This window comes from Mirounga leonina, unplaced genomic scaffold (assembly GCF_011800145.1).
Source record: "Mirounga leonina isolate KUSES-001 unplaced genomic scaffold, KU_Mleo_1.0 Mir_114, whole genome shotgun sequence".
Taxonomy (NCBI): Eukaryota; Metazoa; Chordata; class Mammalia; order Carnivora; family Phocidae; genus Mirounga; species Mirounga leonina.
The window spans coordinates 24,564,312-24,636,120 of record NW_023270265.1 but is presented as its reverse complement, the minus strand read 5'-3'; the positions used below and the strand labels follow the sequence as shown (position 1 = coordinate 24,636,120).

The following is a 71,809-nucleotide window of genomic DNA, read 5'->3' as shown; positions in this document are numbered from 1 at the left end:
CTATTTTTTCTTTTGTTCTTTGTGCTTTGGTGTCATATTTTAAAAACCACTGCCTAATCTGAGATCGGAAAGATTTTCCATATGTTTTAAGAGTTTTATAGTTCTAACTCTTACATCCGGGCCTTTGATTCATTTTGAGTGAATTTTTGCACATGTGTGAGGTAAGGCTCCAACTTCATTCATTTGCATATGGATACAATGTATTTTATGACCTAATCACAGAAGTGACTAACCATTTTTTCCTGCCATATTTTGTTGATCGTAAAGGCCAATTCTGGTTACAATGTGGAAAGAGACTATACTTCCTCCTTTGGTCATGAAGACCGGGAGAATCACTGGGCACCATCTGGGAAGCTGGTTATCACACCAGTGACTTTAATATTCATAAGTCAGAGAAATCCCTTATACTACCTTTAATGAATAACAAAACGATTATAAAATATTCCCTCAGCTATAAGTGATACCTATTTATTCCTCTATTATTGATTTACCTTCCTCTATGTCCTGACAATAATAAAATTTGTCATTTCTGGAGCAAACTACTTGGTCCCCTGCACCCAGCCAATTTTCCTAACCATTTTATCTAGTCCTCACTTATTGCTGGGTATTAGAATCAAGAGATTTTTATACCTATTTATTGATTAAAAAAAAAAAACCTAAGGAGAGGTTAAGTGACATGTCCAAGGTCATCCAGCCAGGAAGTGGTAGTCAAGTTCTAAACCCTTGGTTCATCAGACTTTAGAGTCTTTCTTTGCCCAGCCATGGTCCAAAAAGCACTTGGGTGGGCACATTGGGGCTGGGCCTCGCCTACTTCTCTGCTCTCTTCATGCACAACATGGTCATTCCACGACAACCTTGTCATTCTTAAAATCAGCCTCCCTGAAACTCTCAGAAATGGACACCACATCAGTTTGCATTCGCTCAAGCTGCAGGATTTGGGGAGTGGGTGCCAGGGAGGGTGCCAGGCCCTGTGGGGTCTGCTCTGCTTAGCTGCCATTCTTATTTCGAAAGCAGAACTCTAAGGTGTGGTGCCAAAATTCAAAATATAATCGAAGTACATTTTTATTTGCACTTTATAATTTATTCTGAATAGCTGAACTCCTTAATAGTTATCTGAAGTGTATTTCCCTTTAAAAGCACACTTTAAAATGTTTCACAGCATCCAATACGATTTTATTACATCTTGGAATCAAAATGTTTTCTAAAATTAATGCCTGGTTTTATGACTCAAGACTATCAGAAAATAAGCCTAGTTACATTCAAAAATTACATTACTGGAATCTTTTACGTGTTCCCAATCCAAAAGAAGGTGTGACATGCTTTTCTCCCTCCCTCCCTTCCCCCCACAGCTCTCCTGCATTTCAAAGAAAGTAAGAGACTAATTGATGGGCATAGAGACAACAGAATATTTGGGACCCCCATAGAAATTTAAAACCACTTTCAAACATTAAGTTCCTTGTACCTTTTTGGAAAGTTGAGATATTGCAATCTGGGGCTTTTTCACTGTGGAAGCATTTGCCATTAAAAACCAGCTGCTGTTTTTCTCCTTTAAAACACACATACCAAACCACACAGGAAGGGTTTCTCCCTGGATCCCGTCCCTTTCATCCCACCTCCTAACCCCTGGGGATTTTATGTTTCTCGGGACGGGCAGCACACTGGAAATCTAATTCACCTAGCAAACTTCAGGCAGACACAGAGAAAGCAAACATAGCCATAAAAGTACCTCATTTATTTTGCCGTATTTAGTTGCTTCATGGCCCTCAAGTGGCTCTCAAGTCCCTCCAGGTCACAAAAACAAGCCAGCAGCTCCAGCAGGGCCTTCTAAATGCAAACACAAAGGCCCCCTTGTTTGCAGGAGATCATCTGTGAGGCTGGAAGGGCAGCAACTGGTTTAGGAGGCTCCTAACTGGCCTCCCTGCCTCTAGGCTCCCTCCCTCTGCCCAGGCTGCAGAACTTTCTGAAATATCTAGCACTTCTCTTCCCAGCTTAAAATCTCACTGATGGTAGGAAGGGAGACAACCAGGCATTCTGAACCTCCTGACGTAGTTTTGGAGAAAAAAAAAAAAGGAATCAAACCTGCATCTGATACAGTCTCTAGCTCTAACCCGCAGTTTACAGGAAGCACACAGAGAGGTACGTGTTTCATGACCACAGGCTCGCAGCCCACAAAATCCAGATTGTAGAAGGCTCTACGGGACACATGGCCAGGTTTCTTCAACAACAAATTGCAAGAGGGAAAAAAAAAGAGAGAGATGAAAGGGGAGCCTATGAATTCAAGGGACCTTAGAAAGCCATCTACAGATTTTATATGAATTAAGTAAACTGTTAAAAAAAAAAAGGGGGGGGTGGGATGGGGAGAAATGACACCTGATTACGTACTTGATGATATTAAGGAAATATTGTTAAACATTTTTGATGACTTAACAGTATTGTGGTTTTTGTTTTTTTAAGAGTCTTTACCTTTTAGAGACACATACTAAATATTTGCAGTCAAAACCACGTGATGTCTGAGCTTAGCGTCGAATTAATCCAGGAGGGTGGGAAGAGGTGGAGGTCCAGCAGAAACTAGACTGGCCACAAGCTGGACAGAGTCCTTCATATTGTTCCCTCTACTTTGGGGTTGTTTGGAAAACTGCTAAAATAAAATTTTTAAATGGAAACAATGTTCTGATGGCTCCCCAAGCTCTCTATCAGCAGTGATGGATTTCATTGAGACTCTGGATGAAATATAGTCTCCACTCAAAAAAATGCATGCACATTCAGATACTTCCATACAGTTTGGGAGATCACAGACCCCTGTGATGCCCCTTACACTTCTGGCCCTCAAGTTCAAGTATATTAACCAATGCCCTTTGTGATCTGGCCCCAACGACTTCTCCAGCTTCTCTCCACCGCCTGCCACAGGCTTGGCCCACACTCTCTCCTCTAGGCCTCTACTCATGAGGTCCCCTCTGTCTGAAGACCCTTTGCTAGGAAGGCCCACATCACCTCTCCCCTCCCCTGGAGTTCTCACTGACCCACAGCCCGCCCACTGCCCTGGCCCCCACCCCCTCCAGCGGGCTGCTCTTGTACCAGTCGGGTGGCCTGCCTTATACTGGAAGTTTGGGCTTACAGGTTTGGTCCTGTTACACTGCGGCCTCCCCCGGGGCCAATTCACCATTTTCTTTTCTGTGTTGAGCCCAGAGCTTTGCACAGCCAATAAATGTTGGTTAAAATTCATTCAATGGAAAATTTAAAGCCCCGGGGTCGGGGGAGAGCTAATGGGATCTCACAGCTCCAACACTGTATGTTGGAGCAGGGGAATAAAATGCTGAGCTCATTGCTAGCGGGTCTTGGTCACATTTGTTAGGTGAGGAGTCTGTGTTCCAGGGTGGTGGGGGTGGAAGGGGGACTTGGCCCAGTCCAGTGACCGGCACAGCCTCAGCCCACAGACACTCTGCCCTTGATCTCAGCTAAAAGGTAAGGGCTACCAAAGCCCATGGGAGCCCCACAACTAGGCTTCATTTTCTCCCCGAACAGCCTGTGGGGTGAGGGGGTTCCTCCTGGACAAGGGGCCATCCTGCTGCTTCTGAAGGTGTGTGTCGGCTTGCAAATCTGGTGTCTGCACGTCCGCCCCTGCGTACCACCTGCCGCCCTCCCTCTCTCACACCTTCTCTACTCCTGGGCGGCAAGCACATTCCCGAGTTAAGCTTCATTCACCCTCCGTGTCGATTAGTGCCATCTATCAGCAGAGGTGAGGTGGGGACTTTGCACATTCAACACTCAGCAAGACCCAAAGCTTCTGGAACTGCAAAAGTGGGATGCTACAGAAGAACCAGTTCAGAAAGGGAAGGGCCCAACCAGAAGGTGTGGGCAGACAGAGTGGCCAAAACCAGGAAAGAAGCCAGAGGGCCCCAGAGGAGTGAACATGGGGCTCAGTCAGGAGCAGATGGGGCCAACGACAAAGCCGGAAGGCGGACCCTGGGGGCTAAGCCCCCACTGCCCACCACAGCATTAGCCTGGCACTTGGTATTTCTTTTAAGGGGTTTAGCCTTTCCACTTTCTAAGAGGCACCCCTGGGCTTGGAAAGATGGGAGAGGGTCGAAGGAGAAGAGCGTGCCTTCTCTGAGGCTGCGCCGATGTCTATGTGCCAGCTTTAGGTGCAGTCTGGGCGGCTGCAGACTAAGACCCTATCTGCCCTCCAGGCCCCTGGGTTTCCCTTCCTGCCCCGGGAAGGAAGGGCTGTCTCGAGTGCCGCACTGAGGTGTAAGCCTGGGCACCACACCTGCTGTCTCAGGTGATCCTCCCTGTCATCCTCTGAGGCAGGTGATGTCATTCTCGTCTGGTAGTTGGGGAATGGAGACAAGGCGAGGTGGTCAAATCCCTTTGCAAGGAAACGTGGTTAGCAGGGAGTGGCACTGAGATCAGAAGCCGGATCAGGGCCTCTTGGAGGAGGGGCGGCGGAGGCTCCCGCGTTCCTTGGGGAGCACACTTGTGCCTCAGTTCCCCCGTCAGCGCTGGCCACTGACAGCAGTGCCGCTCAAACCCCAGCCTGGTATGGATGCTCAGGGCTGTGCAGGTGAGACATGGAGCGGAGCGGGAAGTGACTTCAGGCTGTCCGGGGAGCAGGCAGGGGTTCTGGCCCCAGCAGGTGGGTGTGGGCTTGGCCAGGCTTCGCTGTCTCTCCAGCTCCCCTCCCCTCTGGACGCGGAGGCAGCAGCTGCCAGGAGAAAGTTCCAGAGAGGATCCTACCTCTCCCATGCTCCTGTATCACTGGGCAGGATTTCTGATGCTAAAATCCCCTACTTCCCTTCCCCCGAGTTGTGTTCCAGCCTCAGTCCCACCCACATTCTCTGACAGATCTGGAACTTGCTCTTATCACCCTCTCATTATCTCATTAGCGACGTAGGGCTGGGACTTGCCCTGTTTTGTCCTTCAAAGCTCCCCGCCCCGCTCACCTCCTCCCTGCGCCTGAGGAAGGAAGCGCCTACAGGGAGAGCAGAGGCCTTTCTTGTCTGCAGAACGTTAATTCTCGCTATTTGTTCTTTCGGTTCTGCTTTAATCACAGACCTCCATGGCCTGATGTGCATACTTGCTGTTTTCCTGCTTTGCGCTTTGAAGACGTTTGCGGGCCCTCCCTGAGTCTCCTGAAGCTGTTCCGTCCGAGCGCGTCCTGTGTGTTGTTTGGTTCTTCCCTTTGTTGCGATCTTAACTCCTCTGTGGCGATGCCAGGCATCTGGAGCACGGCTCCTTCCTTCTCCCCGGGAAGATGGCCCCAGACTGCAAACCTCAGCTTCTTCATCTGTCCTAATAGCAATAGGAACTAGCGTGGGAGGTGTCCCCGTTTTCCAAGCCCGTTCCCGGCCCCAGTGACCCTCCCAGCATGACCCCAAGCTATTTCAGAGCTGGGGAAACTGAGGTCCAGAGACTCTCCAAGGCTACTCCGCTGCGTGAGCCATCATGGTGCCTGCATTTTGAAAGTGTGTTTGCTCCTTTCACCTCATTAGTTGTGACCAGCAACAGCCCCAGGATGTACGATACCTTTTTGCTCTGGGAGGACCTCACTGTGGATCATGGGAGTGTGTGTTTCTGTACCTGCTCAGCAACCGGGAAAAGGGAGAATTTGGGCCACCTCTCTTGCTCCTGCAAAGGCTGGGGGGCATCCGCCCTTCTTTGTCCCACGTTTCTAGGCTCCAGGTCTCTTCTGCTGGGTGGGAGACAAGGAAAGGCCCTTCACAGGCTTGTCTGCCACCAGAGTTCCCCTCTCTGGTCCAGCCTCCGGGCCGCGTCTGGCAGTTCTCCCACCTCCCCACCCCCTTCAAAACATCTAGAGAACCTCTTCCCCGCAGAATGCATCAGCCCCTGCATTTTATAGGTCGTCACAGGTAGAGTCTATCTGTCCCTTTCTGAACATTCAAAACACTTTGTACCAGGTGGGACTTGCACGGAACATCCTCAATAACCTTGCTGCTGCCTGTCTCCCTCCCCCCTCCCCCCACTCCTCAGCTTATACAGTTCTCCCAATTGCCCGCAATTTCTGGATTTTAACACCTGTGGGACTTACCAACGTTTTAAATTCTTCATAATTGATGCTTTGCTTCTTGATTGGAAGAGGCACGGGATGTTTTCTCATCCTCACTATAACAGAACTCCGTGGCATGAGCTACCACGTCCTTCAAAGGCAGGCCTTTCATCCGGGCTTGGCCATCCCCACGATCCAAAGCCTGTGGCCACCACCAACAGCACCTGTCTTAGTTTCCTCGGACTGCTGTAACAGATTACCACAGAGTGGGTGGCTTAAACAACACACACTGATCTCCCACAATTCCGGAGGCTGGCAAGTCCAAGATCAAGATTTGGTGTCAGGTGACGGCCCACTTCCTGGTTCGTAAAAGGTCACCTTTTCACTGTATCCTCACATGATGGAACGGGAGAGGGAGCTCTCTGGGGGTCTCTTTTATAAGGGCACTAATTCCATTCATGGAGGCCCCACATGACCTAACCACCTCCCCAAGGCTCCAGGTCCAAATACCATCACACTGGGGATTAGGTTTCAATGAATTTGGGGGTCACACAAACATTCAGTCCTCAGCAATACCTATTGTCTACCCTTGCTGCTCTCTGCAGGACTGGGGAGAGCCCTGTTCACACAGTGAGATAGTCCTTCCCGGCACGGGATTCTCCCTGTACAGCCTTTCCTCGAGCCTGGGAGCCTCCCGGAGAAGTCACAACACATGGAGTGTGTGCCTTGCGGGGCGTGGGGCAGGGGTGGGGGAGTGTTGCTCTGAGGCAGCCCCTGCCCCAAAGGATGAAGGCAAAACTCTCTGAGGGACAGCGTGTGCCCTAAACCAAGGGTCGTGGTGATGACCGGCAAAGGAGAAAGGAGGGCAGGGTCAGGAAACAGAGCTATGGAATCGTGGAGTAGGGTAGTTCAGGAAATTAAATCTCAGAATCTGATTCTCACTGGGAAAAAAAAAAAAAGGAAACTATGTGAGGTGATGGATGTGTTCATTAACTTGATGGGGCGATCCTTTCATAATGCATATGTATGTCAAATCATCACATTGTACACTTCAATTATCTTACAATTGTATTTGTCAATTATACCTCAGTAAAGCTGGGGAAAAAATAAAACAAACACACAGATAAATAATAAAACTGTGTTCCTAGCTATTCCCACCCCACCTCTTTTTCACCTTTCTGGTTTGGTATTTTTTATCTTGAAATAATTTAGATTCCCAAGGAAGTTGCAGAATAGTACAAAGACAGACAAAACTTCATTTTGTGGATCTTGATTTCAAAGGAGAGCACAAAACTTTACCCAGTTTCCCCAAGTTCTTTTGTAATTATAGCCACATCTCAAAACCAGGAAGTTGACCCTGGGGCAATGTGTCTACAGTTCTATGCCATTTCTCATGTGTAGGTTTATGTAAATACCATCACAATCAAGATACAGAACTATCCTATCTGTATGAAAAATATAAGCTTCCCTTTTTATAGGGTCCTAAAAAGGTTTTCAGTGCTATTCTAAGCAGAATCTCCTTTACTTCCTGTAACACCCTGTACACCCATAGAGATTCTATAATTGCCTCCTGAATTATTAATTATAATCATTAAGACTGAAGCGCAACATGGACACGTCTCTTACCGAAGGTCTCACAGCTAGTAAGTGGCAGAGAAAAAGGACTGAAGTCAGGGTCTTCGGGTCTCCGTCACATAGCTAACCATGCTGTGCCGCCTCAGGGCCTGGGCCAGGAGCCCCTTTTAGCCTGTACCTGTTGAGGATCAGGCTGCGTTAGACAGTCTGAACCCAGAGACTGAGGAGAACATCATCCTTGCATCTGCCTTGTCTGATTTCATCCCCAGAACTTGACACTCTTCTGGTTCAAGTTAGCAAACATTTAGTGTGGAAAGTGGTTTGTGGCAGAAGATAGAAAAACAACATCATTTAAGGAGAAGCCAATCCTACCCAAAAGAATGGATTTGTAAGAGAACAAAGTTGAGCAAGAAGAATCTTTTCTCCAGGTTAGCAGTGAAGGGCGAGCCAAAGCAGAGGTGTGAGCAGGAGGCGTAAACAGAAGGGTAAGCCATGTAGCATCGGGGCTGGAAGGGCATTACCAAAGATCGCTGGGGGGGGGGGGGGGGGTGGGGAGGGGGGGGGGGGGGGGGGGGGGGTTGGGGAGTGGAGGAGCTGAAGCACCTGGAATGTGCTACAGATACACAAGGTCCTGCAAATCTCCATCTTTTTCCTCCCCACACAGCAGCGATGCTGTTCAGAGCAGACTCTGGGGTACTTGCCTCAATTCCCGCCTCATCCCTACTCCATTCTCTAAAAGAACTTCCCACTTACAGCATCATCTGCTGTGGAGATATCAAAACTGGAAGCTGTATTTCACCCTACTGCTTCTAACCTGACGGAACCAGGAAAGGACAATGAACTGTGAGCAATGCCCAGTGTGCTATGCCCAAAGGAAGACTCTCCTGAACCGTGAAAAGGGCTTTGTTTTAACTCATCACGCACAGACTAATGGACTCATCGTATATTGGCTAGTCTGGACTCATGGATTCATCACATATGGACTCATGGATTCAGGGTATGGATCCATCACATATGGACTTACATACGGATTTACTCCACCCTGCCCAGGCCATACTGTTCGCTTCAATCTTTCATTAGCATATCGACAATGAAACTCCCTTTTCTAGAACATAAGCTCCCCAGACCATCTGCCGTCCTGGAGCCCCTCAGTGAATCTCTCCTCTTGTGTGAGTTCCCTCACAGAGCAAGCATTTAGCTGGTCACTGTGTGGTCTCTGGTTCTTGAAGAATTTCTTTCCCTCTCACTCAACAAAGGGGGACGATGATGTGTATTACAAAGAAATCTCAAATAGGTTTTCTTTCTTTCTTCTTCCCAGCATGACTTCTTTACCTCTGAAAGAAACAAGCTGTAACCTATCACGCCTGATCATGACAGTGTGGGTGAGAACAAATCAACCCCCATCATTTTTCCTGCAAGATGCCTCCTATTTTTTAAAGTCTAACACGAGGATTTCTGAGACTCGAGCAAGTTGACTGTAGTGAGTCTCTGTGTAGTCAGTTAGTGTGGCTGCCAGCAGAATGTCACTAATTTTGAAATGCCTTAAGGCGGTTTTCACTTGGCAAGCGAGATCGCTGCTGTTTAGTGAGATGGTGCTTTTGGAAGTGGCTCGATGTGGCCATTCACGCAGCCGTTACTTACTTAAACATTGCCTCTTTCCCTCCTTTTTTTTTTTAATGGCTGCAACACTTTATAGTTATATGTTAATCACATTTTCTACTTCCTTCTCCAATAAGCTCAAGCCAGGCAGTGGGATGTTTAAGAGCCTCCTCTCAGCACGAAGCAAGGATGCCCGAATTCTTAGTTGACAGCAGCTTGCCGACTTGGAAGCTATCCCTCTGTTATCCTGGAGAATGTGGGCTTGTTTGAGGTCGGGATGCGGGAAGTTTCTGTGTTGGCCAGACCCGCTGGGTCCCCGGGGAGCCATACTTCAACAGCAAGAAAAACGTGTAGTTCTCGCTTAGCTGCGAGTCCAGATGTGCACACTCAGAAGAGACAGCATGCTGAGAAGCGTTCAAGGTGAACACTCAGGGCAACGGCTCTTCAGAAGCAAGGCCTGTAACTTGGCACCAAGTACCCTCTCCTGCCGTGTGTCTGGAATTGACATTGCCCGGGGTGTTTTGAGATCAGCTATAAATCTCTCCCTGCCTTTGATTGGATCTAGCGAGCTGCCCGCCCTCATGGGACAAGCTGATAGGCTGGCTCCTCGGTGGGCTACCTCCAGCCGTCCTTCGGGGGCTGGCCTCAGGGAATGAATTATGGCCCCCGGGGCCATGATCATTACTTGGAAATTCTGCACATGGAATTGTTACCTATGTCTGCAGGTCCCAGGAGGGCAGAACTTAAATGTTCCAGCAGATTGGTTGATTCACTTAGCTGTGATCCAGAAATTCTATGGAGAAGAACATGCGAAGGAGTTGTTGGATGTGAGTGTCAGAGGCCCAGGAGAGGCCGGTGTTGACAGATGATGAACACTCCTCCAGCGATCCGTAAGGCGACTGATAAACCAGTGGGAACCTCAGGTTTAACGTCCAGAGGAGGCAGCCTTGCCGGGGGCAGGTGGTTTATGTTATGGCTATCGTTTTAGTCCTTCCAAGTGATCCCAGCAAGAGATATTCTTAAGATAAGAGTGTCTTCATTTAAATCTAACATGTTCTAAGATAAAGTTTCGCTGTGTCCCAGGTACCCTGCATCAGACTTCCCAATCCTCACAGTAGCCCTCTGCCACGGGTGTTGGGATCCACCTTTTACCAATAACTGCAATGAGGCTCAGAGAGAACTAAAGATGTGTCCAAGATCCCTCAGCTAGTATGTGGTAGGACAGAGATTCAATTCATCCTTCCTTCTTGAAGTTACTTTACCTCTAAAAAGATGTATTAATCTGCTTGGTCTGCTATCACAAAATATCTTAGACCAGATGGCTTAAACAATGGTTTAAGAACTGCCTCACAGTTCTGGAAAGGAGGAAGTGAAATATCAATGTGCTAGTCCATTCGGTTTCTGGTGGGGGCTCTCGTCCTGGCTTGCAGATCACCACCTTCCTGCTGTGTCCTCATACCACAGAGACAGAGAGAGAGAAAGAGAAAAAGGGAAAGACAGAGGCAGGGAGAGAAAGGAAGAGAGAGAGACAGAGAGAGAGTGCACACTCTGCTGTCTTCTCTTATAAGGACACTAACCCTATGGGATCAGGGTACCACTCCATGACCTCTTTTAACCTCAGCCACTTCCTTAGAGGCCCCATCTCCAAATACAGCCACACTGGGGGTTAGGGCTTCACATTATGAATTGGGAGGGGGCACAATTCACAACAGAGGGCTACCTAGTCCAACTGGACATGAGTATGTGGAGGGCATACACGAAAAGCCCCTCTATCCAGCTCAGCATGAAGCAAACAGTTGTCTTGCTTACACCTGCTCTCCTTCAAGGAAAGCTGCACCTGGGAGGGTCTGATGAGAGGGGTGCCAGAGAACTGGGGTTACTGGGGTTGAGGGCTAGACCCAGGCCATGCAAGCCAGTGAGATGCATAGGTCTGGCTGGAGAAGGGGCTTGTGAGCCACAGGTTACTCTCAGAAGGGTGTGGGTGGTGTCGGAGGTTTCCCAGGGGGGACCTGGGATTGCGGATGGGAAGATTCTCAAAGAAGCAAAATAGCAGAGGTCCCCCCTTTTTTCCTCTCTTTCCCTTCCCCCTTTCCCTATTATTTTATATCATTTATTGATTTGGGTGTTTGCCTCCAGAGCCCTACAGGCAGAATTAAATGGGACCGTGGAGGCCACCTTCTATCTCGTCTAGTATCGTAGTAACTCATTCACCTACAACACTAATGCCACAAATTCGTTCAACCTCTTCTTGAACACCTCCCACCTCTGAAGCCAGCCCATCGTCAAGTATCTTTAACTGACACAAGTTCCCTCTCCCTGCAGGTGCGGCCGCTGCCTTCTGGAGCAAAACAAATGGAGGCAGCCCTTTAGAAGACATTTAGAACAAATCTTTTCTCTCTGCTTGAAATTTACGGTTCCCTCACCTGTTCTTCCTGCCCGGTGTTTCCGCCCATATCTCCATCTCTAAGACGAACTGGCCAGTTTCTAAAATATATTTTTATTTCTACACCGGCAGCAAGTTCTAGTTAAATCAGTATGCATTCACCAGAATTAAGCCCATTTTAACTACTCCCTCCAACGCTTCCTTCTGAGTCAGGAAGCTGCCATTCATACACTCAAAAAGTACTTAATGAGCATTATCTATGTGCCAAGACCACCCAAGGCATAAGGACGAGGGCTGAGTAAGACCGTCAGAATTCCCACTCTCCTAGAGCTTTGAGTCTAATGGAGGAGACAGGCAAATAAATAAGAAGGTCAGGTAGGAAATGCCACAAAATAATAACATTTTCCTTCACAGTTGAACTAGAGTTCTCAAATCTAGGGAGCACTTATTTTGAGCAAGGCACTTCGCTAATTATGGAACAAATAATCTTGTGTGCAAGTCAGGGTTTGTTTGTATAGGTTTCATAGGACTTTATGCCTTTTGACCCTCACAAGAACCTGGTAAAGTAAGCAGGATGGGCACTATTTTTTTTTTAAGATTTCATTTATTTATTTGAGAGAAAGAGAGCACACAAGGGGTGGGGAGGAACAGAGGGAGAGGGACAGGCAGATTCCCTGCTGAGCAGGAGCCCTGGTCAGGAGTCTAGGACTGGGAGCTCCACGTGAGGCTCGACATGGGGCTCAATCCCAGGACCCTGAGATCATGACCTGAGCCGAAGGCAGATGTGTAACTGCCTGAGCCCCCCTGTGCCCCCAGGATGGGCATTATTTTGATCATGAAGCCCGTTTTGCAAACGAGAAAACTGAGACTCATTTTAGCAATGACACAGCCAGTGAGGGCTTCCCAAGCCAGCTCTGATTCAGGCATCAGCAGTATTGCATGCCAGGTTTTGACAAATGTATGCATTCATATATTTATTTGGTGCTTTTGGGGTATCTTGGATCTGCCCATCATCATCAGGCCTTGTAGGGAGGACCCCGATGTGGGGAGCCAGGCTGGCGGGAAGTAGGGACATCACTGCAGGGCTGGGAGGCAGCTTTCTGAGTCCGGAGGGGCAGGGTGCGACATCTGGGGAGGTCAAGCGGCCACTCGTTCAATAGCCAGGCCTGAGGGGCAGGCCCGGATCCCCAGGCGGGTCATGGTGCACAGCTGCAGGGAAGCAGCTGAGCTGTGGGGGCTGCGGGACAGAGGAGCAGAATGAAATGTCTCCTAACAATTGAGGAGGCGGCTGCGTTTGGCAGTCTGCTAAATGAGGTGACAAAAAATGCTTCTGGTTCCCTTGCTGAGTCTCGGCCTTCGCGAGGACTCTCGGCCCTTCCCTCCTCCTCCCATCCACTAAGAAGGGACGACTCAGAACACAACGCACCCATCCTTCTCCAGATTTCTCATTGTTAGTCTTTTAGTCTTAAACAAAACAAAACAAAACAAAACAAAACAAAACAAAACAAAACAAAACAAAACACCCCACAAAACCAACCCAGGACATGTTTTATTCACTCTCTGATTGGTTCTTTAAGCATTCTGCTGGGTAACTTCACACGTCTACACACGCGTGTGGACACATCAATCCCTCGTGTTTGCAGGCGCCGTTGGGTCAGAAGCTCGCGGGGACTGGCCATTGAGATGGTGCAGGGCTCTGTCAAAGACATCCGATAAAACAGGGGTGGCGGGAAGTGGGGTCTGCACTAGACACCAGACAGAATGGAAGGAAACCCTAACTTGGGCAAGAGGGAGTATAATGATGCTGGACACGGGAGAGCAGAGGCTTTTCATCTTTTTCCCTCCTGCCTTGGCAGTGGGATCCTGACTCCGCAGAAGGTCATCCTTTCCAAAACAGCCTGCCCATCGCCACAGAGAGCCAAAGAAGACAACAGGGCCTGGGCACCACTGAGTGAGCCACTCTGCCACACTCAACGGTTAGACCTCATTTTTCTATGATGAGCAGCTGAGCAGCGTGAGTCGTCCTTAAAATGACATGCGGAATGAAAGTAGAATGTAAACTAGGGGCGTAAAGAACAAAGTAAAAATTGAAATCAGAAGAGTCCAATTCAGACAAACTTTGATGGGTTTGATGACATTGCATTTGCCATCAAGCCAATCATGCACGTGTGACTGAATCTCTCTGAGCCCATGTCCTAGTCTAGAACATGACAGGAATGGGTCAAGTGCACCCCGAGATTCCCGCCCCCCCGCACTCAGACACACTGGGTTCCCCTGACAAAGCTGCAAGAGGGATGAGAAGGCAGAGGAATGCTTGTAAGGAATTCTTCAGAGACACTTGCTGTTTTCAGATCTTGCGAATTCTCCGGCTCTCAGCATCCCATTTCCCTGTTTCCAGTGTTTTCACTTACGTGAGCTCCCTCATGAAGTCCTCCCCCGGACTGCGTGCCGCCTTGTTTCACTGCCGAGGATACAACCCCATGGGTGGAATGAACTGGGTTGTCCGAGGTGAGGTACATCCCAGGACCCGCACAGAAACCAGGCTATCTGACCCAGCTCGTCTTGTTGTTCCTTGTCTGGTCTCGAACCTGCCACATCATCCTGCTTTGTCCTCTACTCCATCTGTTCCTCATCTTGTATGCTCTCGACTTCCTACCTTGACCCCAGCCTGTGGCTCATATTCATCCCCTGTCCACATGGGACTGGACTTGTTCTCCTACCATTTCTGGGCTCCCTTCCCCACCACAATCCATATTCAGCCTTGGGTTGCATTTGTGTTTGTTGACCCAGGCAACACGCAGCTCCGACCTCAAGCCTTACCCTGGTGTGAGATGGTGTGACCAGTATCCGCGAGAAAGGAATTCAAAGATGCCACACAAAAGAATTATGCACATAAAGCAAGAGGGTCTTTCTGCCACATCTCTGAACAGGAAAATCAATTCAACAAATATTTATTGAGCACTTATTCTGTGCGAGGCATGGTCTGTATATTAAAAAGAAAAATGGTATGGCCTTGAGGTGGTAGAAAAAATAAAAACCAATTTGTAAATGTCTGAGAGACTACAGGGAACAAGGTAGGCTCCATAAAACGCTTGTCCAATCAGACTAATATCTCTATTTATTCCAAAATAAGAATAATGACGTCTCAAAGGATGTGTCATCCCTTTGGACAGCAGTATGACTTCTGTCCCAGAAACCAAACAATGAGCTACATCAAGAAGTGGCACCTTGCCTGAGGGAACGAGCCAGGCGATCAGAAGGCGACCCAGCGGGGCAGGCACACACCGGCTGGACTGCAGCTCCCCGTGAAGTGGCTTCCAGGGTTGAAGGCAAAGCTTAGCTGGGAAAACCTGCGCTGCTTGCTTCTCCTTGGCCCCATTTCCGGGAGTTCTTTCCCCTTTCCACTTTAAGTAACCCATGTGGCTCCATGTGCCTCTTATGTGTTTTTTTTCTTATGGAAGGACCATTGTCCAGAATGTCTTGGCACATGGAACCCAGAGATTAACTCAAAGCTTCTAGGGATGTACATGACTGATTGAAATTGGAGGTAGAAACGAAAGAGAGCAGACCGTGACTCGGCCCCTGGGAGAATCCCAGCAGTCAGGCTACAAAAATGTGCTTTCTGGGGCATCGCATGGAGCCACAGAACTGCAGGGACATGTGATGCTGAAGTCCCTGACACCACTTCCAGAAGAGGGCACCCAGCCTCAGCTCAAAAATCAGCAATGGTCATCCATACTCATGCTGGTCAACCAGCAGGTGTTGGGCCGCTGTGCTTCTCGGCGCGCTCTATGTTCATTTCCAAAATGACTTCCACTCTGTGATCATGGCTTCTGCCCCCTCGAGACCATCACGAACAAGCATAATTCCTCAATTTCCAGTGTCTGGGAATCTATGCAAGATTAAGAGCTCCTCGAGTCTAGGGACCAAATGAAACATTTGAGATCCTTTTACAATTATGAGAGAAATGCAGCTCCCTGTGTAAACCTCAAACCACCTAGTAAAGACAGCCAGGTCTCCCTTCACCTCTTCCCCTAGGATGCCTGCTATGAATAGGTTGCCAGGTATGCGTCCAGACCTTTATTATGCATTTCTATTCATCAAGGGCATGATTTCCATTTTAAAAAGCTCTGTCTGGCTGCAGGGTGGAGAAAGGAGTCCTGGAGGAGCCCGGAGCAAAAACAGGAGGTCCTTGAAGGCCAGGTGAAAAATAATGGCAGCCTGGGCAAATATGGCACCAAGGAGGTGGAGCCAAGTGGGCAGATGTGATGTATTTTGGGGAGGTAGAACCAGTAAATAATTGTGCAGTGACTCACTGAGCCAACGTTTGAGGTGACCTTCCTTTTGCAATGTTCCACTTCTGTCCACCTTCTCCAACCGTCAGAAAACCAGAGAGCTTTAAAAATACCTCCAAGCTTCCCCTCACCTGCTGTCATCTAAACACTGTCCCTGGACAGCGGAGCAAATGCTAGCACGGGCAACCGCCTTGGCTAGATGCAGAGGAAACCTTCCCTTTCAAATTCCTATTTTTAAATACCGAGCGCTTACTAGCAAGTGACCCTCCAACGTGCACGTATATTTAGCTCTTGATGGTTTCCAACCCAAGGGCGGAATTTGAAGAGGCCGGATATTTGGGAAAATAACCAGCTCACACCACCATTTGAATTGCCCCAGATTTATCCCTGGGGTGTGAGCCTATTTGCAGATTTCTTTTCTCTTCCCACTTGTTTTTAAGCTGCTGAGTCGTCCCTATACATAGCCGGGGAAGAGGCTGGTTTTGCCACGAAAATAGCTACTTAGAGAAACAGAGCAATTTGGAATAAGCAAAAATAGCTCTTTGCGGTAAACTTGAGTGTCTCATTTTTGATATTGATTTCAGTGCCCTCTCGAGTGTGGTTTTCTGGAATCAGAGGTAGAGACAGGTCCCGGCACCACCCTTGTTTATTTCCTGGTGCACACAACACACGGTGGCCCTCTGGTCCCTTCTGTTTAGAATGTGGAAGTAAACCCAGGGAGCAGACTTATTTTCACGTGTGGTCACAAAACCTGTAGGCGCCACGTTCGTGATGGCCCATGGATGTCTTACAACGTATTTCAGACACCACAGAACACCCCATTTTTTTTCTACAAAACGTGATTCCTTCCACTAAGTACTACTTGAATTTCTTTCCTTTCGCTTTAGTGTTCACCGCCTGGGTGACTTTTGGAAATTAGTTACTTCAGATCAGCAGTTTTCAGCCACACCACACCTCAGACCTATGAACCCCTGCAGATGGGGTCTGCGCACATGTAATGGGAAAAGTCTGCCTGGTTTGAGCCTTTTCAGTCCCAGTGCTTTGGAACCATCTGCACTTGCATGCTACTAGGACACAGGGAACATCTGAGAAATCAAAATGCAAGTGGTAGAAACCCAGGCCGCTCGCTGCAAGTCTATGCCTAGAAACCCCAGCTGAGACCTTGAAGATGCACTCCGTGGGCCCGCGTCTCTCCCTAGAAAATATTTTGTCCACTATGTGTGAGAGAAAAGGACAGCCCCCAAAACAAATCAGTAACAGACAAAATATGTGAATCTCAAAATAATTACGCTGAGTAAAAGAAGCCAGACAAAAAAAATAAGTGCATATGGAAGGATTCCATTTATAAAAATTCTAGAAAATGCAAACTAATCTATAATGATAGAAAGCAGATCTTCATTTGCTGGGGGACAAGGGAGGAGGGTAGGGATTATAAAAGGGCATACGGAAACTTCTTGGGGTGATGGACATGTTCATTATCTTGAGTGTGGTGATGATCTCATGAGCAGATACAGAGTTCATCAGATTGTACCCTTGAAGTATGTGCAGTTTGTTGTACATTGGTGATACTTCAAAAAAGACGGAAAAAATAAGACTACTCCAAAAGAATGAGATAGGCAGTGCTGTTCATTACTCTTGAGCAGTAGGAAGAACATCAGACTACAGTAATAGCTCATCTTCAGCACCATGCATAGTCCATGCCAACCATGATGTGCATTATCTCATTAAGTCCTCATGACAGCCTTAGGAGGAAAGGCAGGTGTAGAGACAATGAATAGTTTGCTCAAATTCCTTCAGTATGTAGGGGGTAGAGCTGGAATTGGGCCCATGTCAAAATGGCTCTACAGCCTAATCTCTTAAGTCCAAAAAGTATTTAGGCCTGGCTTTGCCACTAAACAGCCAAGTGACTGAGTTAGGAGGGTCTCCATGAAAATATCCTTCTGAGGGCCTGAACACCTCTCAAGCAATATCTCTTTATAATAAGACTTTCCCTTTTGGCGGCAGGATGGGGGGTTTCACCAAATTATTTCAAAGCTTGTAAGTCTTAAATAAAAAGCTGGCTAACGCAATTTAACTATAATGTGGCGATTTGAATGTAGGAGTCACTATGAAACATAAAAGTGCATTTGACTTTACACTCCATACTTTTAATGAGTTTTTTTTTTAAGATTTTTTATTTATTTGAGAGAGAGAGAGCACAAGCAGGGGGAGGGGCAGAAGCAGACTCCCTGCTGAGCAGGGAGCCTGATGCGGGGCTCAATCCCAGGACCCCGGGATCATGACCTGAGCCACCCAGGCGCCCCAGCCACTCCATGCTTTTCAAGAATGACGGGTCACTGGGGCCCCTCACTGAGAGTCCCTCATGGCCACCCCTCTGGGCATCAGAGGTCACAGCCTGTCCACATGGACAGTGCCACTGATGCTGAACTTCTGAGCCCCACAGATGGGAAGGGCTGCTCCTCTCCCTACCAGAGGAGAAAGTTACCAGAATCTTAGGGCTCTTAGCTCTTCTCCATATCCCAGTGCTCCATCCTGCCTGGAGGAGGGGTAAGAAGCTTTTCTTTCTCTCTTGCTGGGTCTTGGGCTTGTTGTACCCACACCTCATAAGCCTGCAAGTATTTAAGTCTCAGTTTTCCCCAGTTAGTAGGAAAAGAACCTGCTGCTAACTTCCCCCTAAAACTAAAATAGTATCCCTTCATCAGACTAATGCCATGACCTTGAGCAAGTCATGTCAGCCTTCCTTGCACCAGTTCCCTCAGATACAATAAAAATAACAAGTCATTAGTTAAAGGACACTGGGCAAATCATCTAACCTCTCTGTGCCTCATTTTTGTCATCTGTGAAATGGGACTAAAAATAGTTGTTTTGTGTCATATGGTTAGTCATATGACTTACATAAGCATTAAATGAAATAATTTAACTGTTAGCTGTGGCTGATCATTCCTGTGCCATTTACAAAGAGCTTAAGGTGTTCGTTTTGTACCCATGTTACAGAGGAGGGGCCCAATGTCCAAGAAAGTTAAGTAACTTGCTTAGTTAGTGAATACAAGCTGGAACTTGAGCCCGGAATTGACTACGTGATGGAAAGCTCCCTCCCACTCTAGCACGAGGTGGTTTTTCTTCTTTTTGACACTGGCAATGTTAACTCCGCAGTTTCCTTCCTTACAAGGTCTCCCAAATCCCACTCACAACTCTTGGATTGTCAGGGAGATGAAGAGAGAGAGGGCAGAGTCCCCAGTACAGGACACTGCCCCCTATCGGCAAGGAAATGAAGGTGGGAGTGGCAGGAGGGACCACTGGAGTGCACTGGCCCATGTTGGCAAGTCCAGTAACTTCCCTAAACTGAAACCTCAGTAGCTTCCCTAACTAGCAGTTCACTTCCACTCACCTGGGGTCCACTGACCCCTGCAAAACAGGTTAATTTCCCACTTCCAAAAGTATCTTTAAAAAAAAAAAAAAAGATTTTATTTATTTATTTGAGAGAGAGAGAGAATGAGAGAGAGAGCATGAGAGGGGGGAGGGTCAGAGGGAGAAGCAGACTCCCTGCCCAGCAGGGAGCCCGATGTGGGACTTGATCTGGGGACTCCAGGGTCATGACCTGAGCCGAAGGCAGTCACTTAACCGACTGAGCCACCCAGGCGCCCCCAAAAGTATCTTTTGCTGGTGAGTCTGAGAACTTTTTTCTGATTTGAACTCTGAAGCTATTTGGAACTGGATGTAAAGCATCCCCAGCAATCTTGAATCAACGGCAATCCCGAAGGACACTCAGACATTTGATTTAGAAGCATCTTTGTGCACCAGACTAAAAATCTGGGATAGCAGTGCTAAAACTATAACTTCTGAATCTTCTTTATTTACTGCGGCAAAATCCCAAACCTTATCTGTCCATTCGGTGGTCTAATTAAGAGGAACATTTCTCAGGAACAAAAATGTGGAACTGAGTTTGCCTTCAACAGTGAAAGCAGAAGGAACAGCTAGTGTCTGCTCCCTGTCGGCACCTTAATACTCCGAGTTTGGGCTTCTTGGTGCAAGAAAGAGAAAGCCGCTTGGACTAGTTTAAATAAAACAGTCATGGAAAGAGTGAGGGGTATCTAAAGGTCACAAGGTTATACACTTATATCCACATTCTTTTTCTTAAAGAATATATTCTTAAAGCTGCATAAGCTTCGAGCCCCACCCAAGCTGGACCATTCCTGTGCTCCCGGCCTTGGTTCTCTGCAGAATGGCCTCCTCCGCTGGCCTACCCACCTGTGCACGGTGTCTGAAGTATCTGCCTGAGGCTAGACTCCATGTACCATTCAGCACAGGGCCCGGGGACATCACCTGGAGTAGCTGCTACTTTCAGCTCAGGTCCTAGATAGAAAGGATCTCACCAGTTGTTGGCCAACAATACCTTGACTCTCCCCTCATCCAATCACCTGGAAGTGTGTAGGGGAGAGGAATCCATTGGCATAAAAATGCAACTGTCCTTTTAGCATAGCCTTTGAGTGAAGGGGATACCCAAAGAAGGGAGCCCCAGGGCGCCTGGGTGGCTCAGATGGTTAAGCATCTGCTTTCGGCTCAGGTCATGATCCCAGGGTCCTGGGATCGAGTCCCACATCGGGCTCCCGAGCTCCTTGGGAGCCTGCTCCTCCCTCTGCCTCTCTCTCTCTCTCTCTGTCTCTCATGAATAAATAAATAAAATCTTTAAAAAAATTTTTTAAAAAAAAAAAGAAGGGAGCCCCAGATTGTGTTAACCACAGTGGGAAGCATCCTACAGGGAAAGACCCTGAAGAAAATGATCAAGTCCTCAAATTGCTCTTCCTCCTCTTTCTTTCCCTTTCCTTCCCTCACAGGTGGCAGTATGGCTAAGGGCTAAGGGGCAGCAGGGCCAAGGAGGTGGTGCCTGGCCCATGGCCCAGGAAGCTGCTATGGGCTGAGATGGTGGAGGCAAACCTGGAAATTCAGAGGCTGCTGGCCTTGTCAAGAGATGGGAGACATAAGGGAGAGTGAGTGGAGAAGTAAATATATTGAGGCTGACTGGAGCTAAGTTTCTCACTGTTGGAGAAGGGATTTACAAGTAGGGAACAGAGAATGATAGAATCCTGAGGTGATGGGTTGTCATTGGAAGTGTTGGTGTAAACCTGTGGTCAGACGGAGACAGGGATGGAGATAGAGAGATGACAGAGATAGGTAGGCAGGCAAGTAAAAAAGAAGAGGTAGCTCTTCTTTATCATAAGATGTCAACAAATATAGAAGGAATGATGGCAATCAATTATCTCTTTTGGGCAGCCATTGTAGGGGCTGTTGATGAAGGCATGAACAAATGCTAAGGCAGGGTGGAGTTCTCCTAAGGAACAAGATATTGGCATAGCTCCAACCAAATTTTGTGGTTAAAAATACTTGTCAACCACGGAGGGGCAAATGGTGAGTTGATGGTAGAGAAGTCTGGCAGACACCACCTTGACCAGATGGATGATTGAGGATCCATCACAGTGGTGTGAAGAGTTGACTGTGAGCCCTCTGATGAAATGCACCCCAGCCTCATTTTTGTGCTTTCCCTGTTAAAATGCATGGCCTGAGTCTAGGCATGAGGAACCACTGGAAAACCCCAATGAGAGATCCGTACTCTTTATAAACGGCCAAGGTCAAGAAAGAGAGGGAAAGACTGAGGAACTCTCCCACACTGAAAGGAAATCAATGTGATAACCAGAGGCAGCATGTGATCTTGAATTGGTCTTGAACCAGGCAAGAAAAGGAAACATTGTTGGAAGAGTTGGCAAATTCTGGATGAGATCTATGAATGGGATGGTCCTGTCACAACAGTATTTCCTGATTTGGAGGACTTGTGGCAGTTACTGAGGAGAGTATCCTTGATTTAGGGAAGTACAGGCTAAAGTATTTAGGGGTATGAGGGATCACTTCTGCAACTTGTCCTCCAATAGTTCAGGAAAAGAATAATGATAATGGGTAGATACATGAAGACAGAGACAGTAGTGGAGGAAATGGGGTATCATGTTAACAAATGGGGAGTCTGCGTAAAGCTATAATAAAGGAAGTAGGTATGTCCAGGTACATCAAGTATATATAGAAGGTATCTAAAGGAAGTTCTTGGTACTCTTCTTGCAATGTTCCCATAAGTTAAAGGACTTCAAATTATAAAAATTTGTTTAAAAAGCAACCAAGTTCTAAAATTTCTATCCATGCCCCAAACTCTTGATAAAGGGGAAGGAGAGCTCCTTCCGTGTGCTGAGCAGAGCCTCTGAAAAATTCTAGCCATTATCCACCTCAGTGAAGCGAGTATATCCCCCTCTTCTGCTGACCTCTGCAAAAAACCCAAAAAAAACAAAAAACAAAAACAACAGAACAAAACAAAACAACAACTAAAAAAAAGCCAAATAAAGTAAATTTTTAAATCTCTCATGAGAATAAACAAGAAACTGGTCCTGCTCTGGTAAGACGGTGTGAAGTAAATCCTTTGTTTCTCGAAAGCAAACAACAGATTCATGCCAGAAAGAGAAGGCTTCTAAAATGTTCAAAGTAAGCACCTCTTGCAACAGTTGGAGCTGATCAGTGCCGAGGCAAAATCACTGTCCATAATTTTTTCATTTACTTCAGTCCTGTTACAAATACTGACCCCGAAGAAGAGAGCCTGGCAGAGACTGAGGAGCCCATGCTTGGGAATCAGGCACAGCTGGGTTCGAATTGGGACTCCGCTTTCCAGCTGTGCGTCTTCAGGCAAGTTACGCAACCCTTCTGGACCTTGGTCCCTTGGCCTGGAGGGTGTGGATAAGAGCAGCTGCTTCCTACGGTTTTGGTGAGGCTGAAGCAGCTATCACAGGGCAAGCATCCTGCATTTGAAAGACCTTCAATAAATACCTGTCACCTCGCTTTCTGTGAAACACGGAAAAACGTCAAGGCCCACCCGGATCCCTGGGCCATACTTTGAGAACCATCTCAACAGACCCTGAGGCACTTTGCCAGCTTCATTTGCATCTCTCCAAGCCCAGGACTCCAGTAGGCAGTGATTTCTTGCCTTCACCCGAATGACATTTCTTCTGCCTGTCTTTCTTTCAACCAGACGTCCCTTCATCTCATGGCACGGAGTCCCGGCAATGCTTCTGACATGCTCAAATTTATTCTTTTCCCTTGAAGACATTTCCCTGCACTCCTCATGGCCTATAAGCTGAGGAGACCAAGAGGAAAAACGTTCATCTGTCGCAGCCTGTCTGCAAAGAGGAGCAACACGGTAAGAAATTGGACTGAGATGAATTTTCGAAGGGCTGAACTTAATAGCAAAAAGCCAAATAAATCTCAAGGAGTGTATACACAAGACCCAGGGGCAGTGCTTTGGGTCCTTGTCTCTTAGAGGCTGGTTTATCTGGAGAAGAATGTGTCATCTTTTAAAAGCCAGCCTGATGTCAGGGCGAGCGATTGTTCTTGGTCTGCCCTCCCATCTTTTGTCACGCACCGTAGGGAGATGGCCTGGGAGCCGCCGTGTCAGGACAGGCCTCACGATCCTCTCCTAGCCAATCCTTCACCGACACGTCAGCTGGGATGCGAGAGGGAGGAGAAAAGGATGGACCCTCTGGGCTTTCAGGCTCTCACAAGAATTGCTTCCAACCGAGGGGTACAGAGAGGAAAGGTACAGACAAATGGCCCTAAAGATGCTCCGATTCTATTCAGAGCCAACTTACTCTCCTGAAGATGGCAAGCTTGCTCCGAATATGCTTCCTAAAGAGCATCCCGACACGCAGGAGATTCCTCTCGTTTTCCCCCAGAATACAGAACTATAAAATAGTACTGCGTATTAAAAGTGATTCTTCCCCCTTTTTTCTCATTGCCAAAGACATACATAGTATTTTAGTAAATACAGATAAGCTCAAAACAGGGGTGGGGGAAAGAAAGCAAAATAGCCTATAATCCTACTGATAAATATCTTTTTTCCTTTTTCCAGAAGTAGAATGGTCCTAGGCATGATCTTTTGCAACCTCCATTTTTCATTGAACAGGGAACTGCAAAGCATCATCCCTTGTCATTAAGAATTCTTCCAAGCTCTTCTTTGCGATAGTTGTACTATGTTCCTGAGGAACACAATGTATTTAACTCAATCTCTAATGGTGAGTATTTCGGTTGTTTCCACACTTTATAGATAATGCTGTAAGGAATACTTTTTAGAGCTCGGTCCTCACATACAATGAGGTCCTCACATACTATGACTATTTCCTTAGAATAAGTTCCCACAGACAAAATTAGTGTAGCCATAGTATGCGCATTTTAAAAACTTGTGTGATATACCACCAGTTTTCCTGCCCACGAAGTTGTACCAATTAAATAATGTGTTCTTACTGGCAGGAGACTGAAGCTGCCAGTATCTTCCAGCATCTTCTTTACCCTGTTTCAAAATTAATGCATGTGATTTCTTTACACAACTTGGACCTCCAGAATCAGGATTTACAAAAGCCAGCATTCTCTCTCTCTCTTTTCTACTTATAGAAGTCACACAAGCTCAATCCAGAAGATTTGGGAGGTGCAGCATATTGGGAGCAAAAGAATCCTCCGAATTTCCACCACCCAAAGGTTCGCACGGTGACCATTCCAGCAGATTTCCTTTTGGTCGTTCATCTTTGCAGGTATGTTTTGTTCATGTAAATGAAAAATTACTGGTGCCATTCTGTGTTGTGGTCATATTTTGTCCTTTACCAAGGGCTTTCCCCACCTTCCCCTACTAAGGACACTGCCTTGCTTGCTTCTCACACTTTCAGGGGGACAAGGCAAGGTGGCGTCAGTGGGGCAGCGGGGGGAGGGTTGTACTTTCTCGGCCTGGCTCCCAGGGGGAAAGCCACGCATCTCCTCCAAGCCCTTGACCTCTGGCTTTAACCCCGGCCTTCTAAACACACCTAACCCGGCCTGCCTCTACAACAATCCATAAGCCATTAGCTGGTGCCACATGAGGTCTAGAGGGTGCATCCCTAAGACCTCAGCTTTTATCCAGGATCCTTGTAATGAACGACCATCTGAAGAATGTTTCTCCATTTCCTGCAGAGGTCTTTGGATAGAGCATGTATGATGTGCCTCCATGTCCTTATATTGAGATCCTCGTGATAAATTTGTGCTCACATTGAGTGTCAGGGAAAAGTTTGCCTCTCCTGACAAATGGCTCTACTTCCTTTTGTCCAATAACTCATATCTCCCCTTTCACTTTAGCTCAATTTAATGTGCAATTGCAGTAACTATCTTCTGCTAGGTTTCTGCTTTAATCATTTCCTCTCTTCATCCATGTGACTTTGGAGATTTCATCTCTAATCTCACTGTCCTGGGGCCTATATTTTTAATTGTCGGTCATCTCAGATTTGTTTGGAAGTTGGTAGGAATACCCGTCATAAATAAATAAACCACCATCTTGACCCATAGGTCACTTCTTTAAGGTCATATCTGCCTTAGTAATTAATAATTCCCTTCATTAACTCCAAGTTCCTTCCTGGTATTTCCAGGCAACTGCACTCAGAACTATTATAAGATGCATTTGGGTACATTAGACCTGAATGAGAAGAATTGGATTTTTTTAAGAGTAAATTAGAATATATTGGTGTTGCTCAGTCATTTTCATGTATAACTGAAGTTCTGGTAAGCCTCTCAGATCAAGTATACTTCTCACGGGGCGCCTGGGTGGCTCAGTAGGTTAGTGTCTGCCTTCAGCTCAGGTCATGATCTCAGGGTCCTGGGATCGAGCCCCACGTCGGGTTCCCTGCTCAGCAGAGAGTCTGCTTCTCCCTCTCTCCACTCATGCTCTCTCTATATATAATAAATAAATAAAATCTTAAAAAAAAAATACACTTCTTACTGTTGTGACAGTAAGTTATTTGCCTGCAAGGACAGTAGCCAAGCCACTTCCATGCCAGCCCACTTGATGACTGATAAAGTAAAAGGCGGAGGGGCTTCTTGGCAGTGCCCAGGGACCCGTGGGAGGGGACACTAGTTTTTCTGACCCAGTTCCTTCACTGAACATTTCCTTCTCCCTTAAGCCCCACCATGGACCTTCTCTGGTGTGTGTCTCTCACTTTGGCGTATGTCACCTTGGTCATCTCTCTATCTCCTAAAGCCCCTTCCCCCTCTCAGAGCCCACTCTTTACATGGTAGATTAGATTAGAGAGCACAATTCTTCCCCCCCCGTCCCTGCAAATACACCCTTCCTCTAGCCTCAGCATGGACAAGTGCATGTCCCCACTCCTTGACTTCACCCTGGTCCCTGGGACTTGCTTTGGCCAATAGCAGAGGGGCCGACGTCACAGTGTATCAGTTGCAAGCCAAGGCCTGCAGAGGCCTGGCAGTCTTCCACTTGTTCTCTGTGTTTCCGCCATGGCCAGGAGAAGAGCTCTGAGGAAACTGCTGCTCCTTCAGCCTGCGGTCTATACGAAGCAGCAGGGTAACTTGTAAATCTGTGAGCAAACTAAGTGCCTTTTGTTGTATGTCACGGAGACACTACCCTTGTGTGTTATACAGCAAAAGCTGACCGATGCACCCTGTGATGGATCCTTCTGGGAAGATCTAGTTCTTTTCTTTGCCCTTATCCTTTGGCCTTGATTCTGCAGACCATTCAGTGCATTCCCAGGTCCCCTGGAAATTCGACTTCATTCCCCTGTGCAGTCCCAGCCTGTCCCAAACACGCCAGCTGAGGTCAGAGTCCTGAGTCTCCTGCTTGTCCCGTGGCTAGAATCTCTAATTAGGTAGCTGTGGAATGTATGCATCTCTGTCCCTGGAATTTGGGTCCTTGACACTAAGCATAGTGCACTGTTCCCAGTGTGAGCTAACAGTATGCTGGGCCCTGCACTTAGTGCCCTCACATGTTAGTTCAGATGCTCCGGAGAGTCACGTGCCAGGGATTATCCTCATGTTCACTGTACATGGGAGGAGACAGAGGCCCTCAAAGGAAAGTAACGCCCAAATCTCCTGGCCATGTGCTAGTCCAGAGTCACCCTCTTAGCTGCCTAAATTCTGTGAATTGGGGGCGCCTGGGTGGCTCAGTCGGTAAAGCATCTGCCTTCTGCTCAGGTCATAGTCTTGGGGTCCTGGGATCAAGCCCCGCATTGGGCTCCCTGCTCAGTGGGGTGCCTACTTCTCCCTCTCCTCCCTGCTCGTGCTTTTTCTCGCTATCTCTGTCTTTCTCTCTCAAATAAATAAATAAAATATATTTTAAAAAATTTAAATTGTGTGAATTGCCAACCAGGTTGGCAGACAAAGCAATCTCAGTCATGCTGGGCTCTCTTCATCGCCGTGCTCGGGGCCAGAAGGCTGGATGAGGGGCCATGTGCTGGGATGGGTAGCTGCCATCTCACCATTGCTCCCTCCCCACACTCCAACGTCCCCCCTTTTCCCTTGCAAGTGGCCTCCTAGATGGGAATTGTGGCAGAAGCCTGTGTAGGTCCCACGTAGGACCCCCTTGCTGTGTCCTGCAGAGCAGGAGCAAGGCCTTGGGGGGGTGGCAAGGGAATGCCCAGAAGCAAGGGAATGATGGATCATCGGGAAGCTTTCTAGAACTTCAGCGGGGAGCTCCATGTGGCTTGCACAAAGGATCACACTTGCTTTTCCAAGTCAATGCCTAAGCCCCCACGACTGCCCCAAGCCATAGAGCCACAGGAAGGCAGAGCTGGATAGGGCCCTGGAGAACTTCAGTTACAGAGGGGGAAACTGAGGTCCATTTCTTTACGCTGCAGGATCCCACTGCTCACTTTCCAGCAGCATCAGCAAGAATTACACTGCCAGAGGAGCATAGCAGTCCTCTTAGTAAGGCTTAGTATAAGCCTTTGTCTTTAACTTAGTTTGAGATTGTATCCCTTAACCCTAATACTGCGTCTGGCACATTACTGCTCGTGTGCTAATCCATTCAGCTGAGACTTGAATGTGCCAGACTATCACAAGGCAGACACTCTCTGGCCCCACATGATACGAGGTGCACACTTTCCTCTAGATGCTCTTCCAGATCTTTTGTTTAGGTGTATAGATTTATATTGTGAAAACCTGTCCCTTTCCCACTCCACAGGCCCCAGGGACAGTTGAATTTGCTCCCCGCAGAAGTCTCTTGGGATGGGAATATGTTTCTGAGCAGATGTGTGCCAATGTCACCCTGGAGAGAAGCCTCCCCCCGCCCCCCGCCGCTTCCTTCCACTTGTTTTCCACATCCTCACAAGTCTGCTTCCTACCTTGCAATGAGGTGTCTCACCTGAGAGATGAGGTTTACTTCCTAAGAAACTAACTCCTTGGAGTGGAGGCCAAAGGTGGGCTCTGTTTGTGTTTGAGGAATCTTCATCTATCCTTTATTGATTCCCTGGGAGCAAAGAAAAGAGAGGGTCACTCCCTTCACATCTTTACCCCCACACCTGGTCCACAGGGATCTTTTGAAACCCTGATTCCTCTGAGAGAGGCCTGAGATCCACTCAGAAATGTCCCCAGAGGCCACCACCCAGCTGTCTCGCAGCAGGGAATGCATGTCCCCACTGCCCTTCAACAGGTCTGCCAGAGGTGACAGCCTGGCCGTCGTCTGGCTTTCGGAGCCGCCCGGTGCCTCCCCCACCCCTCCCCTGACAGGTGTAAATTGGCTCACAAATCCTGCGATTCGTTTAGCCCATGCTCTGCTGAGTTGCCTCGGCGATTTTCTGGTTTATTGCCCGTTGCCTGGTTGCTAAGATTCCTTGTAAATTGCATTGCCCTCTGCTCCGCTCTGCCATTTGTCCAGGCTCAACATGGAAGCTGTTGTCCTGGCATTTGCCACGTGCAGCCTGTGAATTGCTCTAAAGTCAAAGCGCTGCCGCAGGCAGGCCGCCACCTGAATGGCAAAGAGGCTGCACGGTGAGACAGAACCCCAAGGGCACAGAGCTAATTTATGCCACCAGGCAGAACTCATCTTTCTTGCCTGTCTCATTCCGGAGGAGGAATCAATGTATTGAGGTGGTGGGATCACTCAGTGCTCTTGAGATGCTTCTTGATGCCATCACACTCTAGGGACTGTGGTTGACTGAAAGACAGACAGATGGCCCTCCACTAGCACTACAGAGACAGACAGACAAGATGTGAGTGAGAAGAGGTTGAAAGTGCAGGCTCCCATCAGATGATCAAGTCAGGTTCGAATGCAAGCTCTCTCACTTCCTGGCTGTGTGACCTTGAACACCTTACTTCAGCTCTCTGTGCTTTAATTGTTCTTCTATTAAACAGAAGTAACAGGGCGCCTGGGTGGCTCAGTCGTTAAGCGTCTGCCTTCGGCTCAGGTCATGATCCCAGGGTCCTGGGACCAGGTCCCACATCAGGCTCCCTGCTCAGCGGGAAGCCTGCTTCTCCCTCACCCACTCCCCCTGCTTGTGTTCCCTCTCTCGCTGTATCTCTCTCTGTCAAATAAATAAAATCTTCAAAAAAAAAAAAAAAAGAAGAAGTAACAAGAGCACTTACTGCATTGGATTGTTGTGAGGTTTAAATGAGATGATATTTAGAACTCCTACTCCCTGGCATATAGTAAGTGCTCAATAAATGTTAACTATTACTGCTATTATCATCAACGACATCATTGTCCCAAAGCAGCAAGCCGGAAGCCGGCAAACACCGCACCCTTCCCAGCCCTTCACCCAGCTGATTTGTCGCACACTGCAGCGCTGTAATTCTGACCGCTCCTTTGGCTCCGTGTGTCTCGTTCGTTCCCTCCCTTGTCTACCTCCCTCTCCAGCTCCCCCCGGTTGACACACTGTCCTCACATTTTCTTGCACCCTTTAATTGGGAGAGGCGAGTCACTCGTCATAATGAAAAGAGGGGTCCAGGCTTTTGCTCCCAGCACTTCGGAGCAGAATGGTAAATTACGAATCATGTTTCTGTAGATGCCATATTGTTATTTAAATTACAGGCAATGTTTTTATAACATGTACATATGAACTTTTATATAGATAAACTATTTCTATAGGTTCCTCTAAGAAGGCAAATGCACATTCTCCTGGCACAGACCATTTTTCAAATGTTCTCAGCAGGGGTGCCTGGGTGGCTCAGTCAGTTAAGCAACTGCCTCGAGCTCAGGTCATGATGTCAGGGTCCTGAGATCGAGCCCTGCATCGGGCTTCCTGCTCGGCGGGGAGCCTGCTTCTCCTTCTCCCTCTGCAGCTCCCCCTGCTTGTGCTCTCTCTGTCTCTCTCTCTCTCTCTGTCAAATGAATAAATAAAATCTTAAAAAAAAAAAAATGTTCTCAGTAGCCAGAGTGCTGATGGAAGGAAGCATTCCATGGTAACCTTCCTTCTAGCTGTCTTTACAAGAGAACGTTGCAGACCCCTGGGGGCTTAGAAGCCACTTTGGAGATGCTGTCACAGGAACTCAGAGGTGGAAGGAACCTCAGGAGTTACTGAACCCAGACTCTTGCCATGCCCGCGAGCCCCGTTTCCAGCCACCACTCGTCAATGGATACTGCAGATCTCCACACAGAGAGCTTGTTTGCTGATGGGCAGCTCAAGATAGCAGACAGTTACTTCTTAAGTGGAACTGAAATTTACCCTGTTACAATTCCTTGCCCTGCACCTTCTTGGACAACATTGGAAAAAAATGGACTTTTTAAACACAACAGGGTTTTCAAACATTTGACCTGCTCCCTCCCCCATCTTTCCTTTGTCCTCTTTTCTCCAGGCTAAAAAGCCCAAATTCCCTCAAGTATTCCAGGCCCGGTTTCTGGCCTCTTCTCCATCTCGGTCACTCCCCCCGACCACACCCTGGGGCTGACACACCAGCATTAATATACTCCTTACAATGCAGAGCCTGGCCTGGAATGCCTCCGTCTAGATGTGGCCCAGCCGGCCCAGGGGCTCTCACGCCCCTTATTGTGATCCCATGAGGAATTCAGATTTGTTCTGTGATCTAAAATTTGAAGTGGCCCTTCAGTTATAGCTTTGACAGCTAAAACCTCCTCATGTCTTGTTCACCAGGACCGATACTCAGCCATGGCTCTCCTAACCTGCATTTGATTCTTGCACCTAAAAGTGGAACTTTATACATTTGTTCCTTGCAGTCTTGGGCTCTGCATCTCCGTTTCCTCGACCAAGCAGGGATGCTTGCCTCAAGAGGGTAACCTCAACCACTCCAGCACTTAGAGAAGCTCCCTGCATCATTTATTTCTCCTTCCCAGCCTCCGCCATGGTGCTGCGTAAGCAGTAGGCACTCAGTAATAGCTAATTCTTATTTAACCTGCCATGTCACCCCCAAATCGCAAGCTCACATATGTGATATATGTGAAAGCCCTTTGACTATTGCCAGGTGCTGTAAAGATATCACTTATTATTAATGTTGGAAGGGCGACCGAATGCCGATGGAAGGCGGGAGCCATCGGTCGTTTTCTCTGCCCCCACAGTGGCTGGAATGACGCCTTTCACACAGCAGGTGCTCCGTGAAGTCATCGGTTGAACTGAGCTGCAGCGGCTTGCGCTGCATCTTAGACACGGACTTAGAAGAAGAAAGTCCAACATGGGGTCGAAGGTTCTGGCCAGGCTGTGACGGGACATGAGGGCAGAGGACGAAACAGGGCAGTAGAAAGAGAAGTGGGGATGATTCTGAACCTGAAGGGGCTCGTTTTCCAGGTGTCTGCACCAGCCCAGCTGTGTCACTGCGCAACCAGCCAGCCCGTGGCTAAATGGCTTCAACGCAACAAGCGTTGGTGATTGCTCACGAGGCTGTGGGTTAGCGGGGCAGGTCTCAGCCAGGCTTGGCTGGCCTCCACTGGACTCCGTCTTGCATCTGCAATCAGCTGGTGGGTGAGCTGGCATCCCCTCACATGCACGTCTGGCAGTTGGCTGCCGGCAGTGAGTCTCATCATCCAGCAAACTGGCTCCTGCTTATTCACTTGGCCGCTCAACAGGGTTCTAAAGATGAAGCAGATGTGCATAAGATGTCTTGAGGTCTTGGCGTGGAACTGGCCACTGTCACTTCCACTGTATTCCACTGGCCAAAGCAAGTCCCAAGGCCAGCCCATATTTAAGGGGTGAGGGTGGGGGGACCTCTACTTCTTCGTGTGAGGAGCTCAGAAGTTACGTTGCAAAAGGTACATTTATAGTGAGGTATGAAGAATTGGGGACATTTTCATAATCAATTTAATAATCAATCAACCCCTTCCTTGCTTCCTTCCTTCAATCCATTCTTGCATCCATCCATCCTTCCATCCTTCCATCCATCCTTCCATCCATTCACACTGCTTGGATATCGACTATAGGACAGAACCATGCTAAGTGTTGGAGGCATGGCTGGAGAGTGTGCATGTTGGGGACACGAGCCCTAGACTCTAGAAGGGGGTTCCAGTCTGAAGAAAGCCACCATTGAGGCAGATCAGAGGGGGGGCTACCAGTAGCCAGAGTTGCTTCCAGGGGCATGAGTAGCCTCTGTCTTGCTGTGGCCACAGGAAGATGGTCCCCGTGCAAATGCTCCACCCACAGTCATTTGCCCTGGGAGCAGGCTGAACCCCGATGCCCACCCAGCCTTGCAGCTGCTGCAAGCACCCTGAACAATCGATGACTTCAGTCAGTCACTGCGCACGCTGCCACACCGCGTGTCAATCTAGCCCTGGCAAGGACATAAATAACCTGATGGGCCTGGCAGCGATGTCAGCTGCGGAGCTCTGGCGGGGTGACGTGGGACAAGGCGAGGACTGCCAGGCCGAGCGCAGCCTAGGATAGAAAGCCCTGTGCAGAGCTCTTAGCAGGGCACCGTTATAGCTCAGTTTTATGAGCTCTTAAATCTCAACATTTACTAAAATGAGGGAGCCCGGCAGGAAGATGAAGCACTGTTGGGCCCTTTAAATCATCAGCACCGGCCATTCTGGGGGCTAGATTTGTTTTAGATCCTGGCATGATCTCTCTGTCAAAGACCCAGGGAAGTGAGCAGTAGTTAGGAGCTCGGGTTCCTTGCCAAGTTCTGCCACGTAGTAGCTGCATGACCTTGAGCAGGTGACAGAACATCTCTGGGCCTCAGTTTCCTCTTCTGTAGGTGGGGCTGTAAGCACTTGAAAGAGAATGCCTAGGAAGTTCAAGGGTGCTATTATAGGATACGGTGACTCTGGGGGCCCCAGGAAGAACCCCTCTCCTCCCTCCTCACTCCACCATGACCTGGAATGCCAGAGGCCCAGGACTCACATTTCCGTAGAAGCCCTCAACTCTTAACCAGCCAGAGTCAGAAAGAGATGCTCTGACCCAACCTTAAATGGCTCAGATCCTGGAATACTCTGTAATCACTCAGAGTTGCCCTTGGGCCCAGGGTAGAGAGGAGGCATGCTGCTTCATGCTGAGAATTTGCTGAATGACTCCGGACAAGTCACCTAAACTCTCTGAGCTTCGTAATGCTCCCAGGGACTCTGGCAGAATAAACACTGCATCAGGATGAACGTCCTTTAGAAATTGTAAGTCTCTGCATAATTCATTCATTTGTTCAACAAACATTCACTGAACGCCAGGAAGCAAGTATTCTGCCAAGCCCTGGAGATGGAAAGAAGAGCGAGCCTCCGTCCTTGCCAGACCCTCCCGGCTGTGTGGACAACAGGAAGTCATCAGGACAGGGTGTGGGGGAGCCCAGGGGAGAGTGGCAGGTGTGCCCCGGTGTCAGGGAGGCTTCACGGAGGAGGCAAGCACAAATTAAAGCATGACAACCCAAAGGGCTTAGCCAGGCCAAAGGCTGAGAGAGAGCAGGCGGGAAAGGACAAGAAGAATGAGATGACCATGTGGCCATGTGACCGTGAAGGGCAACTGCAAGCTGACCGGCTGGGGCCTGGGGCTCCTATCAGCAGCAGGAGATTAGGAGGGGGAAGAAGGGAAGGTGAGCTCATGGAGGACCCCGGAGGCCATGCTGAGGGAGCTGGAGCTAACCTGAGGTCATGGGGTGTCAGTTAGCCACAGCGGCATGGGCTCTTGGAGGAGCTAACTTGTGCTCACACGTGTCCTGAGCACTAACTGCATGCAGAGCACCACGCCACGCACGGGTCTTCTCCCGAGAAGTCACCCTAAAGGTAAGGCAGTCGTCATCTGCATTTTACAGGGAAGGTAACAGTGTGCCTCGCCTGAGGCCACCTAGCCAATCAGAAGCAGAGCTGGCTCCGGACCTGGGGGGCCATGCATTACCCCTTCTCTGGGACCCTGGGTGAAGGGCAGTCTCCCCCACTTTCCCCAGGACCCTCAGAATGAGGGTGTCCTCAGGCCCCCCCGCACGGGCTGGTTCACCCACACCTGCTGCGCTTCTCACTCCCGCTTGCCCATCTCCGTCGCTGAGAACAGGCATCACCCCATCCAAATTTAACCTCCCCCAGGACCTAGCATGGAACCTGCCAGTAAACTCTGTCCCCAGAGAGGGCACTTTGAAACCCTCTTCATTAGACTCCTAATGTGGGAAATTAAAACTATGAGCTCGAAGGTTTTCAGGACAGTGAATAATATTTACAGTAATACCGTTTTAGAAGATCAAATATTTATAACAGGGTAGACTCCATCATGCTGCCCATTGTCTGAGCTTCTGGGGCTGCAGCAGCTGCATTATGGATGCGCCCAGTCATTAAAACACTTTCAAAACCATTTGTGCTCCTGATATCTCCTCTCCAGGGGCCAGGCTATGGCCCGGTGCAAGAAAAGCTACCCAGGGCTCAGTGACTGTAGCAATGTCCCCCCGTCCCCTCTCTCTTGGGCTAGGGGGCTGCTCCCACTTTGTTCAGGTGCTGGGGTTCCCATTGGGTCCTTTCCCATCATCCATCATTACAGTTGATCCTGTGATTACCCCCCTTCTTTCTGGGTTCCCACCTAAGCGTTCGTTCCTTAAAGGGCAGACACTGTCGGCCTTCTGCATGCTATCTCCTCAGGGCCTAGCACAGAGCCTGACACATGGTAGTGGCTGAATAATTATTACTGAAGGAACACCATGCCCCCAAACTCATAATTCTTTTTAAGAGCCTACTGTGGATCCATCAAAGAGGGATTTTGCTAAATCTTTTTTTTCCTCCAACTCTGTTTTCTGCATATGCTTTCTTGAAAGAGACTCCATTTTACAAGGGAGTATTTTTTTTTTTTTTGGTCTGATTTTAAGTCATTACTTCCAGGTCTAGAGTGTATCCCTTGCTTACCTGCTCCCTCTTAGTTCACTGCTGAGTTCAGAAGTAGGCAATGTTTTCTGGGAGGAGGCCAATCAATGTCCGGGCTTCCTGGCCTTTACAGAATGTCCTCCTGTAAATTCCTGCAGAGACCCCGCAGGGACACCAGGTCCTTTTCTGGGTTTTATTGGATAGCTCGGTAAGATGCAATTTAGGTCAGGGAGAGAGTGGCCCTGATCCCAGGATAGTCCCTTCCCTGGACTGATTGAGAAGTGGGGTGTACCGACTCTGGAGCCTGAGGCCAACATCTGTGATGTGGCTTTGACAGAGACAGCATCCTTTTGCATGGGCAGGCGGAGACAGACGAAGCAAAGTGTAGCCAGGAAGCAATGAGGTTATGTTTGGCTAATGAAATGAAGCTGATTTTCTGGTTTCACTCCGAAGGCCAAAAGAGGTCTTCAAGAGTGTTTTCTACCAGTTCTATTAGATGTGAAGTCTAATGAGATACTTTCTGAAAATTTTAAATGCCTTACATTTATCATTTTGCCTGTACCTGTATCCAGTTTCTACCTCCCCAAATACGGATGAATTAGTGACAAACGGCTTCTCTCAAACGTCCTGCTTACTTACGTGTTCAATGATTTTACCCTTCATTATAGATCAGTGGTTCTCAAACTTGTCCGTGCGGCTGAGCACCTGGAAGTTAAGGGCTTTTTGCGGAACACCATGAAATACTGATATATTTAATCCCATTATATGAGCCAGGAACAATTTCACTAGCAGAAAATATGACTCTATGAGTGTGTGCAATCTAATATTATGACCACAAACACACGTGTCCTACAAGAAAAAAAAAAAAGCTGCCAAGCTGAGATTGGCTCTGCGTGCAGTTTCTCTTTGGTATCTGTTTGTTGCTTGTTCATTCATGCTGTTTTCTTCTGAGGCTGCCCAATGGTCAAGGAGCAGTAGGCACCAAAGCCTTAAGAAAGAACTCAAGGGTGGAGGTGAGCAGACTGAGCAGGTGGGAGCAGGAATCCAGTCCATGAGGGTCAAAAAGCCCCTCCCAGCTGCCCAGACGAGGGGCTCTGGTGTCTGCGGTGCCCCCAGGGACTTGGCTGCCTCCCCCGCACTGTTCCCAGGCCCTGCAGCTGCCAAGACCTGGGGCTAAAGCCCTCGATTCCTCGGCTGATCCGTGATCTCATGTTCTCATACAACCTTACGTCACCTGGGCCAGTCTCTCCCTCATGACCGTGACAAACCAGGTGGGTATAACTGGAAGGATGGAGAAGCAGGAAGTCACCACCTGACAACCCATGTCACCCAGGAGAGGCCCCACCCAGATAATCCAGGATGATCTCACCCCTGGCCTGAGCAGGTGCCACCCAAGGAAGAGGTTAAGAGGCTCCTGATTTTTGTTCCCTTCTCTCCTGCCACAGCACCACCCTGTGCTCTTTTTAGAGCCACCATCCTCGTGGACTCCAGTCTTCCACCAATGTTTTCCCCACTTAGTTCTGTACCCACTGAGTTCTGTACCAGTTTCCTAGGGCTGCCATAACAAATGACCACAAACTTGGGGTCTTAGGACAACAGAGATTTATTTTCTCATAGTTCTGGAGGCCAGAAGCCCAAAATCAATATCACTGGGTCAAAATCAAGCAGGGCTGCACCCCCTCCAAAGGCTAGAGGAGAGATTCCTTGCCTCTCCCAGCTGCTGGTGTCTCCAAGGGTTCTTAGGCTTGTGGTTACTTGACTCCAACTCCTGCCTCTCACTTCATCTGGTCTTCTTTTCTGTCTCTTATAAGGGTTTAGGGTCCACCCAGATAGTCCAGGATGATCTCACCTCAAGATCCTTAATCTGAGCTCAACTACAAAAATCCGTTTGCCAAATAAGGTCACATTCATAAGTTCTGGGGATTGACACATGGATATATTTTGGGGGAAGGGGACTGGGGGGTAGGGGACACTGCTCAACCCACTACACCCAAGACAGGATCACTCTAGTGAAAAATCTTATCACCAGGGATGATGTTAGCTAGTCTATATATCCCTCCTCTGTGGGTTCCTTTTGCCCTAGTCTGCTTCCCCATCCCACTCTTGCCCACAGTCTTGGCTTAGATTATTGCAAGATCTAGATCATGGCTAGACCCTACAGTAGTCACCCCAGGGAATGAATAGACCCACCAACAGGTGGACCTATCTCATCCTAAGTCCAGCACACCTGACCTTCTAGAAGGAAGTAGATTTTCTGTACAGACTGGCTTACTCCAAAATGATAAATAAATTATTATTTTTTAATTTTATCTTTTTAAACCTAGCTCCTGGAGATGGTCTTTTGGGCACAAAGTTGACAATAGTAAAGAAAACAATTGAAATTGTTTATTTTCTAAAATTAGGACCAGAAAGTAAGATTATCAGTCTGATTAAAGCTGAGAATTTCTGGGGCCACTGGAAAGTCTCATCCCCTCTGCCTCTGGGGAAATAGTGTCCTTAAGACCGTGAATATAATAAAGCAGGTAATACTTGAGAACAGAGTTCCACCTCTGGCTGATTCTTCCAGGTGCAGCAAAACGGAAAGATGAAGTCCCTGCCAAGGCTAGATAGACCCCCCCACTCCCAGAGGAATTCCATGAGGCCCGTGAGGGTCCCCAACTTCACCCCACTAATCCCCTTCTGCTTTGTTGCTTCTGAAATGCTCATCATCTGCCAGAGGATAATCATTTCATGTGCTGCTTGTCATCAGGCTGTTAAACTTCTTGCTCTTATATATTCATTTTGGCCATTTGGATTTTCCATCTCATTGTCTCTTATCTGCAGTGGAGAATGGTGAAGAAGCTTCAGTGGCTCTTTCCAATGCAAACACAGTTTTTCTCTCCTTTCACAAGGTGACACTGAAGGGGAACAAGGCGGCAAGGGGGCCCCTGGCCCAGACCCCTCACAGCCTGCGGGGCTCAGGCGGAGGGGGCACTTGCGCACGGACCCACCTCCAGCTCGAAGCACAGAACATGACCTCAGTGCATCTCAGAGGGAGCAGCGAGCAGGAAATTCTGACACCACTCCTGGGGGTAACAGCATCACTTCCTGGCCGAGTCCTTAGAAAATTATCCGTTTTGTTTTGTTTTTTTTTAATGTCCTGTGTCTCACCAGACTGTGAACTCCCAAGGACAGAGATAATAATAGCACTAATAGCCACCATTTATTCAGCGCTTACTGTGGGCCCTTCACTGTTCTAAGCATTTAATATACAAGACCTCGGCTAATCCTCATTATTGCTCGGCGAGCTGGGTGCTGCTGCTGGCTTTATTTTAAAGATGAGGATGCTGATACGCAGGGAGGTGAAGTGGCCCAGGGATGAAGCTGGAGTTTGAATCCAGTCCCACCCACTCCAGAGCTTCTGTTCTTACCCCTAGCACCAACCACATTGCCTGTCACCCAGGAGGCATTTCATACAATGGGGTGAAAAGAACAAGTGGAAAACACTTGGATGCCTCCTCCCTGCTTCCCTGCTTTGCCCTCTCTCGCAGCCCCAGCCCATCAGCTCTTCCTAGCCCCAAGACCGCAGCCTGGCCCTTCCAAACAGGCCTCCCACTGAAGGACTCTGGCCTGCTAACTTCGTGGTGCTGCAATGTGGTTCTAGGGGGGGATGAGCTGGTCATAGTTCCGCACAGTGAAAATCCAGAGGACAAGACCAGAGAGAAACCAAGCTTGTCTGCTGAGACTCTCGTGGATGTGGCCATCACTGGCATTAAGACAATGATTTGGTTCACCTCATCAATACATTTCCCTTTTCGTGGCTACCCTCCCTCTCCCTTTGTAGACCACCTGCCCCTGGTCTTGGCTGCTGAGAAAAGAGGCATAAAGTAGATGTGAGGAGAGGCCTGGTCTCCCGGGTGTCCACCAAGAAGGACATAGTATACCTGGATCTTTCCAGGAATCAGAGTCTCAGAGAGCAGAGGGTTCCTAAGGGCGACCAAGACGTAGAGGGACAGAATGGCCTTTGGAGCAGGCAGACCGGGTGCTCCGGCCCAGAGGGGCAGCCTCGGAGAAGGCTCAGCCCTCAAAGCCCGCATTTCTTCATCCATAAACACAAGACGGTCAGCCCTCTTAATTATGAGGACTAATAAGATACAAACATGTAAAGGGCCTACCAGGTTCTCTCCTGGTCTGGCCTGGGGACTGGCCTGAGTTCTTCGGCTCCAGCCCTCCCGTGGGTCTGAAACACAGCATTACACAGAACGGTGGTTAAATGCACAGACTCTAGGGCCACATGTCCTGGCTCGGGGCCTCAGCTCTGAAGCTTCCTGGCTGCACGACTTCATGGTTTTTCTCTATGCCTCAGTTTCTCCAGCTATAAAAGGCGGTGTTCGCTTGTCCGCCCTTCATAGATGTGAGGATGAAAGGAAGCGAAGGGCTGGATGAGTGTCCCCGTGACTAGTAATGTCACAGCTGTGGCAGCAGGGACAGCGTGCTCATGATGGCTCCCCCCTCATCCCCAGAGACAGGGAAGCACCGTCTCTTGCAAGGACTAGTGTGAGGAGGGTCCCCCCAGTCCCTACTCTTCACGCTGGAGCGCCTAACAATGAAGGCCCCAGGAAAGAACCTGGAGCCCTTAGGACCCTGTGCCCTCCCTCAGAATATTCAGAGCCCCCCACACCCTCCATAGGAGAACACTTCTCCCCTGCAAAGATTCAGGAACTCGGGTGTGGGGCCCTGTAGAGGGAGATCAGGGTGAGAACCCCAGTTCCACTACATGGCACCATACACGAGGTACTTAACCTCTCCGGGTCTCAGTTTCCTCATCTGTAAAGTGGGGGGAACAATAGTACCCAATCTGCTAGGGTTGAGGCTTAAATGCAATAATGCATGTAACCCATTGAGAACAGACCCTGGCAAAACGTGAGCCCTCCATAAAGTTGGGCTATAACCCTACTTGTACCGTGCTTTACAGTTTATAAACGTTTTTACATCTCTCCTTTTGACCATCCAATCAAAAGTGGCAGACCCCAGGGGGCCTTCAAATTCATCAAGTGCTAGACATTCCAAAGTAGGAATTAGCCCTGTTTGACGGAAGAACTCAAGGATCAGAAAGAACACATGACAGGCCCAAGACAGGGCCAAGCCTTAGGACACTGGGGAGCATCCCCTTAATCACGGTGGCAGGTTATTTCCCAACCAAGGAAAAAATGTCACCACACCCATGGAGACATTTAATTTTGTTTCAGCCCTGGGGATCTAAGTTATTTCTTTGCCTCAGCTCTGCTGGGTCAACAGCTTTGGTACATGTCACCTCTGAGAAGAGACCACTGTCATAAGGCCAGAGCTTGGATGTTGACATGCTAGAAACAGTTGCCCATTTATTTTCATGCTGCAAACAAATGCCTGGGGTCTGGCCAGGGGCAGGGTGACCTCAGCATAGATGAAAACAGGGCCCTGTTGACAACCCCACCCCCCCAAGCTGGAGGCAAATGGCCCCTCCTCTGTTGTTTTCCAGTATCTTCTCCCTATTAAAATGCAGCCTATGTCAATCCCCTGTTGGAAATTGTGCTTTTGCATATGTTATGAAAGCTGTGACCGTACTCATGTTCCCCAAACACTCATTTGCTGACCCGAGGGATCCCTTTAGCTACGAGTCTCAAAGGCCTGAGTAATCCCCTGATTTCAAAAGACACCCCTTTAAGAAAGCAGCCAAAGCTAAATCTAAGCATCGACAGATGCATCTTCTATGGAAGAGAGCAAAGACTGAGAACTAACAATAGGCCCAAATAAAGATCCTTCTAGTTTATTCTAAAAGAAGAGAATGTGTTCATTAGCTCCCCATAGCCCCACCGTGGAGCTGCCCCAGACCCCTGTGTCCCAACATGTGCTCCATGGAATATTCCATGGATGTGAATAAATAATGCACCAGGGGCAAAAAGGCATTGGAAGAGGGGTGCCATTGTCAAATAAGTTTGAGAAAGTCTGGACTAAAGAAAGTTAAACCAGTGTCCTTCCTTCTCAAGCCTTTGAAAACGCTAATGGAGATGAGCTACAGGAGAAGGGTCCAGAACGCAATGTTTCCCAAATGTTTGACAACCAAAAGCATCTCCCACCCCTGTGGCATGGAGTTGTGCAGTGTGGCCATTCTGGAAATGCCCCCGTCCCCATCCTGAGAACTCCATAAAGGCAAAGTCCGCCTTCTTCACCGTTGCTTCCGTAAACACCTGGCACGGCACCTGTCCTACAGTAGACAGCAATAAAAGTTTGTTGACTTTAATTGAATTCTAAAGCCCTTTTAATTCTAAAGCTGTTTGTCAGCGGCTTTGCAAGGTCTTTGTCCTTGGAATTCTAGCAACAGACTTTAACGCTCCCAAGTGTCCCTGAACACTTGGAGCAGTTTCTACTTTAGCCTCAATTAAATGTAGCTTAAATTCCTGCCCAGGATGTTACTGGCTTCTGAGAACACTTCCCTGGGATGCCTAGCTCTTACCCTCAAAGGCAAGAGAAAAACAATTGGCCACACGAGTTCATGAGCCAGCTCATCCCTTCCCTCATGTGTGGCCTTGAGCAGGGCACAGACTCCGTTTCTCGTGGGAAACGTGACCGTGATGTCTTCCTAGGCTCACCTTGGGGATTTAACGAGAGAGTAGAAGTGACGTATCTGCCACACAGTGAGCCCTTTCTCAATATTAGCTCCTTCCTTCGTCATACTTCCCAAAGTCTGAATGAGTTACAGAGACAGGTGCACCTGCAGACAGGTGCAGCCGAATAGCTTGGGCGAGACCCTTACAGAGGGAAATGCAAACCTCTAACAGACAATTAGTATGAATGCCAAGGAAGGGCTCACAAATGGCCTCCCCCAGAGGCCCAGAAGTGAGTTCCCGGCTAAGCTGGCCCAGCTTACAGAGGTCCTCTGCTGGAGGGAAGGCATCTACACTTAGTCAAAACCACAGAATGCCTGGTACTTGGCCTGAGGTTTTAGCAAATAGTTCGTAACCCGCATCACCAAACTCGGCTTCCCTCTCAGAGCGCTTAAGCTGATCCTGTGCAGTCAGCAGCTCAGAGCCAGCAAAGAGGGAAAGACATATGTGCCCCAGCGTCCCCATTCAGCCACTTAGTAGCAGTGCAATTTGGAACATGCTAATGTCTTCGAGCCTCATTTTCTTTGCCTATAAAATGGGAATCGTGATGCCTATCTCCTCAGAATGTTATTATAAAGATGAAATGAGCTAGAGCAAAATGAAAAGGCTTTATAAACTGCGGAGTGTCCTGCCATTCAAAGAGAAGCTGTTTGGATGCTCTTTCTTGGGACAAGCCCCATGACGTGCCCAGGGCTTCCGAGGTGTGACTGGGGCTGCCCAGGGCAAGGAGGCTCTTCTCTCTGGATCCTGCAACAAAGGCAGTGCCTGTGACCTCCTCCCTGGAGACTTTGCTGACTTTCAGCCCAGCACTCCGACAACCCGCATAGGTTCCCTTCCTTCTTTAAATAAAAGTGACCTTCACTGAGCACATACTACGAGAACTGTGGCACCGGGGGTGATGGGCTATACATCATTGAGTCCTCACGTGGCCCTGTGGTTTGCGAAAGAGTAGCTTCACTTCACACTTAGGGAAACGAAGACTTGGAGACCATGCTGGGGAGAAGGAAAGAGGCAAAGAAAGAGAAACGATCCGTTTTCGAGGGAGATGTCAGTTACTACCTGGTCAATGAATGGAAATGATGAATCATCAACCACTAAATTACTATTATAAGCATTAGGTAGCAACAGAAGAAAATGAGTGTAGAATGATGAAAAACCGAGAGCAAGATGCCAGGTGCACCACGGTTGCAGCTGAGGGGTCACACTCCTAGGAGCGAGCAGTGGGCTTTTAGGTTGATTTGCACATGAATTCATTGCATCTTGTAAGTGGGGGAGGGAGGGCCCAGGTGCCACCGTTAAGGGAGGACAATGGAGGTAAGACTTCGCAGGTGGGATTGGAGGTGCTGGTGACAAGGACCAGCATTTACAGGTAAAGGGACTGGCTGTGCAGGGATCTGGGGTTGGCTGAGTCCAGAGGCTTTGGTGGAGCCCAGAGCATGGGGAGGGAAATTGGGAGGACTGAGACGGAGAAACCAGAGCATAGAAGTGCTTCGCCATCGCCGGGTGCTCTCTTTGGTTTCCAGGCAGCAGAGAGCTGTGTTTCTGTGCAGGGTGTGATACGTGTAGCTGTCTCTGTTCCCTGGTGTAAAGAGGGTCCAAGGATTGCCTCGCAGGGTGGGGTCCCTTGAAGAAGGAATGGTCCCAGCCCGCTCTCTGAGGGTGGATTTGAGCCCTCTGTGTCTCTCTAGGAGCCAGGACCCGGAATATCCTTGCCCTGCGGAGCCTGCCCAAGCCCCAGCTTTCCTAGGCTGGACTCCCAGGCCCCGGAGGCCCCAGGGAGCCTTGCAGCAGAAGCCGGTTCGGGGCGGCCATAAGAGGGCAGGAGAGTGCTGGTAATGGGCACTGCCGCAGCCTCAGCCTCCGCGGAGCAGCGCTGGCCTGACCCACAGCGGGAGGTCCCCGGGAGTCCTGCTGGCGGGCGGGGAGTCTGGGTGGGATGGGGCGGGATGCGGTGGGGCATGGGAAAGAGAGGGAGAGGGAGGGGGGCAAGGCTAACACTGTCCCTTGGGGTAAACGCCATGATGAACACTGGACTATGTCAGACAGACCTGGGTTGGATTCCCAGTTGAACCACTTCCCGGCTGTGTGAGATTGGATGAGTTAACTGACCTCTCTGTGCCTCATTTCCTCTTTCACAAATTAGGAAATGTTAATAGCAAAGTTATTGAGGTGTTCACACCAAAGAAGGTGGGGGGACAGTCCTGCATTGATCCTAAGGCACTGGCCAATGCCTGTCTTACATAGAGGTGCACAGACGGAGGTTTGAATGTGGTCAGGGATGGGGGCTTCTCTCACCTTTACTGGAAGAAAGTCCACTGGGGTCACTCACCTGCAGCTTCCCCAGGGCCTCTCTCTGCTGCTGGACCACACTCCTCACCCCCTTCCCCTCACCCCTTCCCTATCACTCTCCCAGGCAATACCAGGAAACTTGCCTACCCAACCCCTGACTGCGAGGACCTGCCAGGATGTGCCTCCAAGTGTGAGGGTCTCCTCCAGGAATTCCTTCCAGTTTTAGGGCCCCACCTGTGACCTAAGAAGCCTGCACAGGCCACTTCCCCAGGGCAGAGGGAGTCCGGAGTCTATGGGACGCATGCACACACAGAGTCTCAGAGCGCAAACCCCAGAGAAAGTCTTCTCCAGGGAGCTGCCTGGGGAAATCAGGGCTCCAATCCCATTCCTCTTCCACTTTCTACACTTCCCCACTTTTGTCCCTTTAGGATTTTTTTCCCCAAACTACAGGGTTAGGGAGAAGGGTGCTAGGTCCCCTTCACTGACGGCCCTGAGGGATGCTCAGAGAGATGGTGGGGAACAGAGGTGAGGACCACACCTGTATCACTCTCCTTTGGGTTCCCAGCCCCCAACAGGGGGTCTCTCAGTTCACCTTAATACATACTTGTGGACCACAGGTCATCAGATTATGTTCCAATTACCTAGTGACAACTGGGGACCACAAGCTCCCCTGCCCTCACCCCAGACCATGCAAATAGAAGCAGCTGGCCCTGGATCACCTCCTTAATAATCTCTAGGTCCTTACAATTAGGGGGTCATGGACCCCTTTGAGAATCAAATAAAAGCAATCGACCCTTTTCCCCAGAAAAAGCCACCTTCACATTCTTTTCTGCATATATTTTTAGAGAATTTATGGATTCCCCAGCCAAGGGCCACTCATGGGCCCTCCTGGGCAAGATTCCCTGCACCAGCTCCTAGGAGAGCTGCTCAATCAGGAGATCAGGACTGGAACAGACTCCAAGGACTAGAACAGACTCCGCAACCTTAAGCAAATCAACTTGCTTCTGTGGGCCTCGGTTTTCCCATCTGTAAAGTGGGGGCAATGATAATGGCACTGCCCAACTTACCAAGTGGTTTAAGGACCAGATGTGCCAGTGTGCAGATCAGAAGCACAGGGGCTTGTTCTTTTGGGGGCAGCCCCCCTTCTGGGCCCTGACAGGCGTGTACAACCTCTACCCTTGAAGAGGTAATGTTAGAGGTCCAGGCATCTCATCTAGAACATAAAAGGAAGGACTGTATCCTCGGCCCCAATTCTTTCATCCCTCAAGCTCTCTGTCTGTAGGAATACCATGGGCCACCCCGGCTAGATGCTTGGGCTTCTCCCTCTCCGAGGCCCCTGTGGCCATTCCATCACCCCTTAGACATCTCTCGATTCTGTCCTGCTCTCACTCACTCTCTTGTCTGGATGACTCCAACATCCACAACCCCTGTCCACAGTCTTGCCCCTCCAATCCCCTTCTCAAAAGAGTATCACAGGATCTTCCTAAAGCACCAATATGATCATGTCACTCCCCTGCTTCCCCTCCCCTGAAGCTCACCATGGCCTCCAGGATAAAAATCACACAGCTCAACATGACCCACGTGATCTAGCGCACCCCTTTGCCTATCTCTCATACTCCCCAAGGACTTGAGGCTCCTGGATGTGTGCTCCTCTTTCTAGAATGTTCATCCCCAGCCCCCCCCTTCTCTTCCCCATCTCCTCCCCGCCCTTCTCTGGCTCCCATGTGCCCATCACCTCTCCACCTAAACCTCACGTGCTCTGCGAGGCCTTCCTGTCTCCTCTCACAAAGGCCAAGTTAGGAGCCCCTCCCCCGTGCCTCTCTACTCCCTCCATCCCCCGCCCCTGTCAAAGCACCAACCACGCTGGGTTCTAATCACCTATTGCCCCTCAAGCTCCATGAGGACAGAGACCAAGCCTGAATCAGGGCAGCCCCAACCCTTAGCAGTACCTGGCCTGTGGTAGACAGATGCTCCAGAGAAGTGTGTTGACTGGGTATGTGGATGGTTTATCCGGGCACAGAAGCCACGGCATTTGAGGACTACGCCCACCCTGCAGTGCTCAAGGACAGCACCGTTCTCGGTCCCCTTCCCTGCTCCCCTCTGTGTGGCCCATTCCTTTTCCTGTAGAAAACCTTTATCCCGGCACTGAGCTGCAGAGAACCTTGGAACCCAATAAATTGAACAAATAAGAATAAGCAGAGCTAAGCTTTGAATGCCCCAGGAGCTCTGCTAAGCTCTTTAAGTGGGGGACATTTGATTTAATCCTCAACAACAGGCATATGAGGCTACTGACCCATTTCACAGACTAGGAAGCCAAGGCATGGAGAAGTTCAGGGGTTTTCCTAGGCCCTCACAGCTGGCTGCCACATCTGGGCTGTCCAATCCGAGAGAGACTTACCCTCCCCACTACTGGCTGGTCATACCCAACCACCCCCCGGGTCATGCAGCAGATTTGTAGGGATCCGGATTGCAGCTCAGACCTCCACTCTGGGCCCGGGTCCTCGTCCTTGCCACCGGCCTCCCCTGGGCAGCCCAAGCCCAGACGATGCCACTCTTTGCCTCTCCCCTAACACCCTGCTGACTGCACAGCCCGAGGTGCTTCCTCACAGCTGAGCTCTTCTCCCGAGGCTGCCAGACCCCACGGGCATGACACGAGGCCCCCGCTCCCACCAGCTCCTACCCCGGAGGCGGCAGCAGGCAGTGAGGACGGCTCACGGCGGCAGGAACCCAGTTCCTCAGAGGCTCGGCTGGGACTGTATCACAGCCCCCAGGATCTCATCCCAAACCTCTCTCCTGCAAGCTGCCCAGCTTCGAGCTGCAACCCATCCCCCTCTCTTTTTGTGTGCCCTCTCCCTGAGCCAGAAGGCTCCAGAGTCCCCAGCAGAGAGATTTCCTGACCAAGCCCTGGGGGCTGGCGGAGGGGGGTGGGGGTTGGGGGTTGCCTGGGGAGGTGCCTCCAGGGTGGGAGGCGGAGACGGGCTCTGGGCCCCCTTCCCCACTTCTACTAGAGAGGCCCAGCCGTCAGTCTGTTTCATGTGACAGAATTCCACGTATGCTTTTGTTTGAACAAAAGGTTCTTTCTGAGTGTGAGAAAGCCTTCGAGCCCTGAAGTGGGATCAAACCCTCAGCAGGTTCTGCACTCCCTCCAAGCCTCGGTCTTAACATTAGTGCCCGGCCAGACCGATTCCATCCCCTTTCCTGTTGTCACCTTGCAGATATTTATAGCATCAGTGTGGCCACCAGAGAGCGTAAGGGGTTTTTAGGCTAAACCAATTAAACTCTCGCCCATAAGTCATGTCTCCCGGATGGCTTCTGCTGCCCTTCTCTGAACTTGTTCTATCTTCATTATCTCGGCTCTTCATGGTGGGGGGAGGGCACCGCCCAGGAGTTCACACATGGGTTACTGGGGGATGTCTGCCTCTCTTTCCAGCCCCACCTGCATCCTTCTGCCCAACAGCACTTCTCGATCCATGGCCTGGGCCATGCTGTCTACCCCCTTGTAAACTGGGAAGCAGAATAAACTCAAGAAGGGGACATTGGTCTTTTCCTCCTTTCTCTCTTTGCTCCCTCCAATCTACAAATATCAAGCATCTATGCTGTGGGGAACACACGGCCGGCACCTCAAGAGGGCAACACGCAAAGATGATTGACTTCCAGGATGGGCCCCCCAGCCCTACAGTCTGGTAGAAGATGGTGTGAAACATTTCCAAGGGTTGATCGTGAGCCCAAGGATTCATGAAGATAGAACAAGGGATCTAGGAGGTTAAGGCAATGATACTATGTTCTCATTTCTTGTCTAAATCAAAAATAAAATATTTACTTTTTTAAATGGGATGGTGTGAGTGCTCTGAAGGCATGCCATGAGAACACACCCACCGAGTCAGCTGAGATCAGGAAAGCTTGCTCATGACTCAGTCCCCAGCCCGTTGGCTCATCGTGTAACCGACCACTGAGAACCATCCTGGTAGTTTTGGCCATCACGCAGTATTAAATTCTTTTTATGCTTAGTCATACTCAGCTTAATTTACACCCAGTATGGACCATTGGTTTAAGACAAGAAGCATAAGGAACACTGAGATGGAAATATGATATCCAGTTAATGAGGAACATAAAAAACAGAATAATTCTCAGAATTTTCCCAGTACTCCATAAACCATTGCTAAAAAGGGCAAACACACAGTGGCAATTATAACCAATTTGGCCTTTTTATTTATTAAGAATAAAGATGATCCACTACTGTAATGTGTTTTTGAAAAGTGTTTATAAATAGCAGTTTCAAGCTTTCTCTTTAGTCTCAATATACAATGGAAGAAAACCCTTTACATTTAAAAAACAAGTTGATTTTTCAAAACATAAAAATTTCAGTAACTCCAAGTAAAAGGTCCTAAAAAAACCAGCTTTTGATGCTGCAACTTATAATTACAACTTGCATTTTAAAATATAATTGGTCTCCAAATGAAACATCAAATTACAATTTTGTCAACAAATCACCTTTTTGCATAATTAACTTAAAGCAAATTAGCCATTATTTATCACGTATTCAATGGAGAAAATGCCCAAATTCATCTTTAAACATTATGGATATAATTAAAGAATGATTAAAATAAACTTTATAATACAATCTTTAATAATACCCTGATCTAAAATTATATTATTACATTTAAAAATTACTCTCTTGCATACCACAGAAAAATTACAAAATTATTTTTAAAAATTCATTAGTGTTGTTCTCTAAATTTTTCCAGTTTTTTTTCTTTCTGGGTTCCATGACAGATTTGCATTTGTGAGCCCCTGTAGTTAGATAAATTTGTATGCCTACTTCTGGCCAATGAGTTAGGAAGTGGAAGTTTCTAGACCTTCCAAACTTCCTTTTCCCTCCAGCACAATGACTGGTGACATTTGAGATGATGGCTGTTCCACCAGTTGGGGTCCCTAGGCCACCACGATGAGAACAGCACTCCTGTTGTCCCATAATGGACATGTTGACCAAGCAAGAAAGAAAACTGTTCTAAGCCAATGAGATTTGGAGCCTATTTGTTACTGTATCTTACCCAAACCTATCTTGGCTGATATAATTCACATGTGGGACTGTGGAGATTATCTATCACTTTATTCCTAGATAATCTCTAACCCTAGAAATAATAGTAGAGTGGGTAGATCTTGGATCTTGGGGAAAAACACATGTGTCTGTGGATCCTGTAGCTTGGACAGGTTACTTTACTTTTCTGAACTTAGTTTCCTCATTTTTAAATACCTGCATAATACCTACCTCGACTGGTTGGCAAAAGGATTAGAATAACATATGGAAAAGTTCTTGTATCAAGTCTAACATATAGACACTTTAGAAATAGAAGCCATTATAGATATTTTAGTAAACTTCTTTCCTCTTCCCAGCACCTCTTGTCCATGTCCCTTTCCTGTGGCAAACTACTCCTCCCCCTCTCTAATCATGTGATTCTTTTTTTTTTTTTAAAGATTTTATTTATTTGACAGAGAGAGATAGCGAGAGCAGGAACACAAGCAGGGAGAGTGGGAGAGGGAGAAGAAGGCTTCCCATGGAGCAGGGAGCCCGATGTGGGACTCGATCCCGGGATCCCGGGATCATGACCTGAGCCGAAGGCAGACGCTTAACGACTGAGCCACCCAGGCGCCCTAATCATGTGATTCTAATGAGAGTGCCAATCACAGTGGCCCATGCCCTGGGAGACAGGATGAGCATGTAACCAAGTTCTCACCAATCCCCCTCCCCATTCACAGTGATTGGTCAAAGGGCTGGGCATGTGACCCAAGCATCGCCAATCAGGACACTTCTGTGGGATTTGATATAAGGACAATGAGAGACAGGTTTCATCCTCCACAGAGAGCAACCAATGATATCATAAACTTAGAGCTGACAGCGGTATTATTCCCTACCACATAGATAAAACTCTTCAATGAAAGAAGGGAGAAGAGCCAAGAGAAGAAGTGAAAAGGAGGGAAGAAAAAAAGAGGGGAAAAGGGGGAGAGAGGATGAGAAAGAGAGAGAGAGATGAACTTTCATCATAGTTACTCTGGATCCATCCAGCCTTATCTGATGCCAACAAATACCGCTTTATTCTTAGTTATATGAGTCAATAAATTCCTCATGGGTTAAGCTAGTTTGTGTTGAGTTTCTGTTGTTTGCAATCAAAAGCATCTCAGTGAGTTCAGACATGCACACAGAACCATAGCACAATCCAGGCAGAACTTGATAAGCACCACAGGAGACATACCAAAGGTGAGCAAAAATACAGGGGAGGGAGTAGTCAGGTCTGACTGGCTAAAGCAGGTGATGATCAGGAAGGGTTTCCTAAGGGAGGTGGCATTTCAGGCAGAGCCTTCAAGAAGGGTAACCTCTCAATGGGTGTTGTTGTATTTATTTATTTTACCTTTTTAAGCACTGAGAACATACATCATCTCCCCACCTCATCCCTTTCAGACCTGGACAATAAATCTAGGAGGCAATGTGAATTTTCCCTCCTTTCCTATGATGAAAGATTAAATTTGTGTTAAAGAAAACATTTAGAAAGTTTCCAGAGAGACCTTTCTTAAGCTCTGTAGTTTCCCCACATCTCCCACTACCCCTAAATACTGATCAGGTGTCAACAAAGTGACAGGTAATGGGGAAACACAGGTAAACAAGGCTGACACACCTCCCAACTTCATGGTCCACTGGGAGAGGGTGGGGGATGAGACATCATGAATATTGGTGAGAGCCACGAGAGAAAGCAACAAGGAGCAAGATGGAAAATAACTGGGGGATAGAGGGTGAGGCATCCATCTCATATAGGATGTCAAAAGCCTTTCTAAGGTTTCAGAAAAGAAGCCTTATTTTCCTTCAGAAAAGAAGGAGGCAGTCATAAATGAGAGGAAGCTCATCGGGGCAAAGGGACCAGTGTGTTTGGAGGCTCAGAGGTGGAAGGAGCAGAATTTTAGGGGAACTGAAGGAAGAGCAATGTGGATACAGCATGGTAACAAGGACCCTGGAGGGGATGAGCCTGACAGATAGCCAAGGGCTCAAGCACGCATCTTGACAGCCATGAAAGGAACTGGGGTTTATTTTATGGGTGTAGAAAATTCCCATATAGTTTCAAGCTGGGGAATGACAAGATCTCTCCCATCCCCATCACTATAAGCCCATATCCTAACTTTTGCCCCACCAGCCCCACGTGGAGGGATCTAAGGACCTCACTCACCTGACTGGTTCCTCTAGCTTCCTCCTGGAAGTGCCATTGTCTCTGTCCTGGTGGCTGGGCCCCCATTGTCCTGGTGCTCAAGCTCCAGTCTTGATTACTTGCCCTGCAGCCCATTTTCTCTGAGATTGGGGCCTCCCTGTTCTCATCACTTTTCCTGGCCTAGAATATTTCAAAGTATCAAACCAATGCATCTGAATCAGAATCACCCAAGGAGCTTGTGCAAAACCAACTCCCAAGAGAGGCTGATTGGGCATGCCTGGGTTGTAGAAGCTTCTGAAGGCTTCAGAAGAACCTCCTGGTATCCTTCCCCAGGACTGACCCTCTGCCTGCTGGTTCGTCTGCTTTGCCTTCAGACCACCGGCCCAGGGTTCCCCCAACTTCCCAGACTCTGAGTAGCCAACGCCCATCTTCCAGGCCCATACCCCCAGCTATTTCTTGCAGGACATTTTCCTGAGTGCCTGACATCTGTATGAACCACCAATACCTATCTATCACTCCTCCCCAGAGCCCCTAGATGGTCAACTTCTCATCCCTTGCAGCTTGGGATCCACAAGCCCTATAGGCAGATCTACTTCCCACCCACATTGCCTCATGGCTAAACACATGGGCTTTATGGTTGGGCAGGTCTGAGTCTGAATCCTGGCATTGCTACAGACCAGCTGGGTGGCCTTAGGCAAGTTACTCTCTTTGAGTTTCAGTCTCTTGTCTGGGAAATGAAGTAATAGTGACTATCTTACCCTTTTGCCACGAAGATTAAATGAAATAATACATTTAGTCATTGGCAGTATATAGCCAGCGCTCAATAAATGTTAGTTACTGTTGCTATTATTACTGTTGACATGATTATTATTATTCCTGGCCAGGTATGATTAGCTTGACAACCAAGCTCCTGTTCTTTTAAGCGATGATAGAAGCCTTCCTCCTGACATAAGCTTCTTCTCCCTGCTGTCCCTCCCTGAATGAGGACACTGGTCCAGGGGCTGCGGTATGGTATTTCAGGACACAGAAAATGGCAGGAAGCGAGTCCCTCCAGGAACCAGTCATCCCCTCCCCCCGGGTAGAGCACATGGCCTGTGCTGATTTTTTGGGATGAAGAGGGTATGAGCCCCTGTTGCCTCCTCCCATTTCTGCTTCCCTGGCTAAAATCTATTTTTGTCAGCTTTGTACTCCCCTGAGCTATTTGGCTTCAGGGAACAGCTTCTCCGGGGGGAAAAAAAACCCCACATAACCTCTAAGCCTCTCTCTCAAGTCAATTGAAAGAGTGGTTCTGCTGCTTTGGCACCTTGGTGTACTCCAGTTGGGAGACCAGCTGTCGGGATGCTGGGGCCGAGGAGCTGGGCTGAGGCATGCACACCCCCATCCCACCCCCGGCTGGGAGAGGAGCACATTTTCTCCAAACCCCAACTATCTGGGGGTGGCCTGAGCACTCCAGGCTCCAGAGACAGGGCCAAGGTGGACACAAACCCACATGTGAGCCATCCCCTTACCTGGCACCTACGGGCCATGTCAGGAAGTGAGCTGCCCAGAACCGCACCTATTAGAGCTGGCGAAGCCACAGCAATCATCTCTTGCAGTCTGTCCGGTGAACAGCTGGGGAGCTGACGCCAGAGAGGAAGGCACTCTCTGAGCCCTCGGTGAGGCAAAACCACAGCTCCTGGCCTCACAGTGACCTCCCTGGGGGACTCACTGGCTGGGCTCCTCAGCCAGGTCATCTGTTGCCTGGAGTAACAGCCACATCTGGCTGCACCAGCGCCCCTCTCCAGCCATCTGGTTGGCCCCTGGCCCCACTCTGTTTCCTGCCAGCATCTCCTTCCTGATTGTTTTCTTACGGGAAGAGCCAGAGGGGCCAGGCAGAGCCACAGCTATTGAATGGCCCTTCTGAAGAGCAGACTGTTATTCCAGCAGCTCTGGAATGTCTAGAAGGATGAAATGGACCTGCTGTTTGCAGGAATGGGGAGTGATCTGGGCCTGGAGTTAGCCCCGTGTATATTATGAGGTCAGAATTCTTCCACGGTTCCACATCCCAGATTTCAAAGCCTGTGTGCCTCATTTTCATGCCTGCGCCTCTTCATGCCCCTGGGAGGTTAAGGCTAGGGGGCTTTCAAGCCACCACAGCCCAGAGATGACCAGCTGAGGATCAACCAGTCAACTGAGCAGGTTGGCCGTGAGCTCCCGTTCTTCTATCTTGAATCGAAGTTTTGGAAACCACTTTAGTTCCACGTTCCTGGGCCAGACACCATGGACAGAATGAGATTTACTATATGTGTGATGCAGAGAGTACCTCAGAATGTATGGGGCTTCCAAATAGAGGGCCACACCAGCCTACACAGCATCTTGGTACAAAGCAGCCAAAAGTTCCCCTTCCACAATTCATTTTGCTTCCAGCTATTAAAAAATTGTTGTGATATATTGATTTTGTTAGCTCAAGATACCTGATTGCCAGGAAACTATGGTAATTCATTAACAAACCCAGGACCGATGGCACAGCACGGCCTCTTACCTCAGACCCTTCCAAAGTGGCCCTGTCCAGGCCTGTGGTCTTCCTTTTCCATTCCCTGAACAGCTGGCTCAGCCTGGGATGGACAGCTTGTGGTGACTCACAAACTCGAGGAACAGATCGAGGGCACCCTGTGCTAGGGCCCTAAGTGCCTCCTCCGCTCTCCCCAGCACAAGGAAATGGCCAGAGGCCCCACGTAGAGATAGGAGCTCAGGCTGACATCTGCTGGGAACAGGAAGAACGGGGCAGGAGGCTGGGAGCTGCTCCTGGCAATGTAGATAGGCGGTGTTGAAGGGGTGGTGCGTATAGAGGCCAGCCAGCACGGAGGACTGTAGGGAGAGCAATAAATGGGGCAGAAAGCTAAATGCATGCAGAAAGCACTGAGACTCTACTCCCAGGGTCTTTCTCTAAGCAAGGAAAGGAATATCCTAACTAACTTCTCTAGATGGAAAACAGATTCCTGGGTATGATTCTCCTCCACAGGCTGAGGATAGAAGTACCAAACTCCCGGATACTCCCCACCAAAATCTCTCCCCATAGGGGAAGAAGAGAGAACCCAGACCCTGGAGACTTAAAATTTATTTCCACCTTCCCTTAGGAACCAGAAAACATTGCTCCCACTTCTCCTCACTCACCCCACCAGCCCTCCCTCCATCCATCTGGGCCTTCACCCTTGTCACTGCCTCTGGGCTCATTATCTGCCCACTCATATTCAGAATGATTTCATTAACGTCATCGCAAATGCAGTCATGAAGAACTTATTAAGGAAGTTTGAACCGACCAATGCTTCCCACAAAGAGCCAACTTAAATACCAAGCAAAATATCCATTTACAGTGTCAAAGAAAACCCCAAATGCATAGGGTCAAAGAAATATTGTTGCTCCTGGCCGATGCAGAGGGTACTGCCAGAGAAGCTGCAAGAAAATTATTAATATCTGTTTTTGGGAAACATGGATTAAAAATAAACAGCCATGGTTGAGGGCAGACATGTGACGATGGAGCGAATATGAAAAGCAAGTGCAAGGATGTTCAGTCACAAATTTTGAGCCTGAATGATCAAGCTTTATTTGTTCTCTGTATGGCTCATAATTTTAACCTTTTATTATGCAAAGCAGCCAGTTTGGTTTTACATTGCCAAAGGAAGCTTGGATGACTAACAGATCACATCTGTCAATCACTTCATCTGTGAAAAGGTGGGCTAGCCTGAAAGAGATTTTTTAAGTTACTTTCAACGTTTTGGACCTGGAGACACAGGCACCCAAAGTCGTCATTCTCTCCCAAAAGCTGATGCAGAGGAAAACTTACGATGGGAAAGGAGAGTACAGAGGATGATCCAAGATAATCCCTGGGGTCCCAGGGAAGAAAGCCTCCCTGCATGCCAGTGAACTGCCTTCAGCATCCAGAGGTTCAGGGTAGAGGTTGAGCTGCCAAGCCAGAGGATTTAGTCTTCCTTGCTCCTTAGGAGCTCTCCAGGGTCCTGGACAGCCTCTGCATGAAACTGCCTGACCTACTGGATCCTCAGGCCATGAGCTGGGCTGTAGTCTCTGCCTTCCTGGCTTTTACCCTCCAGATACCAGCTACACCTAATATGAACAGCCTGCCAGTGTCTGCATTCTCTGCAGTCTTACACGACACGTAAAAGCAATGTAGCTGAAAAGAAGCTAGATTTTCACATCAGACATGGGTTTGAATCTCAGTTCTACCACTCACTATGTGAGTTGAAAACGTTACCTCTTCTCCTTGAGCTTCAACTCTCTTTTCTATAAAATTAGATAACAACATTCGCCTTTTAGGGTTGTAAAATTTTTTTAAAGTTGGTGAATATTAAATACTTATCTTGTGCCAGACATAAAGCAAGTTTCAATAACCAATGCATGACATTATGATGCATGTCAGCTTCAATGTTGTGCCTGGGCTGCTTTAGCAACCTGTCAATCCCTGGACTGGTGACCCCATTCCCTGTTCTTGAGTTAGGACTCAGTGGTTGCAAGCAAGAGAAAATGGGCATGGGCTTATGTAAAAAAAAGGGGGGGTGGCATTACAAGGACATGGTGGTGTCTAAGGGAAGCCAAGAGCCTGAGTACACCACACCTCAGTGCACCTACCACCTAGGATGGTAAACTGGGAGTGGGGAGGTCACCAGCACCCTTCACCTTCTCCCATCTCTGCTCCTCTCTGGCATCTCTTTATTCCACCTGTAGACAATTGTCTCTGTTCTTCCATCCACTTGGCATAAAATGCACTCTGGTGTTCATGAGTATTCACTTTATAGGTCTAAGTAAATACTGCCCCAAACTTGCTCCATTTTCTCAGTTCTGATTCTTGTTTATTGGAAGAGAAAATAAGATTGGGCCTATTTGGAAAGACCCCTGGTTAAAACAAGCCAGAGTGGGGGCAGGTCACCCAGCAGGAACATGGCTACTGGTCCTTCCCAGGAGAAACAGGGTGAACACATATCAAATATGGTCACTTGGGTTTCCAATGCAAACCACCTTCAGGTACCAGTTGATGCATAAAAGCTGCTAAATTATTTTTTTGATAGATAAATAGATACAGATAGAAGATAGATAGATAGATGATAGATAGATAGATAGATAGATAGATAGATAGATAGATAGATAGGATTTTGGAAGTGATAGAGGCAAAGGTATGTCAGCCACATATTTTCAAAATGTGTTTTTCTGGGGTGCATGGGTGGCTCAGTCATTAAGCATCTGCCTTCTGCTCAGGTCGTGATCCCAGGGTCCTGGGATCGAGCCCCGCATCAGGCTCCCTGCTCAGCTAGAAGCCTGCTTCTCCCTCTCCCACTCCCCCTGTTTGTGTTCCCTCTCTTGCTGTCTCTCTCTCTGTCAAATAAATAAATAAAATCTTAAAAATAAATAAATAAATAAATTAATTAATTAATTAATTAATTAATTAATTAAAATGTGCTTTTCTGGGGCACCTGGGTGGCTCAGTCAGTTAAGCATCTGCCTTCAGCTCAAGTCATGATTCCAGGATCCTGGGATCAAGCCCCATATCAGGCTCCCTGCTCAGCAGACCCTGTTTCTCCTTCTCCTCCCTGCTCATGCTCTCTTTCACTATCTCTGTCTCTGTCTCTCTCTCTCTCTCAAATAAATAAATAAATAATTTTAAAAATAAAATAAAAAATAAATAAAATGTGTTTTTCTTGTCATCAGACTCATAGAGAATAAAAAGCTAATGGTCTTGTCATAGTGAGACTTACCAACACTATTCAATAACTTTCATTGTGTGGGGCCATGGTGGGAAACATGGAAGACATAAGCTTTGCCCAGAAGCCCCCAAAGGCATGCCATCCTGTGTCCCCGACAGGGCAGGAGGTCAGAGTGACCTGGTCTATTGGTTTCTCAGTCTGTGTACCACAGACAATGCGACCCTGAAGGAGATACTCCTGACCAAGAAAGACTGCCATACATAGAGCTGAACTTAGAATCTGTCTCCATACAGCCTGTTCTAGGATAAATGTCTGGGCTCAAAGGACTTAACTGCATAACCTCATTCTCCACACTCTTGGGACACTTCTCTGCATCCTTTTTCCTACCAGTATGTCCTAACAACCTCGCCACAGCCTCTGTTACCTGTCTAGTCAGTGCTTCTCAATTTAGCCGGCCATCAGAATCATTAGAGAGTATTTAAAATATGGAGATCCTTAGACCACCCCCACCCCCACCCCCACCCCCAGAGATTGTTTCGAAAGCTGGGGGTGGGGTGGGGGGGATAGGGAGGAACTTATTTTTAAACAGCTTCCCTAGGTGATTTGGATTTACATCAGACTTGAGAGCCCTGAACCAGAGTAAAGAGTCTCTTAGCACAAACGTTAAGTTAAGGCTCTATTATGCTAAGCCTGGGGGTAAAGGCTTTAGATATGATTTCTATGAACTGCTTCTGCTTCACTCCTCAAAGGGAAAAGATGGCTTTCTCGTCTGTGGCACTGGCAAGCTTGCCAGAGCGCAATGCCTTGGGGATTGCCCCAGATCGATCAACAGAACGATTGCTTCCGTACAATGAAGGGTGATGTCCCATTTTCCCAAGAGCCCTCAGAAGAATGGTACCCATAAGCCTGCAATTGGAGAAGAACAATGTTTTAGGAAAAGACAGCTACATGAACGCCCATGGGACCATGGGGCAGGGACTAGCCTGTGATTACAGGCCATAGTCCGCATTGAGCCCCTGTTTATATAATCCAACAGCCAGGACTAATTGCTAAGGACCAATTGGTAATGGAAAAGTGAGAGGCAGAGAGGCTTTGGGGCTAGGTGGGAGAGGACAGTTAGGACCGGCAGAGAATCAGGGCAGCTGGACCACAAGCAGAGAGTATGGTAGAGCTTGAGGGGACAGGGAAGCTCAGAGGAAACTCAAGGCTAAATTAGAGGGAGCAGAGAACTAGACATAAACACTAACTTCTCAGGAATCTAGGAGAGGATACTGGCAGAAACAAGCTGACCTCAGCTGGCCGACGGAGGCTTATAGACTTGAGTAATTTCAGGGGAAATTTCAGGAGAAGAGCTCGCAGAGCTCTCCAGAAACAGATTTTGGCCTTAGCCGCAAACTTGCCTCTAACAAGCTGTATGACCTTGGACAAGCTGCCAAGCCTCCCCGGGTCTCAGTTTCTCCATCAGGAAAATGGCAGAGCGGGAGTGGTGGATCTCCAGGTTCTGTTCCAGGTCCGAGACGGAGTGATGCTGCCACCGAGTGGGGGAGACTCAGCCCAAGCCACTCCGTGTGCTGGAATCTCCCCCTCACCCCAGGCAGGGCCCTGTGGGGACACCTCACGCTCAGATCCCCCACACTGAGGGGACCACCCCTAATGACTGGGGGGAAGAGAGTGGCAGCCTGGGAGGGAGCCATGGAGGTGGGGAGCCCCAAGGGGTGTCACAGTCATCTGGGGAGCAGAGGGGTCTACAGCATAAGGAAACCTGAGGCCAGACCCACATTCCCATCGTGGGCTTCTCCCCACAACGCCCACCCTCAAGGATCTCAAGGAACCCTGCAAAGAGTGCTCAGTACTTCTAGCGGCAGAAGGGAAACCCTAACTCTGCTCATGATCAGGTTAAGCAGGCCGACCGGGGCTTCAGGTTTTTTGCTCTGGGCTGGAATGGCCCCATCCCGGTGTAGTAACTGGCTAAGCTGGCAGCCACCCATGCCTTTGGTGGATGAAAAGCAGATGCTGAATTACAACTTCCTCATGCAGTCTGTTTGGTAGCTGTGGGGTCTGCTTCAGTCAGTGGCTGGTGGGAGAAACAGAAACCACAGCAGTTATTTTAGCGGAGAGAATTTAATCTAGAGAGTTGGTTCGAGCCATATTGGATGGGAAAGAGAGTGAGTAACTACAAAGGCAGCTGCCGGCGCCAGGGCAGGGGCAGAGGGCCAGCCACCAGCACCAAGGTGCAGACGCTTGTAAGCAGGGCTGCAGTGGGAGGAGCGGGGAGCCGGGCATCTGCCGCCCAGCTGATGTATCTGAGCAGGCCCAGGGAGGCTGATTCTAGAAGTGTGCCAGAAAGGCTAGAAACTGGAACTAACTTCTGCTGCCAGGATGCAGGACCTCCGTTAGGGTGAGGCTGACAGGAACAAGAAGCAAATCAGGAAGAAGCAAGAAACAATTCCCTCCTCTTCTTGCCTTCTTGTCCCTTTCCAGCCTCCCCACTGGCCCAGCCGGGGCACCACATAGCTGAATGTACTCGAATGGGGTTGGCTGGGTGACCATACTGGGCCATCTGTTTGGCAGCCATGGGCCCCAGCAGTGAGGGAGAATTCAGGAGGCGAAGGGGTGGGGGGGCAGTGTGAAACTCAGCTAAAGCTTGCTTTGATGCGATGCTTAAGGACCCAGTAACTAGGTTTGGGGTGAGACCCAAGCTCGGGATGGCAGTGGTGCCTCAGTAACTCAGGGCTGGACAACCCCACTCTAGAGACGGGAAACTGGACAAAGGCTGGCCTGCGGCCTCATCCCTTTGGGTGTCCACGCTTCTTCCTCTGGGGGGAGCCGCAGACCTGGAGGAAGTGAGTCCTCCATGCAGGTGTGGAGGAGAGGTGAGCACCCCCTGCCCCCAGGGGGCCTACTTCCACCTCCACCAGCTATTGCCCTTGCTGGGTCAAACCCGCTCACCGCTGGAAGGAGAAGCTAAGAGCTCCTTTTCTTGTCTTAGTGATGTCGGTGATGGGCCAGAGCCACGTGTCAAACTTCGCACTGGCCCCTTCTGACTAACTCCATCGCCGTAGGGGCGCCAAGTCTGGGAAGCCGCTGCCTGTGTAGACCAGGTGTGGAAATGTGACCCAGTGGAGCAGCCACACTGTGTGCCATGGGCCCTCAGCCTTTACCACGTCAGTGTGGCGGCCCGACCTCCCCCCGGCCAGAGCTGCAGCCTGCCCGCCCCACTTCCCCCCCCCCCCCAGGACAAGCAGTGATGGAATCAGCGGCGCTCGCCAATGCCTGATGGGCTGTGAGTAGCCCCATTCCCCTGCTCCTGAGGGGCCTGTCTGCGCTCTTTCCAGAAGAATTAGATTCCCCTCCTGCCTTCCAAGTCTCCCTTCCCCACCCCCACAGCTGTGTTGCCTGGGATCCCCTCCTGGGCCTCATCATCCTCATCTGGGGGACTGAGACCCCCAGGAAATGGTGAAAAGGAGAGGAGCCTCAGGTTCAGACGGGAGCTGGCCCCCGAAGAGGACCCAGCCAGGGACGACGTGTGGGCTCCGGCCTCCCCCTCTGCAGGCGGCCCCAGAGGCCCCCACGGGAAGCGCCCACAGCCAGGCTGCCCTTTGGAGTCTGGCCGGCCGCTCGGGCTTGAGGTTTCTCTGAGCAGGGCTGTGGCTGTGCTTAGGTTGGTATGTTTTCCCTGAAAATGTCACACCCATATCTACATGACACCAGCCCTTTGAGCTCTGAGCATACTTTTGAAAAGGAAAAATCCAGGTCAGACAGTCACCATCCAAGCAAGGTTTCAAAGGACTTTCCATTCCCCAAGCCCTTCCCTTTGAACTTGGCCAAAACTTTCCTCCTCGGCTGATATTTCTTCCTCAGAAGGATAACCCCAAGGTGAAAATTGCCGGGAAGCATTCACCGCAAGTGGGTGGAGTTGTTTTCGAGGCGGATGAGTCAGTGAGGAAAAGTCCTGGCAGCCCAGTCCTGCTGGCGACGGCCCGACTCCGTGCCAAAGCCTTGCTAGTCGCTCATGCCATGAGCTGCCACTCGGAGAACTTCCCTCGTGGAACCACAACTGGGCCAAGTCACCACACCGGCCTCGCCTCCCCGTGCTCCCTGATGTGGCCCTGCGGTGCGTGGGCCGTCCACAGAGCTCCAGCTCCGCCATGCGCCCCAGCCACACGGGGCTGGCAGGCAGCACCAAGATCTGTGTCACCACCCCAGGTCTCTTCCCTGTATCCTCGGGTCACCCATGCCCACATGCCCGGGGCCCCTGGCTCGGTCGGCCAGTTCTGGCTCATTCCTCTCTGGGGGGCTTTCCTCGTAGCAGGTGGCGGGACTGCACATTGCTCTCTCTGGGCATGTGTATGATTTGGGGGATGGGAGTGAGGGGTGGGCTTTCTTTCTCTGGGACCCTAGGAAGTGGAGCATAACTCAAAGGAGTACCACATGGACGTCACATGGCCCCCACAGCCATCTGCTGCTCCCCAGCACCCAGAGGGAAAAGGGCTTTGGAGTCTCCCGGCCAGTCCCAAAGGAGTCCAGAGAAAGCCCTGGAGCCTACTGCCCCCACCAGCCCAACCCCATAGGGAAAGGGGGCAGACGGTTGGCAGTGGTGGACACTCCTTTAAGAGTTGAGGCAAGTGCCACCGATAGACTGACCCGCTGTGGGACCAGAGTCTGAAGCAGGGCTGTCCTGCTGGTTTGGCAAGCTAAAGGCAGGGTCCGTGGAATGGACCCCAGAACCGCCAGGGAGACCTCGTTCAAAGCTGAGCCACTTTCTGGCTGGCTGATCGCGGACAAGCCCCTCAACTTTGCCAGCCTCACTTTCCTCATCTGAGGGGATAACAGAACCTCCATCACGGGGCTGTCCTGAGTATCAAATGAAGCAACACCTGGACGGCCCTTCGCATGGGCCCAGAGCACACCATGTGTTCGGGAAAGGTCAGTTAGTGTGTTGCTCTGTTGTTGTGATCGTTTTTTAAACTTCAAGGAAGGAGGCTGGACCTCTGTTTCCTAAACTCTCTGTTTCCTAAACTCTCTCCCAGGTTAAAAGAGTGGGTCCTACTTCATCGTTCTGGAAATCTACAGTCATGCAAAACTGATTTCCTGGAAACAACGGCTACGCTGGAAAAAGGGCCAGTCGTGGCCTAGTTTTTACCACTGGACCCAAAATGACTTTAGCATCAGTTTTGTCCATGGTAGACCAGAAAGTCTCAAGCTCATCACTGTTGGAAGGAGTCAGGTCAAGGGCTTCTGGAGGCTGAACCAAGAGCCAGAGAAGCTTGGGGTCCTGATCCGGCCTGCAGACATCTGTCACTCATGCCCCCTCCGGCCCACAGTCAATCTCCAAATGCATGTTTTAAGTCATGGAGGTTTTTTTCTGGACTCAGCCACATGCAGTGAGGGGACATTCAACGTCTGCCCTCCCAACTTGTAAAGGTACAAGCAGACTCCATTTTGCCTCAACAGGTACCTGAAAACTGCATAATAAAATGGATTGTTGTAAAGCAGCCCACATTTTCCCAGAGGCCCAGGATTGTAATTGGTGGTTACTGGTCTGATCAGTGGTGACTTAATGGCAAATTTATACCACCAACAATGTCATAAAAGCAAATACTATATGTCTCCATAATCACTTACGATATTCCAGTTCTGTTCCAAGTCCTATAAAATGGGCATAAATATACTGAACACTTTAGTACATGAAGGGAACCAATGGCCTATATGCAATATATGTGCAGCTATAAAAAATACAACCGTGTCATAAATTTGAACTAAAACCAATATTCCAGCCTTAATGGACATCAATTAAATATTTAATTAATGCCCGTTTTCCCTACTTGCTTTGAATTCCAAATGAATTTGAGGAGGATGATTTGGGGGGGCTCCGATCTCTTTTAAAACCTGCCTGGGGACGTCTGCGTGGTTAGCTTTGTCCCTCAATACGTGAAGGTCCTGGAGGAGGCAGCGGGTTCAAGCCTCATGAGTGAGCGAGTGAGCGAGTGAGCAAGTGAGAGGCGGTTAAGAATGGTGTGAATCCCCTGGAAGAGCCAAAGGGCTGCCCCACACTCCGCGCCCCCGGCCCCTCCCACCTCTGAAGGAGAAGCCGCCCTGCCCAGTCACCCTGCGAGGCCCAGTCACCTTCGCCTGGCTGCAGAGCTAAGGGAGGGGAGGTGGGCTGATGGAGTCGCCCCAGGAGGGACCACGGGTGTCAGATCGTGGGCAGCTGCTTCACATGCAGAAGTCTGGGCCTCACCCTGACACCCCACGACACTGTGCCTGGGGCAGGGCCGAGGAACCCGCATCTCACCTAGCCCCTGGGTGACTCTGGGGCACACTGGGGTTTGAGAAACCCTGCACAGGGGTGACTCCCCCCTTACCCCATTCCTGGCCGAGCCCACGCACCAGCAGACCCGCACGTGAGGACCCTCAGCACGGCCACGCCCGGACGACCCTTCCTTCCCTGCAGGGCCCCACGGTCATTCGCTCGAGGTGCATCTTTCTGGACCTTTTTAAAAATGCATTTGCAGACGCATACGTCATCTGGAGTTCTTCTGTACACAAATGGCAGCATGCTGCACTTATTGATGGGGAACTTGCTTTTGTCACTTTACAAAATGCCAGGCAACCCCACCATGTCCGCTCCTGCAGATCTGCCTCATTGTTTCTCTCTCCCTCTCCCCTCCACCCCCCCAAGGCATTGCATAACAAGGTTCTGCCCCGGGTTATTTCATCACTCCCCTGCTGAGGAATGTGTAAACAGCCCCCCTCCTTTGTTCTGGTCACTAGCCATGTTTCTCTGCATGAGCCTTGGGTTCATTCACACTCTTTCTGGTAGCTACGGCACTAGGCCTAGGCAAGGAAGGAACCAGAGGGCCCTGGGATGGATCCTGGAGAGGCAGGCAGCACTTCAGTGAACGGCCTTCCAACCACAACCGGGCCGTTAGCTCAGACATTAGCTTTTCTCACTAACTTGCCTACACCCTCATCACTTGGGACCTGGAATAACCTCCCAGGTGTCTCCCTTCTGTGCGACCGCCGGCTCTTCCTAACCCGCCCTGTGATTGTGCCGTTCCCCTCCTCCACCTGTGGCTGGAGGCAGGCCCCCCCGTCCATCCCCAGCCGCTGTTCCGTCCGGTCCACGCCCGTCCAGGGCCGCCTCCCTTCGGGCCCTGCCACTGACTGGCTCCAACCCGCCGAGAGCCTCCACTCTCTGACTGAGTCCCACGCGCCAGGCTGTGGGGGCTGCCTTCCCACGCAGTTTGTATCCCTCTGGATAACCTACCTCCTCCTCACACCCCACACAGGGCTCGCTCTTCCATGAGCCCCCTCAGATTACTCCCTCCGGCCTTCGCACTCCCCAAACACACGTCCCCTTCTGTTGGGGTCTTGGCTCTAAGTAGGGCTACAGGAAGCAGCCTGCACGCCTCCTCTGCCCAGCTGGACCCCCTGTGCTGTGGACACCAGAGGCCCTAACCCAAGGCTGCCTCGGCCGGCGAGAGAGGGCTGTGCAGGATGCAGGTAACTACCCCCTTCTTCCTTCACATGTTCCCTGCGTGACTTAAGGCTTGCTGCATCTTCTCCGCAAGTCAAGATGCCCCTCTTAGCTGACTGCTAGCACCAGCTCTGCAGAGGCCTCGGAATGTCTGAAACAGGACGTAAGACCGGACCCAGTCCCAGCATCTGTGTTCTCTGATTCAGCAAATGACGGCCCAGCCCTTCCTCCGACGTGGCTGCGGGCCCCTGAAGCCCTCCACCTCTCAGCCTCCGCTAAGCCTCTCTCAGCCATGGGCTCCGATGGCTCTTAGCCTGCTGGGTCGGCCTCACGCCGGCGCTGGGCTAGCCCAGAACGCAGCCATCACCCCTAGACCCTCACCCCCTGGTGGCAGTATTCTCACCTTGGGGTGCACGGAAGTCACCCAGGGCTTTTGTTGAGACTGAATGGCGGCTCCACCAGAGTTTCTGATTCAGAAGGTCTGGGTGGAGCCTGATAACTGGCATTTCTAGTAAGTTCCCAGGTGATGTTGAAGGTGCTGATCTGGGGAACACACTTTGAGAACCACTGCCTTCCCGGGTTTGGAACTGGTTCCCGCTGCCCTAATTTTGGGTGAGATGAGCCTGAGGGAAATCCCTAGTTACTTTACGTTCATCGCCAAATCTTGTTTTCTTTTTGCAGCTGGTTTTATGCAGCTGACAGGGAAGGTTCCCGGCAGGGTTGGTGGCAGGCCACCTGGCTATGAGCTAAGGGTGGGAGGGCAGCTTTGCAGGGTTGTGACAGGATTGTTTCAAGGGACCACTGGCATCAAAATCACCGTAGTTTGAATCCCCCTCCTCTTCCTTGGCGCAGGCTCTCTATCCCCTTTATTTTAGTGCTTTGTGTCCTTTGGAGGGTCACAGGCCACTTTGCGAATCTGACAAAAGCAATGGATTCCTGTCCCTAGAAAAGTGTATCTACTGACAATTTTGTATGCAATTTGGGGGGACATCACAGATGCCCCCAAAGCCCACCACAGATCTCAGATCAAGGACCGTGGTCTACCTCAGTGATTCTTAACCTTCACTGTGCAATAAGCTGTCACCTGGGAACTTAAAAAATATAGATCCCCTGAAACACCCATAACCACCACCACCACGGAGATTCTGATGCAATCTGTCTTGGGGTGGGATAAAGGCTTGAGTCTTTTCTAATGTGCAGTCAAGCTGAAAATACTGCAACTTGCCTCCTTCCTTTCAACCAGTCCCTCCTTCCCTTTCTACACTGCCTCAACCCTTCTCAAGGCCCCTCTGCTTAGTGGAGCCCAGGGACAGTCCCGAGCCCCTGTTGTTTGCCATGATGATTATGGGTGGATGGGATGGCTTGGTGTCTGTCCAGGGTCACCTCTCTTCAATTATCATCCTCACAAAGGTTCACGGCCAATCTCTAGGCTGTAAACGTGTCTTCTCTGAGAGGGCATCTGGAGCAGTCAACCCCATCCTTCCCACCTGGGAACAGCTGTATGCCCCATTAACTGGACAGTTCCTTCCCACTTAGATTCAGATCAGCAATAGAAGGAGCTGCTATTCTGTCCTGTCTTCAGAAACAATTAAGATGAAAAAGTATCTCAAGCAACCACATGGAAAGGTCGGCTTCAGCACAGGGTGTTCACACGCCTGTGAGGATCACAGTGTTGGGGTAACATCCCGGGAGGGTACTTTAAGATTTCCAAGACATGGGACTCCATAATCAATACTTGGAGACAGCATAGGCGATTGTAAATTGATTAAATGAAGTGCTTAAATAGAACAATCACAGTCTAATTATCGCCCACCGCTGACTCGAGGTATACTTTAAAGTTATAAAAAACCATCTGTGGTTTCTCCCTACTCCTTCTGAGGAACCGAGCAGGAAGAAGTAGAGATTGGGGGTGGGGAATCAGGGGGAGAAGAGGAACAGTGAGCCAACTCACTGTCCCTTGCCTAGGAAGCTGGGGTTTCTGTCTGCCCAGCATCCTATCCCCTTTGTGGTACCAGCACTTCACATTCCCTTTGAGAGACTAATCCCCCCATTCCATGATGTCTTGGTACCACTGCCAAACTTCCCCCTGTCCACCCCCACCCCCTTGTCCCTTAGCATCATCTGCCCCAGTCAGACCTTTACTGGTTGAATTTCAACTTGACTGATATGACCTGAGACCACTTTACTGGCAGCAACTTGAATCAACTGCCCTTTAGTTCTGGCAATTAACCAGGTCCCCTGCACCCTTAGCCTGCTACCAGCCTGGATTATTCAGCTTTCCCTGTATCCTCGCAATAAATTCCTTTTTTGTTTAAATTAGCTAAAGTTGGTGTCTATTGTTTCTAGGTAACACAGGCTGACTAACTGATCCATGTCACCCCAAAAGGCCCTCGTAGGAAAGATCCAAGGGGTGACAGATAAGAAGCTGTAGCCTATGTCTTCTACCAGGGCAGGGTGGGGGCATGCAAGCCACTCCAGGGCTAGCCTGAGTGTAGGTACCATACAGGTCAAGGCCATTTTGAGCGGGTACAAACACTGCAAGTATGGCCAAGTTCAGCCATATCAGGGGTGAGGTCCATGAAGCCAACACACTGTGGAATGGCCACTTTCCAGCAACCAGGGGTGACACAGCGATGGGGCAGCTGCTCCATCTTTGCAGAGCTTGGTCCTCTCAAAGCAAAAATGTCCATCTGTGCTAGAGTTATGGTTTCCTGAGGTTGCTACAACAACAGAAATTTATTCTCTCAAAATCTGGTGACCAGAGGTCTGAAATCAAGATGTTGGTAGGGCTACACTCCCTCTGAAGGCTCCAGGGGAGTCCTTCCTAGCTTCTTCCAGCTTCTGGAAGTTCCAGGAGCTTCCTGACTTCTAGCAGTATAACTCCAGTCTCTAATTTCATTTTTAGATGGTCTTCTTTCCTGTGTTCATGTGTCTCAAATCTCCCTCTCCTCTCTTTTATAAAGACATTAGTCATTGGATTTGGGAGCCACTTTAAATCTAAGATGATCTCATTTCTATGTCCTTAATTGCATCTGCAAAGACCCTTTCCCAAATAAGGTCACCTTCATAGATTCTGGGAGTTAGGACTTGGACATATTGCATTTGGGGCCACTATTCAATCCACTACAGCTGGTATCTGAGAATGGAATCCAGCCCTACCTACCCCCTCCCCCCACCATCAGAAAGCAGTCTGTATCTCATGGGAGAGTCAATACTGGAGGAAGTTTGATTGACTAAGAGGCTAGCAGAGTTAGAATCAGGTTAGGAGCAACCTAGGCATAATGGTCAGGGCTACGCCATAGGTCAAAATATACTGCAGGGCAAAGATTATAGGATTAGTTGTCAGTGCACCTAGATTCCATACTCACTGCATGGTAATATAGCAGATGTTTCTTATGCACCATTCCACTCCCCATAGGGTGGTTAATGCCCCAAAGGTAACCTCCACAATAGAGGACACAATTGGAGAAAGAGTTGGTAAATAAATGCCCTAAACATAACATTCTGAAAGGTAGCAAGAAGAAGGCAAACCAGCTACGGACCTTGGAAACCAAGGAATGCCATGATATTGAGTTCCCTGAGTTTTCTTTTTGCCTCATATATTCCAGACTTGTTACTGAAGAAGCCAGCAACCTGACAGCACCAACAGACACAGACCACAAAAGCCCCAGCAAAAGCCTACTCTCTCAGTCAAAGAATCAGGAAGCCTATCTAGACAGAACACTTTTAGACAATGGTTGTTCTACTTCAGCAAACACCATAGAAAAAAAATCACTGTGGCACCATTCCCCCCACAACCTGAGGAACACACACATACACACACACCAGCAAAAGCCAAGTAAAGAGTCTAGATTTCCACCCTTACTTGGCTGTAACAAGACACCTAATCCCCACCCCAAAGCAGGGTGGTATAATAGTAGAAGGTTGAGTTGGGAGCTGAGACTTGCATCTCTACCAAGTGGAGGCATGTTAAGAAAGCTTCAGAAAAGGGGTGCCTGGGTGGCTCAGTCGTTAAGTGTCTGCCTTCGGCTCAGGTCATGATACTAGGGTCCTGGGATTGAGCCCCACATCGGGCTCCCTGTTCTGCGGGAAGCCTGCTTCTCCCTCTCCCACTCCCCCCACTTGTGTTCCCTCTCTCGCTGTGTCTCTCTCTGTCAAATAAATAAATAAAATCTTAAAAAAAAAAAAAAAGAAGAGGAAGCAAAAGGAGGAGGAGGAGGGGAGGGGGAGGAGGAGGAAGAAGAAGAGAGAGAAGAAGAAAGAAAATATTTTTAAAAGCCAAGGAAAACTTTATTTATTTTTTTTAAAGATTTTATTTATTTACTTGAGAGAGAGAATGAGAGAGAGAGCATGAGAGGGGGAGGGTCAGAGGGAGAAGCAGACTCCCTGCTAAGCAGAGAGCCCGATGCAGGACTCAGTCCCCGGACTCCAGGATCATGACCTGAGCCGAAGGCAGTCACTTAACCAACTGAGCCACCCAGGTGCCCCAAAAACTTTATTTTTTTTAAAGATTTTATTTATTTATTTGACAGAGAGAGACAAAGCGAGAGAGGGAACACAAGCAGGGGGAGTGGGAGAGGGAGAAGCAGGCTTCCCACAGAGCAAGGAGCCCGATGGCGGGGCTTGATTCTAGGACCCTGGGACCATGACCTGAGCCGAAGGCAGACAACAACTGAGCCACCCAGGCACCCCCAAAAGAAAACTTTAGAACAGAAAAATACAGTAACCAAAATTTAAAATATCAGTGGGTGAACTCAAGAACAGAAGGGAGAGAACAGAGGAAAGAATCAGTGGATTCAAGGATAGAAAAATAGAAATGACCTAATCTGAACAACATAAAGAAAAGAGAATTAAAGAAAGAAGAAGAAGAATGAATGAATGAATAAAGCCTCAGGGAACAGCAGGATTATAACGAAAGATCTAATATTCATCATTCATGTCAGTGGAGTCCTGGAAGCAGCAGAAAATGAGGGCAGGACTGAAAAAATACTTGAAGAAGTAATGGCTAAAAATGTTCCAAATTTAGCAGAATGAGTAAATCTACAAATTCAAGAAGATGAACAAACTCCAAATAGGATAAACCCAAACAAATTCATACCAAGACACATCATAGGGGCGCCTGGGATCAAGGCCCGCATCGGGCTCCCTGCTTGGTGGGAAGTCTGCTTCTCCCTCTCCCACTCCCCCTGCATGTGTTCCTTCTCTCGCTATATCTCTCTCTGTCAAATAAATAAATAAAATCTTAAAAAAAAAAAGACACATCATAGTCAGACTTCTGAAAATCAAAGGCAGAAAAATCTTGAAAGCAGAGAAAGAAAAATGAACTTACCTATAGGGGAAAAACAATTTGAATGACAGTGGATTTATCATCAGAAACTAAGGACCAAAAATAAATGACACATTTTCAAGAAAGAAAATAAATGAAAGAAAAGAACTGTCAAGACAGAATTTTATATCCACCAAGAAAAATTCTTCATGCATGAAGGGGTAATCAAGCCCTTCTCAGATGAAAAAAACTAGAGAATTTGTTGTCAGGAGGTCTATCCTAAAAGAATGGCCAGCAGTTCTTTCAACAGAGGGAAATGATAAAAAGAAAGCGCTTTGAAACATCAGGAGGGAAGAAAGAAAAACAGAAAAATAAAAAGATGGGTAAATACCTATTTTCCTCTGTTCTTAAGTTTTCTAAGTTATGTTTGACAGTTGAAGCAAAACTTACTAACGCTGTCTGGTATGGTTATAAATTTATGTAAAGGAAATATTTAGGACAACTATATTATAAATGGGAGAGGGTAAAGAGACAAAGGAAGTTAAGGTTTCTACAGTTCACTCTAACTGGGAAAATGGCAATACCAGTAGACTTAAAAATTAGATATGTTCAATGTAATACCTAAAGTGACCACGAAAAAATGCTGCACAAAGAGATACTCTCAAAAATACGATAGATTAGGGGTGCCTGGATGGCTCAGTCGATTAAGCATCTGCCTTTGGCTCAGGTCATGAGCCCCGTATCTGGCTTCCTGCTCAGCAGGCAGCCTGCTTCTTCTCCCTCTCCCTCTGCCCCTCCCCCCGATTGTGCTCTCTTGCTTTCTCTCTCAAATGAATAAATAAAATCTTTTTTAAAAAATACTATAGATTAATCAAAATAGAATTCTAAAAAATGTTGAAGTAGCCCACAGGAAGGCAGGGAAAAGAAAGGGACAAACAAACAAACAAAAAAACCCCAGACCAAATAGAGAAGAAAAAAACAAAATGACAGACTTAAGCACTGATAGATCAGTAATTGCATTAAATGTAAATGGTCTAAATACACCAATTAAAAGGCAGAGATTGACAGAGTGGATTTAAAAACAGGACCCAACTATATTCTGTCTACAAGAAACTCATTTCAAATATAACGACATTGGTAGTTGGAAGGAAAGGATAGGAAAAAAAAGATATCATTCCAGAATTAATCAAAAAAAAGCATGTGTGGCTATACTAATATCAGATAAAGTATAGTTAAGAGCAAAGGTAATGACAAGAAACTGAGAGAGGCGCTATATAATAATAAAATGGCCAATCCACCAAAAGAGCAATCTTTTAATATGCATGTACAAACAACAGAGCTGCAGATATGTGAAACAAAAACTGAAAGAAGAAATATCAAATATTTATTATTTTTATGATCTACAATTATAGTTGGTGACTTCAACATTCCTCTTTCAACAACTGATAGAACAACCAGATAGAAAATCAGTAAGATATAGAATTTAACACGACCATCAGTCAACAGAATCTCATTGACGTTTACAGAACACTCTACCCAATAACAGCAGGATCCACATTCTTTCTAAGTGTCCCTGGAACATATACCAAGATAGACCATATCCTGGGCCACAAAACAGACCTCAACAAATTTTTAAAAATTTAAATGATATGAAGTATGTTATCTAACCATAATAGAATCAAATATAAATCAATAATAGAAATAAAACTGGAAAATTGCCAAGTACTTGGAAATTAAACACACTTCTAACTAATTCATAGGTCACAGAGGAAGTCTCAAGGGAAATTTAAAAAAAAAGTACATAGACCTAAATGAAAATGAAAATATAACATATCAAAACTTATAAGACAGAAATAAAGCAGTGCTAAGAGGAAAACTTAAAGCACTAATGCTTACATTAGAAAAGAGTAAAGTCTCAAATCAATAATCTAATTTCCTACCTCAAGAACCTAGGAAAAGAACAAAATAAACACAAATGAGAGGAAGGAAATAATATGGATAAGAGCAGAAATTGGAAACAGAAAAACAATAGAGAAAATTAATGAAACAAAAAGTTGGTTCTTTCAAAAAGCTAATAAAATTGATAATCTTCTAGCAAGAAAATGACAAAGAAAAAGAGAGAGAATACACAAATTACCAATATCAGGAATAAAACAGGGAATATAACTCCTGTAGACATACACACTGTCAGACATCAAAAGGATAATAAGAGAATACTATGAACAACTCTACACAAATAACTGACAACGTAGGGGAATTTGACCTACAGGTAACATCATATTTAATGGTGAAAGACTGAATGCTTTTCCCTTAAAATTGGAAACAATCCAAGACAAAAATATCCATGCTTACCCCTTCTCTTCATCT

General features: G+C 48.6%; 1 long non-coding RNA gene across 1 annotated transcript; it reads right to left on the bottom strand.

Moving 5' to 3' along the window:
* Positions 1–37,349: 37,349 nt before the first annotated feature.
* On the bottom strand, positions 37,350–52,607 carry LOC118024693. The gene is made up of 3 exons (XR_004683176.1): positions 52,512–52,607; positions 39,053–39,117; positions 37,350–37,715 (listed from the first exon to the last, which is right to left on the bottom strand). It is a non-coding gene; the product is annotated as an uncharacterized LOC118024693 (long non-coding RNA).
* Between the last annotated feature and the right edge of the window lie 19,202 nt (positions 52,608–71,809).